This window comes from Argentina silus (genome assembly GCF_951799395.1).
Source record: "Argentina silus genome assembly, chromosome: 5".
In the NCBI taxonomy this organism is placed as follows: Eukaryota; Metazoa; Chordata; class Actinopteri; order Argentiniformes; family Argentinidae; genus Argentina; species Argentina silus.
In genome coordinates, this window is record NC_139659.1 from 21097864 (window position 1) to 21160568 (window position 62705).

Below are 62705 nucleotides of genomic sequence, written 5' to 3' on the forward strand. Positions count from 1 at the left end.
CCAGGCCGGCCCTAACTCTCGCTCACATTTTCTATTGCGATTTAGGCCAGTCTGAGTTTCTCCATGAGAGGACTAGGGGAAAATAGCCTAATGCCTTTGAACAGTGTGACGATGTAGGCTGTTATGCAGTGGTTTTACTACCGAGACAGATGTAACTCAGAGCCAACTCTGCCATGATAAATCCAGCTCCTCTTCCCTCCTCTCTCATCCTCTCTCTCTCTCTCTCTGCCTCTCTCATATCGTCTGCCTCTCTCTTTCGTTTGTGCCTTTTACAGACAGTCAGCCCTGAATTTTATTTGAAGTCGTTCGTCTCAGCAAACAGAGCCGTGTTGTTGCTACGTAGTGTCAATCTACTCCTTTTCGTAGCAGAGGCCTTGGCTGAAGGCGGCCGTTTCATAATGAAATACTTTTAAGAGTCGTGACAACGTTGAGTGTGCAGCCTTTATCCTCCCTGGACACGACTGATGAGCAACCTTGTCGGGGGGGGGGGACGTAGAACTTACTGAACTTATGTTCTCGCCAAATATAAAACACAAATGGAGCTGAATTCGTATGAAATGTCACTGACCTTTATGCCACCACAACGCTATGTTAAGTCAGAGGGTAGATATTAGGTTACGTTGGCGCCACAACCTCACCACAACCTCACCACAACCTCGCTTCAAGGTTGCGGTTACTTCTGCTATCTGCTGACGTGAGGATTACTCTGCCCTATCCTCTAAGTGACCCAGTGAAACCTCCACAGCCTCATCCTGATCCTGCAGAGTTAGAGAGAGCTGAGAAGTCCTCGCGTCACGCTCCGATCTGACGTTGTGACCTTCCCTCTCTTAATCTCCGTCACACAATCCCTGTCTTATTTGATAGCTCTGCTTCTTAATCAACACCAGGACAGGAATGAGTGTGTTAGGCCTCTCTGATTTAGTGTGTGTGTGTGTGTAGGCCTCTCTGATTTAGTGTGTGTGTGTGTGTGTGTGTGTGTGTGTGTGTGTGTGTGTGTGTGTGCACGCACATACTGTCTGCCTTTTTATCTTTTGGTCTGTTAGTGTGTGTATAAATATATATTAATTGTGTGTGTGTGTTGTTTCAGGCGACAGAGAGAGTGAGGACACCATCATGCTGAGCTTTGAAGATCAGCACAGGGCAGAGGATTGTTGCCGGCGGTAACCCCTATCGCCGTGGTAACCCAGCACCAGCAGCGGCCAGCCGACTGGCGGAAGGGGACTTTGGGGTCATGCACTGGAGATAAACCCGCTTCCATCCCGTTAGCCCTTTGATCTACCCCTACGCTGTGCTGAGGGGTGGGGGGGGGGTCATCTCTATCTAACCCACACCCCCTGAGAGGGGGGGGGGGGGGGTCAGTGGACTTTGGCCAGCAGGCAGAACCGGGGGAAGAGGAGAGACAGGAGGGGGTCGGGGGGCCCTAGCTTTGTGTGTGGGTGTGTTTGTGTGTGTGAGGAGTGAGGAGGGGTGTGGCGTCAGGGGGAGGTAGGCTCGGGGGTTTGGGAGAGGCAGGGGGAGGGACAGGCACAGACCGGTCTGAGGTGGAGAAGGAGCAGCCCTTGTCCCAACCCCAACCTCAGACCCAACCCTTGTCCCAGGCCCAGGCCCAGCCTCAGCTCCAGCTCCAACCTCAGCTCCAACCTCAGCTCCAGCTCCAACCTCAGCCTCAGCTCCAACCTCAGCTCCAACCTCAGCCCCTTAGCAGCCCCTCTCTACGCGGCCCTGCTCCTCAACACGGCTTGACCATGTCGGCCGGGGGAGAGCCTCCGGACGCCAGCGAACACCCGCGCTTCTTCGTCGGCTGTGACGACGGCGAGGGGGAGGAGCTACTGGACCCGGGCCGCGTCATGGGCTACGACTGCCTGTACGAGAACGTGGAGGAGGAAGAGGAGGAGGAAGACGACGACGACGATGATGATGATGAGATGTACGATTCGGTGAGTTGACCAGAGCGATGTCCAAACTGACACGCTCTCGTGTGGATGAAGCATCTGATTGGTGTTTGCAGTAGTGTGTCTGGAGTGGTCGTATCACGTCAACACAGGAGGCATTTGTTTTCACAGCAGATGGTGCGACCCTCCAAAGACACTAGCCTACGGTGCATTCGGAAAGTATTCAGACCCCTTCACTTTTTCCACATTTTGTTATGTTCCAGCCTTATTCTAAAATGGATTCAATTCATTTCTTTCCCTCATCAATCTACACACAATACCCCATAATGACAAAGCGAAAACAGGTTTTTAGAAATGTTTGCTAATTTATTAAAAATAAAAAACTGATATCACATTTATATAAGTATTCAGACCCTTTGCTTTGACACTTGAAATTAAGCTCAGGTGCCTCCTGTTTCCATTGACCATCCCTGCGATGTTTCCACGACTTGATTGGAGTCCACCTGCGGTAAATTCAATTGATTGGACATGGTTTGGATCACACACACCTGTCTATATAAGGTCCCACACTTGACAGTGCATGTCAGAGCAAAAACCAGGCCATGAGGTTGAAGGAATTGTCCGTAGACCTCCGAGACAGGGTTGTGTCGAGGCACAGATCTGGGGATGGGTACAAAACCATTTCTGCAGTATTGAAGGTCCCCAAGAACACAGTGGTCTCCATCATTCTTAAATGGAAGAAGTTTGGAACCACCAAGACTCTTCCTAGAGCTGGCCGCCTGGCCAAACTGAGCAGTAGGCGGAGAAGGGCCATCGTCAGGGAGGTGACCAAGAACCCAATGGTCATTCTGACAGAGCTCCAGAGTTCCTCTGTGGAGATGGGAGAACCTTCCAGAAGGACAACAAACTCTGCAGCACTGTATGGTAGAGTGGCCAGACGGAAGCCACTCCTCAGTAAAAAGCACATGACAGGGTCTGAATACTTATGTAAATGTGATATTTCAGTTTTTTGTTTTTAATAAATTAGAAAACATTTCTAAAAACCTGTTTTGGCTTTGTCATTATGGGGTATTGTGTGTAGATTGATGAGGGGAAAAAAATTAATTGAATCCATTTTAGATTAAGGCCTGAATACTTTCCGAATGCACTGTATGTTCTCAGATGCTTTGCAGACATTTTAGGCAAAGTACTGTTTCTGTGCTCTGTTTCCCACACAGAGATTTTGATAAAGGAACAGTTTGGGAACATCTTTTATTGGATTTGATAAGGATTTGGCACTGAAAGGCTGCGTTGAAAATTTTAGGGTTAGTGAAATCTCTCATGTATTTTCATTGAGCACTGCATGTAGCCAAAAGCTCAGTTTCATCATTTATATAACTCCATTCATACACCCACATAGATTAATTCCTTGAATTTCCGATGCTCTGTGGGGGTTTAATATGTTGTTTTGGATCCACTGCTGTGAATAGTAATATGTTCTTATGTAACCTACAGTATGAAAGTTTAAGATATTTCTACATCCATAAAGAATGTAGGCCTACGCCTTTTGATTTCCGAAGTCTTTTCCTTCACGCGGGATATTCTTTGGAACAACAACATAAAAGATGAACTTTGCATCTCAAGAGTGAGGCGGGGCATCTCAATAGTCTCATATATGGCTGTGTGGGATGGGGGGGCATCTCAATAGTCTCATATATGGCTGTGTGGGATGGGGGGGGGGGGGGCATCTCAATAGTCTCATATATGGCTGTGTGGGATGGGGGGGCATCTCAATAGTGTTTCATATGGCTGTGTGGGGAGGGGGGCATCTCAATAATCTCATATATGGCTGTGTGGGATGGGGGGGGGGGCATCTCAAAAGTTTTACATATGGCTGTGTGGGATGGGGGGGCATCTCAATAGTCTTTCATATGGCTGTGTGGGGAGGAGGGGGGGGGGGGGCATCTCAATAGTCTTACATATGGCTGTGTGCGGGGGGGGGCATCTCAATAGTCTTACATATGGTCTTAGATAGTCTCTGGTCTTCATCACTCTCCCTCTCTCTCTCTCCAAGCCTCCGGAGAGACAGATCGTGGTGGGGATCTGTTCCATGTCCAAGAAGTCGGCCTCCAAGCCCATGAAGGAGATCCTAGAACGCCTGTGTCTGTTCAAGTACATCACCGTGGTAACCTTCGAAGAGGAGGTCATCCTCAACGAGCCGGTGGAGAACTGGCCCCTCTGTGACTGCCTCATATCCTTCCACTCTAAAGGTGAGGTGGAGACAGCGCACACACACACACAAACATAAACACACATGCATACAGACACACACACACACACACACACACACACACACACACACATAAACACACAGCCCACACACATAAACACACAGTCCACACACATAAACACACAGTCCACACACATAAACACATATACACACACACACATACACACACACACGTGCACACAATCTCCTGTATAAACACCCAGCCCCACCGTCCCACACACAGGTCTGGTTGTGTAGGTGCTGTAGACAGTGCTGTATTCATCAGACCAGCTCTCTGCTGTTTGGCAACATTGCCTCCTCCCAGTGTTTTCAACACGCTACACAGACTCGGCTTTGACCACGTACTCACTGTTGCAATCCTGGCTGGTGAATCAGAGCGGACATGAGTGCTGCTAGGACTTGTGTAGTGTCATGCAAATAACGTGTGTGTGTGTGTGTGTGTGTGTCTGCCTGCCTGCCTGCCTGCTCTCTGTAATGATGTTAACACTGGCCCTCCTACACAGCCACCCCTGTTGTCTGTCCACGTGGCGCGGTCAGCTAGCAGACCCGCTGTGGTTCATTGATGGTTTGCTTACGGTCGTGGACGGCCGTTGTCTAGAATAGTCCTCCAGGACTCACCTCCGGCTGTGGTGTTTGGGCCTGGGCAGAGTTTTCTTGGGTCCTGTTTGAGGTAGGCTGGATAGTCCAGCTAGCTTGGCCCCTTTCACTGCATCCCTGTTTAGCTAACGGGAGAGGACGAGGACGTGATGATTATCAAGCAAAACATTCAAATGCTGTGGTAACCACCTGCTATCATATGGCCATGAAATGACGGCCGTTATCAAAATGACTTTCCTCCTTCCTCCACCTTTTAGAATATTGCCTTTGTGTTGTATATTTATATGTATACTATATATTATTTATGTATGTTTCTGTTAGACAAACACACACAGTACTCGTGTATCTCTGTCATCCTCCAAGGTTTTCCATTGGACAAGGCAGTAGCCTATGAGAAGCTCAGGAACCCGTTCATCATCAACAACCTGGATCTGCAGTACTACATCCAGGACAGGTGAGATGATTGACAGTTGCTATGGTCACCGCTCGACCGGGCCACGACCATATATGGTGACGGCATCTTGGCCGGCAGGCCTGGTCGCACCGCCCAGGGGAAACAGCGGATTTATCCCGTTACGGAAACATTGAATTGGATGCTGTCAATTTTCACATTATTGTGCCTAATATAAAAGCACTGGGTGGATTATTAAGCAAAGTCACGGTTCATAAACAATAAATGCCCATAGTCTCTCTGGGGGTGTACAGGGCATGGTTTGTCACCATGGTATTGATCAAGGAGAGTTGAGGGAATGGACTATTGATTGGGGTTTCAGGGCGTGACTGGGTCTCAGAGGGTTGCTGTTCTAGCCGGTGCGACACATTTAGTCTGCGGGTGTCTCTGTCATTTGTCTGATCAATAAAAGCCACCAAGTGCACACATGTTGCAAAGCAGGTATAATTCAGTCTGAGTCCAACGTAAAGAGATCTAGTGACCAGTCTGTGGCACAGAAAGACTATAGAATATGTTTAGAGTCGGACCTTATTGATCCCAAAGGGAAGTGACTGTCACTGTCACTATGCATCGTCAATACATGATACGAGGACAAAACAATACATGCTAAATAGATGCTAAATACATGTTAAATACATGCTAAATACATGTTAAATACATGCTAAATACATGTTAAATACATGCTAAATACATGCTATAAAAACGCAATAAGACATCTGAAAGCATTTGATCCAGATCATTCTAAAAAGGCAAGCATGCTGTTGTCTCTCCTACCGGGGCTAAAAAGCAACGACAACGACAACAACAACAACAACAACAACAACAACAACAGCCCTATTATGAAACGTCATCCCTCAATGAATCATTTTACACTCCTTTAAAACCTCTGATGGCCGTGGGTGAAAACAGGCGTCTCCACCTCTCTGGTGCTCCTCGCCGCGGTGGGGCTGCTCCTGAAGCTGCGTGCGCGTTGCCTCAGAGCGCGTTGCCTCAGAGCGTGCCGGGAGCGTTGGCCTGAAGCTTCTTCACTGACGTGTCCTGCAGCTTGACTGCAGCCTGCAGCCGGTCGGAGCACGTTAGGGTGTCAACCCGCTGTAGAGCACAGCTGTCATTCCACGCACATCCACCACAAACACACTTAACACACACATGAATACGTACTGCAGATCAAACAAGGAGTACACGCATGCTGACCCATCTCTCACGCACACACACACACACAGACTCACACTTACACACACACATACACACACACACACACACACACACAGACTCCTACTTATATACACACACACAGACTCCCACTTACACACACACACAGGTGCCAACTGATCATGCGTGCCAACAGCACGCTACCAACGCAGCCAGTCTGTCTCAACACCCTGAACTGTCCGAGTCCCACCGCAGTACGTCTCTGCTTTTGAAGCTGGATTACAGCGCAGTGTTATGGTGACACTACCATACTGGCATCCCTGATTCACTCTGTGGGACGCTGGAATGGTGTCACCGTTTGTTGTTGAGGTACATGAAAGAGCCCTTGGCACTAAGGAGCGAGGATTATAATGGCTTACAGAACCACTCTGGTGAGTTTACCCAGCTGGTGCTGGTTTGAGGTGTGGAGAGAGGGATTGGCCTGACAGACGCTTCAAATAGTGCCGAGGGAGCTATTTTACTAGCTTAAGGCTAAGTGACTCAACGGCTAGCTAATGATTTCAACGGCGGTCATCCATTTTCACACACTGTGTGTGTGTGTGTGTGTGTGTGTGTGCCTGCCCGTGTGTGTGTGTGTGTGTGTCTCTTCCAGGAGAGAGGTGTACAGGATACTGAAGGCGGAGGGGATCCTGCTACCACGCTATGCTGTGCTCAACCGAGACCCGGCCAGACCTGAGGGTTAGTACCAGTACCTACCCCCCTACTACACCCTACCTACACCCTACTACACCCTACTACACCCTACTACACCCTACCTACCCCCCTACTACACCCTACCTACCCCCTACTGCACCCTACCTACCCATCTACTACACCCTACCTACCCCCCTACTACCCCCTACTGCACCCTACCTACCCCCTACTGCACCCTACCTACCCCCCTACTACACCCTACCTACCCCCCTACTACACCCTACCTACCCCCCTACTACACCAGTACCTACCTCCCTCCTACACCCTACCTACCCTCCTACCCCCCTACTACCATCAGTGGTCAAGCCCAGCCTACTGATTTATCTCTCTCCTGGTCGGTCATGACTGCGTCTGTGGGAGGACTCCAGCAGCAGAGGACTGACACGCTGATAGGCTGCAGGAGGACTACTGCTGGGAGTTTAAGCCTTAGTATCGGGACTCCAGCCTGGAGTGGACAGGGAGGGTATCCTGGAGAGGGGGAGGGAGGGAGAGACAGACAGACAGACAGGGAGAGACAGACAGACAAGAGGCCATTTTAGATGTAGAATAATGGAGTGGACTGGGAGGGAATCCTGGAGAGGGAGGGAGGGAGGGAGTGGGAGAGAGGAAAGAGTAGAGAGAAGGGGGAGAGAGAGAGAGAGAGAGAGAGGGAGGGAGGGGGAGACAGACAGCCATTTTAGATGCAGAATAACCTAGTGGAACGGGCCCCATTGTGTCGTTATTCAATAGGGACGTGAGCTGTGGGTGGACAGACTCCATTTCACCACGGCCGCTGTAATATGCAAATAAAGCCTTTCAGTCATGGCCTCGTTTCCCCCTCCAGTGATTATTTACATGTGAGCTCACCGTTCTGGACCCTGTCCCCTGTAGTATAGCCAGCCAGCCAGCCAGTCAGCCAGCCAGCCAGCCAGCCAGCCAGGCAGGGAGCCATCCATCTCTTCCACAGCCTCTCTCTCTCTGCTTCACGTCAACACACACTTGCCCTGAGGTAAATTTACATCCCGCTGTCGGTTGTCCATTGAGCTTTTGACAATAGCTGCTGAGCCTCCACAATAGCTGCTGTAGCCTAGCGGCGTGGTGACGGGCCGCATTGTCCTGGTTTGTTTGGAAGGTTCCAAGCCCGTTAGATATGGTGTTACCGCCCCCGGAGGGTTCAGGTGAGGTGTGACTGCATCTGGCTGGCTACGCGCACTAGCTACTATCTACACCAGTGGGTCTCTCACTCTCTCTGTATCTTTCCCGCTCTCCTTCTCTTCCTCCCGTTCTCTCTCTCTCTCTCTCTCTCTCTCTCTCTCTCTCTCCCATCTCGGCACTCATTCACACACACAGACTGATCTCTCTCATTCCTTTTTTCTCCCTCTCTCTTTAGTCCAGTGGTATGGGGGCCAAGGGCAGCGGCTCTCCCTCCCTCCCTACCTCTCTCTTTCTTTAGTCCAGTGGTATGGGGGCCAAGGACAGCGGCTCTCCCTCCCTCCCTCCCTCCCTCCCTCCCTCTTTCTTTAGTCCAGTGGTATGGGGGCCAAGGGCAGCGGCTCTCCCTCCCTCCCTCCCTCCCTCACTCTCTTTCTTTAGTCCAGTGGTATGGGGGCCAAGGGCAGCGGCTCTCCCTCCCTCCCTCCCTCCCTCCCTCTCTCTTTCTTTAGTCCAGTGGTATGGGGGCCAAGGGCAGCGGCTCTCCCTCCCTCCCTCCCTCTCTCTTTAGTCCAGTGGTATGGGGGCCAAGGACAGCGGCTCTCCCTCCCTCCCTCCCTCCCTCTCTCTCTCTTTAGTCCATTGGTATGGGGGCCAAGGACAGCAGCCCTCCCTCCCTCCCTTCCTCCCTCCCTCTTTAGTCCAGTGGTATGGGGGCCAAGGACAGCAGCCCTCCCTCCCTCCCTCCCTCCCTAATCCAGTGGTATCTCTAACAGCAGTGTGGTGTTACCTCTCTCTGACCCCTCACTAGGCTTCCAGTCTAGAATCTCTAGAATGGAGTCTCTGCTGCAGGTTTATGATCGTACAGCTGTATGTTCCTATCTGCTGACAGAAACCATACAGAATAGAACAGAGTAGAGTATGTTTTTTATTTTATTATTTATATTATTGTCCTTATGAGGTCAATTTGCCTTTGGCTTCTTTCCACGGTCCCACAGAAAACATTCTGTTTTGCAGAGTAAATAACTATGTTAGGATGACTTCAGTTTCTAGCCTAGTCTAGTACACCAGGCATAGCTGCTGTTGCTGTAGAAGGACACTAGAGACTGTGACTCCTCTCACTGAGTCATTCACCTCAGGACTCCTCCCACTGAATCATTCACCTCAGGACTCCTCCCACTGAGTCATAGGGTTAACTTGGTGTCACAGGCATTGAGTTGGTCTGCCAGTGGTTCATATTTAATCCTGGTTCACGTAGGGTTAATCCCAGGGGCGTTGAGTTGGTATGACTGGACTGATTGACTGACTGACTGACTGTTCATGACTGACTGACTGACTGACTGATTGTCGGGTGCTGTGGAATCTACCACACTGCTGTGTGTAGCATCTGTATGTGAAGGGAACGTCGTCCTCTGCCTCCTGACCTTACCTGGCCCACATCTCCGTGCTTTGGCCGACCTCTACAGCCCCTACAAATAGAGCTGTTTGAATGCCTAGCTAGTATTGTCTAGCCCTAGACTAGTGAATGGAACAGCCACTCTGTCCCTACCTGACCCTCTACCTGTTCCTCTACCTGTTTTCTGCGCCTTAGACAATCTCTATGATTTATGTATAGAGTTATTATCTCTACGTCTGTCAGGGGAGGCTGACGGAGGCCAAAACCGGGAGAACGGGCTCATTGTAAACGCATGACACGGAACGAGGAATTCCTTCTTCCATTCCGCGCGTTACCGTGAGCCTGTCCTCCGATTTCGACCTCCACCAGCCGCCACCGCTCATGGCTGCCTAGCCTCAGACCGGTGAATGAACAGCGTCCCGGCCTTGTCCCCAGCCGACCTCAGAGAGAGCGGGTAATTGTCAGAGCCGGTGCCTCCGCAGCAGCAGGCTCCCTGCCCGCCTCGTTCTGTCGCTGCTAAAAGCTTTTCGTATGAATAGAGACCCTCACAGGGGCGCAGTTGGACGCCATCTCGCCTGTTTAGGCTCCGTAATTTGAACGAGAGTGATTATTATGCATTAGGGTTGAAAAGAGTCCAATACGTTTCTGTGTTGGCTCATAGTTCGAAACACAGCATGGGAGTGTTTCATGCAGCTTAGTCTCTCTCTCTCTCTCTCTCTCTCTGATTAATGTGTAAAAGAGCAGAAATGTGAAATGGAGGTTTGAGATCATTAATTCCTGTTGTTCTCTAAGTGGCTGTATCAATCTCACACAATGGAGGCCGTTTGGTTCCAAGATGGCAGGGGACAGAGCCGCTAATGGCACTTGTGGCAGGAAGTTATTTTGCTTATAACGACCTCATATTGTTCTAAATGCTCCAAACAATATGTTTCACACCACGTAAAGCTCTGCCTTGTGTTTTTTTCACGGTGTGTTGACAAACTGTAATTCTAGAAAGCTGCCTCTCTGTAAGTATCTCGGTATTTTTCTGTGGATAGCTGCCAGGTTTTCAGCTTGATATCATGGTATGTTTCTGTGTACTCGAGGCCTCTGAACTCTGTCCTGTCTTGTCTGTCTGTCTGTCTGTCTATCTGTCTGCCTGTGCTGTAAGGCGATTATGTCGTGTGTAAAGCTGCTGCTGGATTAGAGGAGAAAGCATGAATGTACTGTATGTCGTAATCAATCTACTAGACTCCAAGCAGACATCTGCCCTGCCAGGTTTATTTTCTTTGTACAGTTTTACATTTTTCCTCCCTTGTGCTGTATCTTACAACTCATATATGTGTATATATATATATATATATATATATATATATATATATATATATATATGCCATTTAGCTGACACCTTTATCAAAAGCGACTTACATTGCAGTGAGTGCATACATTTTTCAGTATATATGGTCCCAGTGGGAATTGAACCCACGTTGTTAACGCCATGCTCTCCCAACTGCACTGTAACCTCAACATATCAACTGCCACACATTCAAACAACCTTTTCCCCCTCGTCGCCCACCCTGTGTTCCGATAAGGCGATGAGATGTTTCTGCCTGTAGCTGTGTGTGTGGTGACCAGGTGGTGAAGACACCGTGTCCTGTGTCTGCATTTACCATCCATCCAACTAGTTGTCTGTCTCCACTCAGGCCTCCTGTCCCTCTCTATCACCTGGTAGGAGACACACACACACACACACACACACACACACTAGGACCACAATGACTAGTCATCTACTACTCTACCTCTGCTGGAGGGGGCAGTCAGAGGCTATTCAGAAAGGTTAGATAACACACACACACACACACACACACACACACACACACTATAGAGTGTGTCACCTGGTAGCAGGAGAGGACTATGTGGAGGTCAATGGGCAGAGTGTGTGCGTGTTCTACAGAGTGTAACCTGGCAGAAGGAGAGGACCATGTGGATGTCGATAGAAATGGGGTAGAGGGTGAAGGTGGAGTTGTCTCACCGTGTGTGTGTGTGTGTGTGTGTGTGTGTGTGTGGTCTCTACAGAGTGTAACCTGGTGGAGGGGGAGGACCATGTGGAGGTCAATGGGGAGATCTTCCAGAAACCCTTCGTGGAGAAGCCCGTCAGCGCTGAGGACCACAATGTCTACATCTACTACCCTACCTCTGCTGGAGGGGGCAGTCAGAGGTTGTTCAGAAAGGTTAGATAACACACACACGCACACACACTAGTAATCACAAACTAATCTACTACCCTACCTCTGCTGGAGGTTAGAACCGCTACGAGCTGTCATAAAGGTGTTATTGGCACGCATGAACAGGATCCTGAGTTGATCTTGACCATGTGACCTGGTGGCGGCCCAGAGTTTTGCCAAGGCCGGTCACATGGTCAGGAAAATCTCATCAGCCAAACTTGATTCAGCTCTCTCTGAACACCAGTTGTTGTTCATCACGAGCCCTGATAATGTCACGTCAGCGTTCTTCCTCTCCTCCTCGCTCCTCCTCCTCCTCCTCCTCTTCCTCCTCCCTCCTCCTCCCCAGATCGGCAGCAGGAGTAGCGTTTACTCCCCCGAGAGCAACGTGAGGAAGACGGGATCGTACATCTACGAAGAGTTCATGCCGACGGACGGTACCGACGTCAAGGTACAGTCGCCCCCACCTACACACCCCTACACATACCTACACACCCCTACATACACCTACACACCCCTACACATACCTACACACCCCTACATACACCTACACACCCCTACATACACCTACACACCCCTACACATACCTACACACCCCTACACACACCTACACACACCTACACACCCCTACACACCCCTACATACACCTACACACCCCTACACACCCCTACACACCCCTACATACACCTACACACCCCTACACATACCTACACACCCCTACACATACCTACACACCCCTACACACCCCTACATACCCCTACATACCCCTACACACCCCTACACGCACCTTCACATACCTACACATACCGATACACACCTACACGCACCTACACACACCTACACATACGTACACACACCTACACACACCTACACGCACCTACACACCCCTACACATACGTACACACACCTACACACACCTACACGCACCTACACATACGTACACACACCTACACACCCCTACACATACGTACACACCCCTACACATACCTACACATATGTGCACACACCTACACATACCTACACGCACCCACACACCTACACATACGTACACACCCCTACACATACCTACACATACGTACACACACCTACACATACCTACACACCCACACCTACACACACCTATACACACCCCCACCTACACACACATACACTCACCTACACACCTACACACCCCCACCTACACACCCCCACCTACACACCTACACACCCTACACACCTACACACCCCCACCTACACACGCCGCTGCTGTGTCTACCTCTCTGTTTCGCACGCTGGCTGGAGCTGCGGCTGTCCTCCGGGGGGAGTTTTGAAGCTGTTATTAAACCTCAAAGGAGGAAATTGGAGAGGAGGAACGCTGGCTGACCCAGACCGCTCTGTCAGCTGCGATACGAGAGCCGAATATGAACATAACATTTATCTTGGAGCCGCAGATGTAAAACCAGAGCTCAAAAGCGAATCCACCCGTTGGCCCCGGTCTGAAAGAGGAGAGTTTTAAACGTGCTGTGTGTTGTTGTTGTTGTTGTTGTTGAGGAGGCCACGGGTGAAGTTACACACAGTTATGTTTACCAGCTGGAATAGCGTAGCGGAGAAATTGCCGGTTGTTGTAGGAGAGGCGAAAAGCTTAGCGGGCGGCCGGGAGAGAGAGAGGAGGACGGGGAGGGCGGTTTGATACCGTTCCTCCTCGTTCTGTTCCATGCGTTGCCGTGAGCGGCCCGTCCTCCGATTCCTACCTCCGCCGGCCTCCCCTGTGGTACCGCGTAGCCCGAGCTCTCACCGGGCTGGCGTCTATTGATCTGCAGCGATAGAGGACGGCCCCTGGTCCCAGACCGCCAATGCAGACCAGTCGATATGATATGATAGGATTTTATTTCATCAGAGTCCAGGGACTTGGTGGCCTACAGAGGACCGTTTGCAGAGACAACAAGTGCATTCAGCTTTAAGACAACCTCATGATGGTAGCGTTGTGCTATCTGCTCACTACCTCCACCTGCAGCTAGGGTTAAACATCTGGAACTGTGTGTTCATTTAAGGTGTGTGTGTGTGTCTGCTTGCTTGTGTGTGCGTGCGTGTGTGTGTGTGTGTGTGTGTGTGCCTGCTTGTGTCTGCTTGCTTGTGTCTGCTTGCTTGTGTGTGTGTGTGTGTGCCTGTGTGTGTGTCTGCTTGCTTGTGTGTGCCTGTGTGTCTGCTTACTTGTGTGTGCCTGTGTGTGTGTGTGTGTCTGCTTGTTTGTGTGTGTGTGTGTGTGTGCCTGCTTATGTGTGTGTGTCTGCTTGCTTGTGTGTGTGTGCCTGTGTGTGTGTGCCTGTGTGTGTGTGCCTGTGTGTGTATGTATGTATGTATGTATGTGTGTGTGTGTGTGTGTGTGTGTGTGTGTGTGTGTGTGTGTGTGTGTGTGTGTGCGCGCGCATGCATGTCCGTGTGTGTGTGTGTGTGTGTGTGTGTGCGCGCGCGCCCACGCGTCCCAGGTGTACACAGTGGGTCCGGACTACGCCCACGCGGAGGCCAGGAAGTCTCCGGCGCTGGACGGCAAGGTGGAGCGGGACAGCGAGGGCAAGGAGGTGCGCTACCCCGTCATCCTCAACGCCAGGGAGAAGCTCATCGCCTGGAAAGTCTGTCTGGCCTTCAAGGTAACCACGGCAACGCGCTGAGCCGCGTCCCGTCCCTGGCTTCTGGCCTCACGTCTGGCCTGATTCAGGTGGACAACTGTTGAATAGAGCGGGCTAGAATGGAGAATGATGAATACCTTAAATGCAAGGAAGTACAGATAAGACGAGATAGGACATAGAAATGAGTGGCCTTTCAATGCAATCATTCGAGAATTGTATGGTTTTCTCAGACAGCATGCTAGCCGTCGACCGTGGTTGAGTACAGACAACATGTAAGTGTTTTAGCGTTAACAGAATACAATACAATCCGCAATCCTCTTTCCCTCATCTTCCTAACCGGCATGTTTCTAACCGCAAAGGCCTGCAATTGTAACTCTAGAGCTGTGTCCTCAGGGAGAACTCCCTCCTCTCCTCTGTCCTCTGTCCTCTCTACCCCCCCCCCCCCTTTTCTCCCCCCCCCCACACTCTCTCTCTCTGTCAGACACACACACTCTCTCTCTCTCTGTCAGACACACACACACACACTCTCTCTCTCTCTCTCTCTCTCTCTCTGTCAGACACACACACTCTCTCTCTCTCTCTCTCTCTCTCTCTCTCTCTCTCTCTCTCTCTCTGTCAGACACACACACACTCTCTCTCTCTCTCTCTCTCTCTCTGTCAGACACGCTCTATCTGTCTCTCTCTCTCTCTCTCTCTCTCTGTCAGACACACTCTCTCACGTCTCCCTTCCTCTCTGGCAGCAAACGGTGTGTGGTTTCGACCTGCTCCGAGCCAACGGCCAGTCCTACGTCTGCGACGTCAACGGCTTCAGCTTCGTCAAGAACTCCATGAAGTATTACGACGACTGCGCGAAGATCCTGGGGTCAGAACTTATTTTTTTTATTTTATTTTTTATTTATTTATTTATTTAAATATGTTTTTAAGGCATTTCTGCTTTATTGGGATAGAGACAGTAGAGATTGACAGGAAGGATGGGAGAGAGAGAGAGAGGAGGGATGACATGCAAGATAGGTCGAGGGTCGGAATCGAACCAAGGAACCTTGCGATTACGTGGTAAGCGCATTAGTGTGTCACGCCACTAAGCGCCCCGGGGTCAGAACTTTAACCTTTCCCTTCGCCAAGTGAAGCTCCGCAGCTTTGCAGCTTCGCAGCTTCGCAAATGACCTCGCTGTTTATTAACCGCGCCGACGTGTTTGTTTTGTGGGCGACCCCCCCCCCCCCACACACACGTCGTACATTTGCATTCGCTTCAGAGCGCCAATGGTCACTCTGTTTGGCCCTGACCTTGTGACCTCTGGTTGGAGGAGCATCTACATGAGAAGAGTTTCCAGTATTTGTAAACGTTTAATCTGGATCAGGTGTGTGTGTAGGTGTGTGTAGGTGTGGGTGTGTAGGTGGGTTTTTTTTGCTATCCAGGATCAGACCGAGCTGGCTGATTTTCCCAGATACAATGTCAAGATACATATGTCATAATATGCCAGATAGATCTGATCCCGGATTGCAAAAAAAAAAAAGAATCTGGATCATTCTGATCTAGATGAAAGGTTTTTAAATACTGGGCCCAGGTCTATTCCCACATTAGCGTTAGAAGCAGCAGCAGCTGATGATGGCTGCTGTGACCTGTGACCTGTGACTTGTGGCTGTGTGTTATAGGAACATCATCATGAGAGAGCTGGCACCTCAGTTCCAGATCCCCTGGTCTATCCCGTTGGAGGCTGAAGACATCCCTATCGTCCCCACCACCTCTGGGACCATGTACGTACACACACACTCACACACTCGCGCGCACACACACTCACACTCACACACACACACACAGGTCTCTTTTAACATTCCTCTGTAACATGAACAACCCCAGACAGTGCTATATTAACACTACCTTATGACAATTAACACAAACACTGCATATTTAACACCCATGATTTAGCTGAGTACTGACATTTATACAGAATATCGTTACGTGTAATGCATCCTTATTATCCTCTCTGGGACCATGTATGTACACCAGTGTTGGGGAAGCCACTCTGAAAATGTATTCAACTAGATTACCAATTACTAACCTCTATAAATATATATATATATATATATATTATTGGTTACTCCTTCTCCTCCTCTCTCAGGATGGAGCTGCGCTGTGTCATCGCTGTGATTCGCCATGGCGACAGAACACCCAAACAGAAGATGAAGATGGAGGTTCGACACCAGAGGTAACGTAGCGCTCGAGGCCCGCGGTCACACAGGCAGCGCACAGGGCGACTACTGTACACCGGGGAGGCCGGAGGAGGTAGAAATCGGAGGACGGAACATGTGTTTTTGATACCGTTCCTGATTCCGTTCCATGTATTACAATGAGCCCGTCCTTGGATTTCTACCTCCACCAGCCTCTCCTGACTGTACGATGTAAACCGTGACTGCACTGAATCAGCGAATGGAATGTTTGCTTGTTCCTGATGTGTGTTCCTGATGTATGTTCCTGATGTATGTTCCTGATGTATGTTCCTGACGTATGTTCCTGACGTATGTTCCTGACGTATGTTCCTGACGTATGTTCCTGACGTATGTTCCTGACGCTTGTCCCTGACGCTTGTTCCTGATGCTTGTTCCTGATGTATGTTCCTGATGTATGTTTCTGATGTGTGTTCCTGATGCTTGTTCCTGATGCTTGTTCTTGATGCTTGTTCCTGATGTATGTTCCTGATGCTTGTTCCTGATGCTTGTTCCTGATGTATGTTGCTGATGCTTGTTCCTGATGCTTGTTCCTGATGCTTGTTCCTGATGTGTCTCTTTCAGGTTCTTTGATCTGTTTGAGAAATGTGGCGGATACAAGAGTGGAAAGCTAAAGTTGAAAAAGCCAAAGCAGTTACAGGTAAACTGACTGTCGGTTTGTTCTCAGTGTACCCTTGCTATAACTTATATTACATGGTGATTTATAGACTGACTGTAGATATATAGACATAGATCTGATTATCAATGGGACATGCAGTGTTTGTTCCAGACCAGCACTAACACGCACTTCTTCATTTTCCTCTACAGGAAGTGCTGGACATCGCCAGGCAACTCCTGGTGGAAATCGTACAGAACAACGATTGTGAGATAGAAGAATCCCAGGCTAAACTTGAACAACTGAAAACAGTCCTTGAAATGTAAGCAGTGCACCTTGATTTCCCCAGACCATGTATTTCTAATGGCTTTAAAAACGTGGGTTTTGTAACGACGTGTTTCGCTTTAGGTACGGCCATTTTTCTGGCATCAATCGCAAGGTTCAGATGACGTATCTTCCTCACGGGTGTCCCAAAACATCTAGTGAAGAAGAAGGTAGGACTTGGTATCTTCCACCCTAGTTTCTTCCTGAATGGTTTCCATCCCAGGTCAGCTCAGTGTCAGGAGTTACCATGGGAATGTGAACTGTATGGCTCATCAAATTTGATTAAACATTGGAATGTATTTGGGAGCTGATACCTTGTGTGTGTGCGCGTGCGTGTGTCAAGTCAAATCAAATCAAATCAAATCACATTTTATTTGTCACTTATATTGCATTCAGTTGTAATTGACATCGTGAAATGCTTTGGGATCTTGCTCCACGCTCAACAACAGCAGTCAGCAACAATCAACAATTCAATATTAAGGAAGAAAAAGTGACAGTGACAATAGTTCTAGTGCAGTAATATGTGCAATAATGTCAGATGTCTTCTGATCAAAGGTGTGTGTGCCTGTGCGTGTGTGTGTGTGTGTGTGTGTGTCACCTCCAGATGTGCGTAAGGACGACCCGTCCCTGCTGCTGGTGTTGAAGTGGGGCGGGGAGCTGACTCCTGCAGGTAGGGTCCAGGCTGAGGAGCTGGGCCGGGCCTTCCGCTGCATGTACCCTGGAGGTCAAGGTAACACAACCTCCACCAGTCATGTACCCTGGAGGTCGGGGTAACACAACCTCCACCAGTCATTCTCTGCAGAAAGTTAACCATTTACTTTGTAATCTCTGTAAAGTATTTACCCTCAGCTTCAACATGTGTCTGTTTGCTCACATGCTGTATTTTTACTTTGTGACAATAACCTCTTCTATGCTTTAAAGAAGGAAAAAGTATTCACAGCGACAATGTCCAGGTGTCGTACCGATCAGGGGAGGCTGGTGGAGGTAGAAATCGGAGGACGGGCTCGTTGTAATGCATGGAATGGAATGAGGAATGGTATCAAACACCGCATTCCTCATTCCATTCCATGTATTACAATGAGCCCCCGATTTCTACCTCCACCAGCCTCCCCTGGTCTCTACAGTGTGTGTATGATGTTGTGTTGCTGTGTTGTGTGTGTGTGTGTGTGTGTGTGTGTGTGTGTGATGTTGCGTTGCTGTGTTGTGTGTGTGTGAGTGTGATATTGCATTGCTGTGTTGTGTGTGTGTGTGTGTGTGTGTGTGTGTGTGTGTGATGTTGCGTTGCTGTGTTGTGTGTGTTGCAGGAGACTATGCAGGGTTCCCAGGCTGCGGCCTCCTACGTCTCCACAGCACCTACAGACATGACCTGAAGATCTACGCCTCGGACGAGGGCCGGGTCCAGATGACGGCTGCTGCCTTCGCCAAGGTCAGCCCTGCACTGACATCACATCCTCGCATTGCCATGACATCACATCCTTGTATCGCCATGACGTCACATCCTCGTATCGCCATGACGTCACATCCTCGTGTCACCAAGCATAGCTGTTGAGGTCTTATGACATTGTGAGAGCTGGCATGACCGTGCTGTCTTATGCAACACAACATACTTGTCAGTGGTAATGTTGAGTGATTGGAGAAAGACCACAAAGTAAAATCAGGTCAGGATATCTCTCTGCTGGAACCTCAGTAGGGGTCTGCTGCATGGAAGATGGAACAGTCAAATCAAGTGGTATCTCTGACTCTCTCTCTCTCTCTCTCTATCCCTCTTCCTCTCTCTCTCTCTCTCTCTCTCTCTCTTTCTCTCTCTCTCTCTCTTCCCCTCTCTCTCTCTCTCTCTCTCCCTCCCCCCCCCCCCTCCCCCTGTAGGGTCTCCTGGCTCTGGAGGGGGAGCTGACTCCTATCCTGGTCCAGATGGTGAAGAGTGCCAACATGAACGGCCTGCTGGACAGTGACAGCGACAGCCTGAGCAGCTGCCAGCAGAAGGTCAAGGCCAGGCTCCACGAGATCCTCCAGAGGGACCGGGACTTCACCGCTGAGGACTACGACAAGGTCTGTTCTCCCCTTGTCAACTGTTACTGTTATCTAGCCTAGAACTGTACTGTTCTATAGCCTAATGTTAGCCACAGGGAGACAGAGGTTTTATTGCTGAGGACTATGACAAGGTGCTGGAGATTCCATAGGCTCTTTGGCTTCTATAACTTCTCAGATTTATTGTATGGGATAGGTTGTACACTGCATCCTCAGGCAGGCTGTCACTACTAGCAGTAGGGAACATTTTCCAATGACGGTGTTCTATTCAATAGAATGTATGTCACTGCACCAGACACTGTCTCATCAAGGTCAAAATCACGTGTTCAGAATGGAGATATCCATGTTTTGCATGTGTGTGTGTGTGTGTGTGTGCACTGCTAGTATTCAGAGTATGTGTTTGTTCCCCCCCCCACCCCCCCACCCCCCCCAGCTGGCCCCCACCTCCAGTACCTCTCTGGTCAAGTCCATGCAGATGATCAAGAACCCGGTGAAGACGTGTGACAAGGTCTACTCCCTCATCCAGAACCTCACGCTGCAGATACGCCAGAGGATGGACGACCCCAAGTCAGCCGGTACCACAGCTCACACACACACACACACACACACACACACACACACACACACACACACACGCTGGCGGAGGTAGAAATCGGAGGACGGGCTGATTGTAATGCGTGGAACGGAATGGTATCAAACACACAGTGTAATGCATGGAAATACGTGTTTGATACAGTTGCTCATTCCATTCCATGCATTACAATGACCCCGTCCTCCGATTTCTACCTCCACCAGCCTCCCCTGCACTAAAGTACAGCCCAGTCCTCCCTAATAGTAATTTGTGGTTCATCTGAGTTTTGCCTGACGAAAGCAATTGTGAGCCTAAAAGTCGGTTCCTTGCAAATTAGTCTTTCTCTGTCATTATGACTTTTCAAAGTCTCTCATTCGTTGGTCTCCACCTCGCTGTCGGACGTGTAGCTCGTACGCTACATAAGCCCCTTTGAAAATGACGGGAAATATTTTGGCTTTGAAAATCCCCACTTAAAGCCTCATTAAAACTTCACCAAGTTTGATCACCGGTTCAGGCTGTCAGAGGGAGGCTGATTGGTCTTAATATCCTGCGACTGATTTAGGGCAAACTTGGCTTATATTGAAGGAGGGAGGAGGAGGAGGAGGAGGAAGAGAGGAACACTTGGTTCCTCCTCCATAGAAAGTTTTTTTTAATTTTTAGTTTTTTAATTTTTAGTTTTGGTTTAATTAATTTGAATTAATTTTGACTACACTAATGATGTTCGGGCTGTCCCCTACTGTATATCCTTCAGCAGCATTAATGCGGTCACATCGTTATTTTGACCTGACACTGATCACACTTAGCCAGTGGAGGCAGGAATCGGAGGACGGGCTCATTGTAAATGCCTGGAATGAAATGAGGAATGGTGTCAAACACGTAGGTTTGTCCCGTTCCTCATTCCATTCATTACAATGAGCCCGTCCTTGGATTTCTGCCTCCACCATCCTCCCCTGTGTAACCGAGTTGAAATGGTAAACTCACTCCTCAAGTTCAAATACCCCCGCCTACCCGTGCTGTTGAATTACGAGCTTTTTCGATAGTGTAGCTGGTTAACATCGGGTATTTCAGGAGATTCGGTCACGTGTGTTGGCAAGCCAGAGGTCGCAAGATCGAGGCTCGGTCGGAGCAAGTCGAATTGCGGGGCTACTGTTTGCAACATGACTTGACTTCGGTTTCACCTGTAGCCTACGACTGACCGGGATGTTGACCCTCTCCCTCCCCCCTCCTCCCTCAGACATCCAGCTGTACCACAGCGAGACCCTGGACCTGATGCTGCGGCGTTGGGCCAAGCTGGAGAAGGACTTCAAGATGAAGAACGGTCGCTACAACATCAGCAAGATCCCCGACATCTACGACTGCATCAAGTACGACGTGCAGCACAACAGCTCCCTGAAGCTCGACAACACCATGGAGATCTACCGCCTGTCCAAGTCCCTGGCCGACATCGTCATTCCGCAGGTCTGTTACCGCGGCAACGCTTCTGGTGGTCGTTTGCCTTTTCTCGGATAGGTCGTTGAATGCTACCGTTTCTATCACATACGGACCAATGTTGACGAATTTTGTGTCTTGAATCTCGCTTTCGGTGGTTAGTCAGAATGTTGAAAGAGTGCTTCATTGTGTTAGTTGAGTGTGTTTGGGTGTGTTTATATTGAATATGAATACCTTCATCAGGAGTATGGTATCTCCCAGCCGGAGAAGCTGGACATCGCCAAAGGGTACTGCACCCCTCTGATCCGCAAGATACGCACCGACCTACAGAGGACGCAAGATGACGACACTGTCAACAAACTACATCCTGAGTACGATACACACACATACACATGCAAGCTCTCTCTCTCCCCCCTATCTCCCTATCTCCCCCTGTCTCTCCATCTATCTATGTATCTCTTTCTCTCTCTCTCTGTTTCTCTATCTCTCTCTCTCACTCTCACACGCTGTTTACAGATACCTTGTTTATATCTTTATCATATAAATTGTCTGTCCAAGCAGCCAATATCCACTACAGGGATCTGCATGTCATGTATGTCCCCCTGCGTCCCTCAGGTACTCCCGTGGAGTGATGTCCCCAGAGCGCCATGTGAGGACCAGGCTGTACTTCACCAGCGAGAGTCACGTCCACTCCCTGCTTTCCATCCTGCGATACGGAGCCTTCTGTGACGTGAGTAGCACCCTACAAGACCTGCTCAGAACACCCGGGGAACCAGGGGAGGCTGGTGGAGGTGGAAATTGGAGGGACGGGCTCGTTGTAATGCGTGGGATGGAATGAGGATTGGTATTAAACACGCCTCCCCCGCTGTGAACACTTAAGGTGCAGGGGTAAAGGGGTAAGGGTCTAGGATTAGACATGGTACTGGGTCACGGAGGTAGCATACCAGATGAGTTGAGGTGAGGGTGAGGGGCTGTGGATGGATATGGAACTGGGCCCTGAATGGCCGTGTTGTCTGCCTGTCTCCTCTCTCCCAGGAGGCCAAGGACGAGCAGTGGAAGAGGGCCATGGACTACCTCAAGGTGGTCAGTGAGCTCAACTACATGACTCAGATAGTCATCATGCTTTATGAGGACCCCAACAAGGTAACGTCTCTGTCTCTGTCTCTCTCTCTGTGCCTGTGTGGGTGTTTGTGTGTCTGTCTGTGTGTGTGAGCGTGTGTGCCTAACCCCGTCCCTGTCCCTCCAGGACCCGTCGTCAGAGGAGAGGTTCCACGTGGAGCTTCATTTCAGCCCCGGAGCGAAAGGCTGTGAGGATGACAAGAACCTGCCCTCTGGGTTCGGCTACAGACCTGCGTCACGAGAGGTGAGGCTACTCTACACTTCGCTGGCGTTGAACCAACCTCTACGCGTGTGTTGAGGCTACGTTACGCTTTGCTAGCTCTTAAGCTAGCAAGATGTTTCTGTACACTTTAGTATACATTCTGCTGGTGGTGCTTAGTGGCGTAGCACACTAATGCACTTACCACGTAATCGCAAGTTCCTGGTTCGATTCCGACCCTCGACCTATCTTGCATGTCATCCCTCCTCTCTCTCTCCCATCCTTCCTGTCAATCTCTACTGTCTCTATCCCAATAAAGCAGGAATGCCCTAAAAACATATTTAAAAAAAACTAAAAACATTCTGCTGCTGCCTAGTAACATGACCAGTTCAGTCCGTATTTCGAACACCAGTTGATCATTTACAGTTCATTTGACGCAGCGTGAATGAAAACACAGAATCGTGCGATTTTAAATGTCACACGATGAAAACATGACACACCTGATGTATGTACGCCTCGTGTCTTCCCCTCTCCAGAACGAGGGTTCTAAGAAGAAGTCTCAGGCGGACAGCGACGAGGTGGAGGAGTCAGGGGGTACGGGGGCCAAGCGGGACGAGCCTGACCGCGCCCTCCTCATGTTCCGCCCCCTGGTCTCTGACCCCATCTACATACACAGGAAGTCTCCGATGCCACGCTCCAAAAAGATCGGCTCTGTGGAAGTAAGTGGGTTAAGGTTGGGTGCCGGTCATGGGTGAGGAAGAGGCCACCTTCATGCTACTTAGGGCTGGTGTCCCGGACACAGATTAAGCCCCTCCAATGAGGATGGTTTTGAGTCTGATTTTAGGTTTAACCTGTGTCTGGGGAACCGCCCCTTAGTGCATAGCAGGGAACTCTACTTAGTGCATACTACTTAGTGCATACTACTTAGTGCATACTACTTAGTGCGTACTACTTAGTGCGTACTACTTAGTGTATACTACTTAGTGCATTGCAGGGATAGGTAACTCCAGTGCTCGGTAACTCCAGTGAATGCTGTCCTTTCTTCCTGGTAGCTGAGTACTCAGATAGATACATGTAAGATAAAACATGTAAGTTGCATGTTCCTGTATTCTACAGTTCATTCAGGTATGTTTAGTAGGTTTGTCTTGATAATGGGAACCAATGTTTTTTCTGTACCTGCACTGCTGTACATATACTGTATTGAGTATTTTTGCCAAATTCATATTTACTGTCCCCTCTAATTCTCCCTACATCAGTAATACACTAAACAACGGTCACTCCCTCACTGCATGGACAGCACAGTGCAACACATGTATAACTCTACCCCCAGAGAAGGCAGTGTGTGTACCATCAGACTGTGCACTTTTACTCTTTAAAACTAGGACTCTACTCTGTATCTACCTCGATACAGTACACGTTATTTTCTAGTTATCTGTGCGTCTTCTAACGGTTGTTGAGGTCTCTGACAGTATCAGATGGGCCTCTGTATTCTGTTTGATTGAGTCTCTTTCTGTATTCTATGTTTGTTTTCTGGTTCCGCTTTTCAGCACGGTGAATGTCACTGCGCTTAGTCTAATGGTCAGAGCATAGTGGTGACACAGTAGGGATACATTTACAGTCAAATGTGTCTATCAATTGTTTTTATCTGATAAAACAACTTGTCAACCTATGCCCCGAGCAAAGTATCAATCTATAAATGTCAATAATGACCTCTTAAATGGAACTACTTAACATTGAAACTACATTACATTGATTTTGTTTGTTCTTTTCCTTCTATTTGTTTGCTTCCTCTTAGTCCCCATTGCAGACAGACTTTATCAAGAACGCAGCTGGCAAAGTATGACCATATATACGTTTCTACACCTCAACCCAAAATAGAGGGGCTTACTTTGTGAATGTGGATGGGGCTAATGAGACTGGCCCAGTGCCATAGACACACAGAGTTCTCACAGCCACCATCTTGGCACCAACACTTCCATGACAGTTACATTCAAACTAGAAAACGCACCAATAGAATGGAACGTGTCACGGAATGTTTGGTGTCAAAATGGCGGCCACCTACAGTAGTTTGTGGCCCGACTTGTGTGTTTCCCTGGCTACTGTGTGAGTCTGGCCTGTTTCTTCTTACCTCTGTAATGTTGCATGACTGTGCTGTTTTTGCCCCCTCTCTCACATCCAGGAAGAGAGCCCCCTGAGTGTGTCTAGTCCTGACTCTAGTGGTCCCTGGCTGCATTACACCTGTGGGGGTGTGGGTTCAGGGGCGCGTAGACGACGCAGATCAGGGGACCCAATCACTTCCTCCCCTGTGTCCCCCAAATCACTGGCTTTCACTTCCACTATTTTTGGCTCATGGCAACAGGTTTTTATACAAGTTTTAATTCATTTTTTTATCCTCCAAACGTACAAGACATGACTACTCGCTAATACCTTTGTTGGGTTTACTGCTGCAGTCAGCAAGGACACCTAATCAGCAGATCAATGTAAAGGCGCTGGTTTTACCCACCATTTTGCTTTGTTTTTTCGCCTTTGGTTTCTTTCTGTGTCCTGTGAAGAATGACCCTTCTTTTTCAGTTTAAGCTAATTCAGATCAGGGGGGGTCCATAAGATAAGTGAAGGTACAACCTTTTTGTTTTTGTTTTGTATTTTTTTCATTCCAGAGTAGTTGTTCACCTTTCGTTTTACAACTGACATGGCTGCTGTCCTGACTGTGATGTCACCCGTGTCTACTATACATGTGGTGGTGCACAGCTAAACAGAGACATGACTTTTACATATGGCCAGACAGCTCTAGATAGGCTACACTCTAGGGCTCTCTTTCTGGGTTTATCTGTTGATTTGCCCCCATTTTACCATTCCATATTAGCTGTTGTGCAGTGAGGAGATATTTTGTGTTAGATGCCCCCCCCCCCCCCATCTTCTTTAATAGGTTTTATATGTTTTAAAGGTATCTTTTTGTTTATTTGTTTCATATCTGCCCGTGGACTCTTCAATCATGATGCGACATGCTACATTGGTATAGCCCAGTTAATGGAACTTCTATAATTGACTGATGTTAAAATGTTTTTTATGTGTGATGGACCTTAAATACTAATATTTAATAATACTAATATTTACCCTGAAGACAGAAATGAACCGAGGAAATGATTGTGCTTGCCATGTATTAACTGTGTAGCACCTGCTGCAACCATTGAACGCCATGATTGAACCAGTCCATGGGCACAGTTTGGTGTTATCGCGTTGACTTTCTACATGTAGTTACTGAGGTAAATACTCCTCTTTATATTCATCTGCTGAAACCCCAACGTTAGCTGTCCTTCACGACTCGCACAGTCTCGCTCATGTTGAGTGACAGTCTGATAAGTACGGGGGTCCAGGGAGGGGAGTGATTCATCAATGTGATTGTTGTCATGCCGACTGTGGAGATGTGTTTTGGGGTGGGATGTCCGTCCTAAAGTCGCCTGGCTGCTTGTGTCCTCCAGAACTCTGGCTCGGCCCGGCCCGTCTCGGCTGCAACCTAATTAACACTGTTTCTAACGGGTCACTGCTTTGCTCCAATGAAATGTAGACAAGGCTCTTTTCACTACATTCCTCACCCCATTTGCCAAATGGAGAGACAACCAGCTTTTAATGTCAAGCTGACCTCTATTGTTAACATACACTTGACCCGTTTTTACTGGGATCATTTGATGACAAGACATGGGGGGCCAAGGCCAAATCAGGCTAAAACTGTACGTAGAGTAACAACTACACTACTGTATGAGGATTTGTAGAGCTGTTAAGGTATGTCAAACCCATGGTGGACTAGGGCCATTCTAGTCTCAGAGTCCAGTTCCAGGTCTACAATCAACTGTGAAACCCCTGTTCATAGAGGGAACCCCAGACTTCCAGTAGCAGCCCAATGGTGGCACTCCAGGTGGCTTACGCAGTTCATACCGTCAGGTTTCACGGCGCCTGGACAAGTGTTTCGGTACTACACACTTTGGTCGCAATAAAGACAACCTGGAGTCTTACCATTGGCCCTCACAGTAGCTGAGCTAGAATGAGGGGCTGCTTAGTCTGGGGTTTCCTGTGTGATTCCCAGGGGGGAGGGGAGGGGGACTGCTCTAAGGACTCTAAGGACTGCTGCCTCTAAGGACAGTGCGTGTGTGTGTGGGGGGGGGGGGTTCCCTGCCTTGACCCCCCAGGTAAGCTCAGGCAGCTCTGTGAGGTGTGAGAGTGGGCTAAGTGTGCTCTGCTCATGGTCTAGTCCTGCTTCCACCATCAGACATGCTCTACCTCTCATGACCTTTCAGCTCTCAACCCCCACCCCCCATTCAGACCAGGACCCTCCTGCTGTGAGAGGCCTCCCCCCCCCCCCCCCACCAGAGGATCCACCATGCGCTCATTTCCAGTGTGTGGGTTCGGTGTCCCGGCCATGCACAACTCCAGCGACATGATTAACATCCCCGAAGGGAACATATGCCCCTCTCCTCCTCCTCCTCCTCCTTTATTTTTGTTTTCCTCCCTTTTTTGTTTTGTTGTTTATGCCACAGGTGTATGTGACGTGACGTGTACTATTGGTCAAGGTTGTGCCATCTTTAATTGTTGGAGAACCTGATAATATGCATTAGTTGTTGCCATGTTTCTGTCTGTCCTCCTCCTCATCGTTCATTTCTTTACATCTCTCTGGCTCTGTGAGGCCGTGTCTGTCTGTGTGTGTGTCTGTGTGTGTCTGTCTGTTATGAAAACGACCTCTGATGTGGAATGACCTCCGTCTGCCCGTGGGGATGTCGCATGATCCATCCTTTTGTTTTTTTGCTGTCTTCCTTGCACTAACATTTTCCAGGGCTGCTTATTAACCATGCGTCTGTGTGTCTGCCCGTCCAGACAAGGCGTCCGTCCGTGTGAGTATGGCTGGGGACATCCGCCCTGGTGTCAGTGAAAGGTGGTGATATCTGGCCTCTCTCCTCCAGGTTCTGTCGGAGAACAACACCCACATCCAGAGACCCGGGAGGCTGCACTCTGAACACAAGTTCACCACTGGAATAGGTAGGCTCGTCTCAGACGTTCGGTCAAATGTCTATTTTGATAAGTAAGCCTAACGTTTGTATATCTGTTGGCCTACACATTTCATGATGATGACAGTTGAGAAATGATTTACTCTATAATAATGAGATGAAATAAAACAACCCTAACCCTAGTTTTCAGAGGGCTTTACCGTAGTTTCCTCATAACTTGAGGTTTAGCTAACAACAACCTCAGGGTTAAAGGCCAGATCTGGAGTTGCTGACACTGTGCTAGGTCCACTGTGGCTGTGTGTAACAACAACTGTAACCACCTAGGCTTCCACCCTCCCCTCCCAGAGTCAGTTACAACATTAGCCAACTCGCTAAGATTGCTACCAATGTCAACGAAGTCACAGTGACTGTTACGGCAACTATACATTTTTCCCCATGGCTCAGTGCATCCCATAATAACAACGGGACATCATCGCCGACAGTCTTCCCCACGTAAGTGCTGTACCTAGGCATAGTAACTAGGTATGTAGTACAGTAGCTACCGCAGCAACCGCTCCAGCAGCTAATTTAGCTAGATTTGATCATCATCAAGCTGTGTTTGTACAAACGACGAGTTGCAACTGGTACCGGTTTCTAGATGCTAGGTTTAGGTTTAGGTTTGATATGTCATAGCTAAGTTTTACGTTAAGCGGTACCGGTTTCTAGATGCTAGGTTTAATTGTGCTATAGTTGTTTTTGTTTTTAATCTGCCCTTGCACTGTATTGTACAGCACTTTGCTGACGTTTTGGTTCTCGTTTTTTTAATCTGTTCCTATTTCTTTCTTTTGTGCAGTATTGTACAGCACTTTGAGCTGCATTCTTATGTGTGAAAGGTGCTATATAAATAAAAGCTTATTATTAGGTTTAGGTTTCATAAGTCGTAGCTACGTTCTACGTTAAGACGGCGGAATTTTGCGCAAAGACGCGCCTTGCCCAAAAGGCCAGCCCTCATGTTTACGTTCCACCTGCTTGTCTTCCCCCCACAACACAAGCAGTGGGGCGACCAATGGGGTTTCAGCAACTCCCGATCCGGCCTTTAAGAAATATAATCAATTATGTTATCGTGATGAAATGATGTCCCCTATCCCCCATAGTGTTTAGTCTCCACAGTATTTTAGCCAACACAATCTCAATGTGAAGACAAAGTTGAATGTTTTGATGTCATTGATACCTTTTAGAAAGTTGCAGATTTGTGCCGTATGATACTGTATTTAACTTTAACTGCATTTCTAGCGTTTGCTCTGTGTTGACTTGTGCCTTAAAGCACTTCAAGTGTGATTTCTCTGCAAATGCTGCTTCTCTAAATGACTGATCAAAAGTACTAAATCTGTCACGTGGAGCTTGTTTGAGCCAGTAATACCGTCAACCAGCTCACTGTTTTTAAGCTGACTGTTTTCTAGAGACAGATTTTTGCCACACAACTAATCCAGTGCTGCTGACTCTGTTTCCCATACATGCTGGTAATGTCCTTCGTGACCTAAAATGGCGTAGCCACAGCAAATTTCTACTAGAATATGTTGGGGATTTGTTGATGGCTACCATTTTAGAAATGGCTATCCTACACCATTTAACCCCTTGGATCTTTTGTCTGAGTCTGTTACCTTTTCCTGTCAGCTGCATAACTACAACTGTAGCTGTACATTGTTTATTTATATTTATATTTTATTATATTTTTGACATTATACAAGACATTATTACCTTAGGGAATGTGTCCTGTAATCATCATGTTTGACTCCCTTGTTATCTGTATTATCTTTTAATTTGTATCATATTAATTTTGAGTAAGTATTGTAGTTGACTTGTAGTGGGTCTGCTCCCAGGCTCGGAATACATCCCTTGTGAATTAGTGGGAAGATGACATAATAGGTTATTGTTCTAGTTTCCTACAGATTAGTTAAGCTTAGTCCTAGACTGAAGTCCATTCTCCAGGGAGAGTGCTTTCTAGCCATGGAGTGGGTTCAGGAACCAAACCACAGAGTTCCACAGTGACTGTTAGTTAGGGGAGTCTTGTGGAGGCAGAAATCGCTGGATTGTAATGCACGGAATGGAATGACGAATGGTACCAAACATATGTGTTTGATACCGCTCCTCATTCCGTTCCATGCATTACAATGAGCCTGTGCTCCGATTTCTACCTCCACCAGTCTCCCCTGATGTTAGTACAGGTGTAACACTTCTGAGGAGAGGACCTAGTTGATGGCCAGATCTGTAGTGCAGTGTTGGCCCAACAGCCTAGGTTGTGACATGTAGTGTTTTGATAACAGCAAAGGGAACTGTTGTTAGGAACCTCATCTCTCCCCACCATGGCCATCCTCCTGCGGAGGGACATTACTGTGCTTATGTGAAGGCTCTTTTGACGAGGCTGCACCAAGTCTTTCTGTGGCAACAATCTCCTAGCCATGCATGTTGCATGCATTCCAATGGTGTGTGTGTGTGTGTGTGTGTGTGGTGTGGTTGTTGTGACGACCTACACACACACACACACACACACAATTGATGTGGCTGTGTCCCAATGACCATACTAGCGCACTACCGGTGGAGGCTGTCAGAAGCAGAAATCGGAGGACGGGGCTCATTGTAATGCATCGTTCCGATCCTTGCATGACAGGCAAGCCTGTCCTCCGATTTCCGCCTCCACCAGCCTCCCCTGCGCACTACAGACAATGGGACAAGGTATCGGTAGTGCGTTCTAAGTGTGTGTGCTAGTGTTGCGGTTGGGACAGAGGCTGTCTGTGTGTGTTCTAACCCCCCCCCAGGGTCTCATTGCGCTGGCCTGTTTAGTACCATGGTCCTCGGGGGCTCGTCCAGTGCTCCTAACCTCCAAGATTATGCTCGCGCACACCGTAAAAAGCTGACCTCTTCCGGCTTCTTAGATGGTATGTGCAGACACGCACACACATCTTCAAAGAGAAAGATGAACCCCCCCCCTCCCTGTTTGTTATGTTGATAAGGAATCCTGGAGTTTCCTCTGTGTATTTCATCAGGAAATAGACAGTACGAGTCTATCTGTCTATATGCTGTCACACTCATCGTAAGGCGGCCATCTTGTGTTTTGGTCTCTTGAAGCATTTTTCATATTCATGGCATCAGATAATGGTTAGGAAACCATTCACCCATCTGTGGTTGATTGTGAAGAATGTTTGTGTTTTATGGTGAAAATGCAGTTAGTGAAACTAAATTAATTTAGTAATATCATCATTTTCGTGTGACGAAATTATCATATTACTGCACCTAGCTGTTAGACCATCCTAGTACTTCATTTAGTGTTCTTGACACTTTTTATCACGAACATTGTAGTCATTGTGGCTTTTTAAATCATTCGGCCCATTAAATAATTTTAGTTGTTTCCACAGTTATTCCATAAAGTATTTTGAATCATGAGACAGTTGTTTTAGTGAATCATTCAGTTATTGGCCGCTCACCCAATCCGAAGTGCAGTTTTTGATTGATACAATAAGCACCACAGGGTACCACCTCCATTGCGCAGGCTAGATGATATGGATGCTTTTGATATTATTAAGATTTCTTTCCATGTAAAGTACAGTCTTTTCTTCAGGGTAAGTACATTTATCAGGATCCTCAATTTTTTGAATTGATAACCCCGTCAAATCCATGATTCCTTGAATGTACTTTTTCTCACGGTCATATAGATCTGATCCCATTTATGCTGTAACATAGTGTAGACGTCTCTGCATCATGTATATCAGTGGAAGATTGCTCTAGTCTGAGTAAGGCAGGGGAAGCTGGTGGAGGCAGAAATCTGAGGACGGGAATGAGGAATGGTATAAAACACGTGTGTTGTTTGATCTCATTCCATTCCATGCATTACAATGAGCCCGTCCTCCGATCTCTGCCTCCACCAGCCTCCCCTGGAGTAAGGGTAGTTATGTGTCTGTATACGAATAGCTGATGGGTGGAAGGCTGGTAGTGAACCAACAGTATAATGGAGGATGTGGTTTGGAGGGGATTCTGGAAGAAGGCCCAACACTGTACCAAGGTCAGCATAGGTGTCCAACAGCCTATAGACCTTAATTGTTCTATCCTCCCAATTCCAACTGGAACCAACCCACCATCTCAAAAGCAGACAATGAACCACAACAATGATTAACCTTATTGTTTGGTGTGTCCACGCTGGCTCTGGCTGAGAGAATCCCAACAACAACGACTTTATTAACAACACTACTAAAAACGAAGCACTCCTCTCCTTTCCCCACCCTCTCTTCCTTAACCCTGCATGCCTTTTTGTCTTCTAATACTTGCTTTTCGCTTTGCCTTTCTTCCTAACCCCCTTGTTTTTATTCTGCTACTAGCTGTTGTCCGTGTTCAGGAAACCCTGTTCTTCTCTTTCCCAGAGGCCACGCGTGGGTCTGCTGTTAAACGGTTTTCTATCTCTTTTGCGCGACACCCGACCAATGGTATGTTTGCTCTCAATCGAGATACTCCCTTTTGCCTCATCCCTCCTTTTGTTTTGGTCTGGGTAGCGTCCCCCCTTCTCCTCCTCCTCCTCCTCCCCCCTCCCCATCAGCACCAGGAATGAGGAATGTCACCATGACGGTTGGGACCGTCTGAATGCTCATCCAACCCTCAGACCATGTGCTTCTTATGTCCCTCTCCTTAGACGTACTGTTGGCTACACACAGTTTAGGACCAAGTCCTGAATACAGGTTATAGGTTGTGACTAGCTAGTTTACCCCCCATCGCTTTTCTGTTTCCTTTCAATGGTGCTCTATTTTATATTTTTCTGATGCTGTAGAAGTTAGTAACTTACTTGAATAATATTCACTTTCATGGTTTTATCCATATATGGTAAATATTCAAGTAGTAATATTGTTAAGACAGTGTACAATTAGGCCATAATATGCATTGCAGTTTTGATCTGCCGTTGGAATTTCTCTGGGTAGATGGAATGATAATCATTCTGATTTGTAATTAACGTACATAACCAAACATAAGACTCTTTCGGTACTGTTAATTTTGGGATGTCATATTTTTGTTTGTTTGTTTGTTTGTTTTTAATCTGCTTTTCTAAATGGGTCAGTGTTTTCCGGTATGTTCTGTGGTAAGTGTGGATTCTGTTTAATTTACCCATTTATATACTCCTCTTGTCTGAATGTCGTTTGGTGTCTTAAGTTCACGTAGATTTCTGTTGTGTAGAGTCCAGCTTCCTTTATCTTTCTCAGTTCTCAGTCCTCCACGTCTTCAGCCCCCTTCGACCACCAACGCCTGCCCCCCCCTCCCCGTTGTACCACCTCTCCTCAGACCCTCTGCCTGAACACCCTGAGTAGCTGTCTGCTTTACTCCTACTCCCCAGAACACACTTACCTATCAGTAACGCTTATTGAGAAGTGGCATTAGACCATAGGACCACACAACAGAACATGTCTGTCAGTCTAATACAGGTTCCTGATCTCGATCTGTGACAGTTCAATTACTATCATATATTTAAAGCTTCACCGTCACTATGTGTCCTAGACGAGACCCTCACTACGGACAATGGACTTTCCCCTTTAAGCAATATTCTGGTGTGTGTTAGGCCACTCAAGATTCCCTTTATTGACTCGTATGATCCTGTTAGTTGGGGACAAATATAGATAACCCAACCAACTCGTAACGGCTGCTCTGGTAAGTAGCCTAAACATTCATTTTTACGTTTTTTTATTTTTTTTCCTCATCCTGGCTGAATCAGTTTGTGGTCCTGTGCAGTAGGTAGCGAGTGCTTCAGTGGGATGTAGCTGATGTTGTCTGGCCCCCGATGCTTCCACACTGCAAATCTCCACCACCTCAATCTGGTGTTTTGTTATCCTTTCAGTTTGGTTTTTATTTTGTTTGCTGTCATTTCCAAGATAACGGAAGCGTCATGAGTGTGAATGCCGATTTCATTCCCTGATGCGATGTTGCTCACTCTCATGAATGATTAGTGACTGGCGGAGAACGTGTAGTCGGACCTCCGTCAGACATTGTTATACAAATACTCTAAAGTGTTTGCGGCGTGCTTGATTTAGTTTGGGGTTCCACATCTGGAACCGTTCCACATCTGGAACCGTTCCATTTGGTTTCCACTGTGCCCGGCAAACTAAATGAAGCGCAGCTTGAGTATAACAACGTATTTTCCACATGTATTTGACCCAGGTCTGGTAGGTAGCGTTGTCAGTATGTAGTGGTCTCATCATGTGGAGGTGTGTCCCCCCCCCCCTCCCCCCCAGGGTTTGAGCTCTACTCCATGGTTCCGTCCATCTGCCCCCTGGAGACGCTGCACAACTCCCTCTCTCTCAAACAGATCGACGACTTCCTCGCCTCCATCGCTAAGTCCCACGATTCGATGCTGGACATCTCCGCCTCTACCCCAGGTGTGTGTGTGCGTGCGTGCATGCATGCCTGCGTGCAGAACAAGTGATCAACAGTAAGTTGTCTCTGCTGACGTCTCATTGACTTCTTTGTGTTCAACAGCTGGCAAGAAAACTCCCTTGAACACATACACTCCAGCGAGGGTCTTGCCCTGTCCTTTCACACAGGGCAAGAAGACCTTGGAGAAGGCTGCTAGTGGTAAGACACTTGAGTTTGATAAATAACACAGTCAACTTCTACAAATCCAGTTGACCATGACTCCCATTCAACATAAGACCAACAGTTGAAGGTGACTTGCTGCTTATAGGCAGATATAAGCGTCAAAGGACAGAACACATTATTAATGTAGACTCATTCTACCCCTTCTCTCCCTCACAGTGAGTGGTGCGTCCCCCTCCAGAGTCCCCCGGTCCAGCAGCCCAGCCGACCCCGTCACACACGGGGCATCTGGGGACAAGGCGGAGGCACAGCAGCCTCTTCAACCTCAACCCTCCAGCTCGGAGAGCCAAGCAGCCCCGGAGCCTTCCACCCAGGCCCAGGGGCCTCCCTCTGTACCTGCCCCAGCTAGACCAGCTCCTCCTGGGCTCACCGTCACGTCCCCAGGGGGTTCAGTCTCCATGGAGCACACTTCCCACCCTGCCTCCTGTTTTGGTAGTATGACACTCCCAGTGTCAGTCTCAATCCCTGATAGGCCGGGAGACACAGGGCCCAGGCGGATGACCTCACAGCCTGAGGCCCAAACTGGCCAGGAAGTGCCACCGGATACTCTGAGTGGTCAAGTTCCACCACAACTCCCCCCTGCCCAAGATACCCCCAGCGGTGCTCGGTCACTAAGCCACCCCACACAAGATAAGGTGACTTGTAAAATGCCCCCGCAACCACAAGCACCCTCCGTGACTCAAGAAACCCCTAGTGGCAAAGTCGCGCCACAGACTTCAACCCAGGACACGCACAGTGCTAAAATCCGCCCACAAGTCCCCTCCCATGACCCCCCCAAAGACACAGAGACCAAGACGGTTTCCCTACCCGGTACGGTGCACCCCGGCCTCAGCCCCGAAGGCTCTACAGAAGAAGGAGCGGTCTCTCTCACCTCCAGCCACCAGAAAGATGCCAAAGAAGGTTCCAAATAATATCCGTTCACTTCAACGTCAAAGCAGTTGGAATTGTTACACGTCTAGTAGGTCAAAGTTACGATACACCCACACTTGGGACTTCTGTTACGAGGAGAAACATTACATGTAACCTTAAGTTTAGACTAGACTCTAGAGGTATTTGTTGCACACACCGTTAGTTACATAGTTAGTTTGTCGGTTCCACTCTCTTTTAGCCGCTCTGAGACGTCTTTATGGAGTTACAAGGTTTCATGTTTCACTGTTGCACAGTGCGTGCTGTTAAGTAAAGACATGCCATGTTGATCTGTGACCGTGTTTCCCTCGTGTTGCCGTACGATCCGTTCCTGTTTCAGCCACCTGTTGCTACCTAGCGTGTTGTGTATCTGAATGTCCAATGTTACAGCAGTTGTAAATGCGTTGTATAGAACTGAAGTGTATGTAGTTCTCCTGCTGCCTGTTTGCCTGACTCCAGACCTGTACTGCATGTGGTTATCCCACTCCTGTACGCCTAGCTAGGCTTGTCCACCCATGCTGGCCGTCCATATGTGTAGGAGTTACTGTATAATGTAGACAGAGACATATTGCTAGTCATACTGTGGGTGTTGGTAACTAAACCACCTACAGGTCTGGAGTCAAGCGAACCGTCTACATCTCTTAAACAGAGAATTCCACAACTGAGAGGAACTTGGTCATCTTGAGCTGAAATCTTAAGGTCCAACTGAAGATATGTCGTATGTTTTAAATGGATCAGGTGAAATTGTACATGTTTCTGTCGAAGATATACATAATGTACATGATGATGATGATGACATGTTTTTCACCTATATTTTCAACACTTCTCTTCTGATTGAACCTGATGAAACTGGAAAAGGAAGTCTGCCTTATGAGTACTGTAACGACAATTCATCTCTCTGTTCAACTCTCTCTCTTTATGACATTGTAATCAAACATGATTGTTGTATATATTCAGAATAAACTTCCAGAAAGGTTTTGGTGTCTGAGTGTCATTTCCTTGTGCAATAAATGACAACTACAGTGCAATGTTCTCTGCCATATGATTCCCTGAAATAATTACTTAGATATGTATAGAAGGTTTGTTAGCAGCTGGTGAGGAGGAGGAGGAGGAGGAGGAGGGGGGTGGAGAAGGAGGAGGAGGAGGGATGAAGAAGGAGGAAGGATGGAGAGTTTTCGGTCTCTTCTATTATAAGGACTTCCCTACAGTACAGGATGTCAACAATGACATAGGAGTCTTGAGGGGAACAGAGAAACGTTAGATAACATCGGGGCTTTCAGTCTCTTCCCGTACCTGCATCCCTTTACCTAACATTGACGGTGCACTGCCACAGACACACGTGCATATCATCATTCCCTCCAGCCGAGGTGCACCATTGAGCACAACGCTGCGATAGACGGCCATGCCCGTGTGACCTAACAGCGTGTCACGTGATGAGAGTCGGAAGCGGAGCTGCCAGTAGCAGCGTCACAGATCGGATCTGGCGAGGAGAGGAGAGGCGAGGAGAGGCTCAGCTGTCATACAGGTCTGTTATCATTGTGCATTTGTTCCGGTGTGTTTGTCAAAACCATTAGGCTAATATAACGACAATGATATCCTTCTAAACTGTGTGTGTGTGTGTGTGTACATTGTGTAGCCTATAAAGGGGACCACCAGGCGGTAGCTATCCCTTATTAAGGATGGGGCTTGGAATGGTGGACAGCTGCATCCTGCTGCTAACATTCTTCCCACCCAGATAGAATTATTATTATTATTATTATTATTATTATTATTATTATTATTATTATTATTAGTGTTTCGACTGCGTTGCATTTAGTTAGAGATTTAGGATGCACATACGACAGAGCGAGTTGAATATGTAGGACTATCTCTGTGCTGAATGTCGTATTCAGTGGTGGTGGGTTGAACTGATGTCCCCCTTCCAGCAGGCAGAACAGGATGGAACCGGCCTGTCGGGTTTTCGGCGAGAATCCTCCTAAAAACAGCCTCTGTTTTTGTTTGTATTAAAGCATATAATGTAGTGTGTTTATTATTACGGCTAAAAGAATCTAGAACAATTTCATTCGCCCTCATAGTGTCTTTAGTGCCGTTAATTGTAGCCTGAGAAATCGAAACTACGACAGGTGTGTGACGATCTGTTTTCATTTTGCCTATGAATAGGACATTTAAAAATGAATAAAAAATGTAAAAACAGAATATAGTCTACGACATTATACATGAATAGGCTATGCTTTAAGAGCGTACATGGATTGCTGGATAGCTATTTGTTCTGCCCTTTCCGGCATGATTTTGGAATTCCATAATTGATAGAGGGGTGCAGCCATGGAGCAGGAGGCTAAGCATGACGTAACAGCGGTTCTTTTAGGACGGGCCTCTAGACTGATTGAACTGGACCCGTAAACAGTGGTTCTGTTAGACTGATTGAACTGGACCCGTAAACAGTGGTTCTGTTAGACTGATTGAACTGGACCCGTAAACAGTGGTTCTGTTAGACTGATTGAACTGGACCCGAAAACAGTGGTTCTGTTAGACTGATTGAACTGGACCCGAAAACAGTGGTTCTGTTAGATTGATTGAACTGGACCCGAAAACAGTGGTTCTCTTAGCCTGATTGAACTGGACCCCTAGTGCTTTAGTGAGATTATTAATAACTACTGTAGGCTACCTGTCATTAACACCTGACCTGCTATATAGAGAAGATTCTATGCACTGAATGTCTCTATTTAAAGCCTGTTTTGGCTGTCTTATTTTTTTTTTTTAATTCCTGGACTACATAGTTATAATAATGTTTTAAACAATTATTCAGGAATATACAGTATGATATCATAATGATGTTGAATGATGATACCATCAATGAACAGTACTGTATACATTGTAAACAGTTACCCCCCCCCATCCCAGTGTTATGTTACGATATGATAATCTGTATGATATATCAGTATGCTTTTTCAAATGACATTTACATTTATTTTTGTGAGTTAGTTTAAGATGGTACTGCTGGCTAATTCTAGGAGCGATGGTGAATATTCAGCAGTGAGGGTTAGGGTTAGGGTTAGGGTTAGGGCTAATCGATGTTCACAAGCGTGCTCATCATAGGCTGTCATTTTCCCCTGTGACATCCTGGTCAATGGAGGTTTAACCGGTTCACTTGAACAAACATAATCAAGATTCAAGATGCAGTATACTTTGCTTTACTAAGCAAGGTTGTTAGGAACTCGACTCAGTGTCACTCATGATAAAAGACAGACAATTAGCCTACAGTACATTAGACATACATGCATACATACATACATACTGAACATGCATACATACATACATACATACTGAACATACATACATACATACATACATACATACTGAACATACATACATACATATATACTGAACATGCATACATACATACATACTGAACATGCATACATACATACATACTGAACATGCATACATACATACATACTGAACAGACATACATACATACATACTTCATCCTTCATAGTTCCTTGTATTAATCTACAATGTAGAAAATAATAAAAATAAAGAAAAACCATTGAATGAGAAGGTGTGTCCAAACTTTTGACTGGTACTGTACTTACATACATACATACATACATACATACATACTGAACATACATACATACATACTAAACATACATACATACATACATACATACATATATATTCGAGACCTATTCTTTATGCTCAATCATACAGCACTACACAAATTGCAGCCATGTTTACCCTCCAAGTGTAGATCTGGAGCAGCTGTGAGAGTCTGAGAGGTGGTGTTGATTAATAGCCCTCAGCTGCCACCGGCTGAAGGATGCTCAGATATTGTGTCTGTCCAGATCTTTCCTGTCCCAGTGATATGTCATTCCACCCGTGCATATTACACTATGTTAGAAAATTAAGATGACACATTCTGATGTCATCTTGTAGTCAGTGAAATACTAGGCCTATCTTTTACTACAGTATGCCTTTGCGGTACTAAGACCAGGCTCCCTCAACTCATTATTCCAAAGAAACATTTAAAACAGATTTTTTTTTTTAAATCGAAAACGGTTGTTTTTGCCTCCAGATGCGGCATGTGATGAGGAACTAATGGAAGTATAGCTAGCATGGGCTTTGTAGGGCTTTAAGACAAAGCCATGTTAAGTGTTGTTCACGTTCGGGGGACTATAAATAGTCCTCCAGTCATCTGTCAACTGTTTGTTGTTGTCCCTACATTCCTGGACAGCATGCAGGCTATTGAAGGCCTGGCCTAGCCTTATGCTTCTTAGGTGTTTATGTGTGTTTGAAGTTCAGTGGACTGCTCTCCTGCCACCAAACATATTTAGATTTTCCTCAGAGGGGTTTAGCGATAGCTTTAGCTTCATTTAGGCCTACAGTATGGCTTCAAGCAAGAGATTCAAGCCATCGTCACTGAAAGCATGGAGAAATAAGGGATGTTTGTGTTGTTTTTTCTCTCTCTCTGTCTCTTTCTCTCTCTCTCTCTCTCTCTCCCTCCCCCTGTTTCTCTCTAGTCAGGTCATGTCAGTAAAGATGGAAATGGATGTCAGTGGAGTGTCCAGGGCGCCCATCTCTGTTCTACCTGCTGCTGCTGCTGAGGACATGACCCCCGCCACCACGCTGAGGCCCGACACCCCCGAGCGCCCCCGCTGTGCCAGCACCCCCTGCTCCCCCAACAAAAGTACTGTCTCAGGCTACCAGATCCTCCACATGAACTCCAACTACCTGGTGGGCTTCACCACCGGGGAGGAGCTGCTCAAACTGGCCACCAAGTGGTCCGCTGGCCCAGACACGCCCCAGCCCCTGGAGGCCCTGCCCAGCCCCAGCCCCGTCCTGGTCCCCAGCCTCGGCCCCAGACCCATGGACCTGGGCCTCCACCGCACCTCACGCATCTACAAGGCCAAGACGCGCTACTACCAGCCCTACGACATCCCCTCCGCCAACGGGAGGAGACGCAGACGCATGCCCAGCTCAGGGGACCCTTACCTCAGGTCCCTGTCCCAGGGCGAGGGGGGGGGCGGCGGCGGCGGCGGCGGGGACCGGCAGGGCGCGGGGACCGGCAGGGCGCTCCACCACGGGCCCCTCCCTCTCTGTCTGCTCAAAGGGAAGAGGGCGCAGTCCAAGTCCCTGGACTACCTCAACCTGGACAAGATGAGCGTCAGAGAGCCCGCAGACACGGAGGTGCTCCAGTACCAGCTCCAGCACCTCACCCTGCGGGGAGAACGTCTGTTCACGCGCAACAAAACATGAAGAACCACCAGCGCCCGCCGGCCGGCCGGCCGGCCCCGTCTGTCTGTCTGTCTCTCTGGACGACGTCATCCATCCACTCCGCTAGGGGACATGGGTGCTCTTTGTGGCGGTGCGTTTCTCCCTCCTCAGATCAGAGGCGGGTCTTTAAGAAGGCGCCCGCTCATCTTGTTCTTTCCTCCAGCGAGGGTGAATGACTACGAGCGGCTCTCTGAGATCTGCACTCGCTGACGTATAAAAACAACGTTTAAAAAAAAACAACAACAAAAAAAAACAAAAACAACAAAAAATTGTCAAGTTAGTAAGTGTGTACACTGTAAGGGGGTTATTTAGATACAAAAATGTGAAGTTCGTCAGGATTAGCAATAACTGGTACGCTTATTTATTGACGATGTTTTGTGTGTGTGTGTGTGTGTGTGTGTGCGTGCGTGTACTGTGTGTCTGTCTGTCTGTGTGCGCGTGCCAGTGTGTGTGCGTGTGTGTGTGTGTGCGTGCGTGCGTGTACTGTGTGTCTGTCTGTCTGTCTGTGTGTCTGTCTGTCTGTGTGCGCGTGCCAGTGTGTGTGTGTGTGCCAGTGTGTGTGTGCCACTGCGTGTGTGCGTTTGTCCCTTTTTAACAAAGGTAATGGATGTTACCAATGCCTCTACTACAGAAAAGGGGCCAGTTCTTTTCTGCATTTGATTGCACCATTGGACATCTGACGTTCCTCCCCTCCCAGCACCCTACAGACACCACAGCACACACCTACGTTTAGAACCATAATAACATACGTTAGCCGTTAGCATTAGCCCCCCCCCTAGCATAACTGGATGTAAAGTACTCTCTGTCTCGCCTGTCTGTCTTTTACCTCACCCGCCTACAGTATCCAGTGCTATTTAGCTCTTGCCTGTGGCTGGGAGAGACGTGGGTTTTTACTGTACAGCATGTAAACCTCTGCCTGACTGTTACACAATCAAAAGGTTATTTAAAACGAGTCCTTTGAGAGGATTGGAGGGAGAAAAGAGGCTTATTGTGGGAGTACCCGAGGTGAGATCAGCTTCTTATATAGAGCGTTAACTCCCCCTCCCTCCCCCCTCCCTCCCTCTCCTTCTTTACCAGTAAGGATGAATTCTAAGAAAGGACGATGAGGGGGAGGAAGGAGGTAGGCTTCCCCAGGGTTCTCTTCATAGACGTTTCAGTCCTTTTCAGTCATGTCCATCTGATTCTGATTCTGATTCATCTTTCATGTTCTTAACGGAAGAGACGGCGTTCTAGAATTTAGCTTATTAAAGGTAGACTCGGCGAGATGACATCACCCTACGCGGTGGGACAGCTCCCTGCTTCCACACACACAGGAAACAACTCCGCTATTGAAATCTACTTAGACTGTTATTATTATTATTATTATTGTCTCTCTCCAATTCGTGCCTTCCCCTGAGAGACACACACTTTGAAAAGGGGCAGATATGACAGTGCGTGTTAATGTCGATATTTATGTTGATTTCTGCAAGCAGGAAGCCTCCCTCCCCCCCCCCCCCCTTCGCCCGCCGTGTGTGATGTCATATAACTGCGTCTACCTGTAACGCCGATCTCTTCAGGACACTGTTTGGTTTTAGCCACTCCCCTCACACACCCATCACTATGGAAACCAAAGGATGATATTATGGTTGTCCTGGGAAAACTTGATGACATCATTTTTACTTATTTGTAATAAGATTCTATTCTGGGATGCATTGGACACGTGACAATCAATATGAGAGTTTGAGGAGTAATCTTAGGAATCACCTTACTTGAACTAGCCCTAAATAACTGTAACACCATTGTAACAGTGTTGTTTGCACAACATAACAGCATGATATTAACAGCATCTGTGAATGACAATTTACCCACAGTGACATACGGTATGAATTGGTATATTTTTGATGACCTTTGAAGATGTATCATTTTATTATAACAAAGTTATGTCAGTTGTCACTAACTACTCAGTTTCCACTAACGATTCTACCCTCAAACTGTTATGGCATGTTATAGTGGGTGGCATGTTATAGCAGGTGTTATTACATGTCTTAAGACAGTATTATGAAATCAATAACTGTATTATGTTATTATGCTCTGTCCCATCTCTCTCTCGTCTCTTCCATTCTAAGCTTTGTATCACAAGACAAGAATAAGTTCTGTCCTCCCAACAATATCATAGGATCAAATCTATTCAAAACCAGGAACCCATTCTCCTCTGCCCACGAGCACTGTCTGTATCCGCTCGATAACAGATCATCGGACCTTTGTGTTCCACATTCCGTTCCAGACTCACCTGAGATTGTGGGGACCGAGATGACCTGCACAGGGTCTGCGTCCCCTGTCACTGAGTTAGCAGAGATGGATTCATTTTGACCTTCATTTGGGAACGCGTGTCCTGGACAGAACGTCTTAATTCAACATGATTTATATTCTGTTTCCGTTTCTTTTTGCTGTGTTTTGATTCGTACTTGTTGTACCCTATCTATCTGGCGTCCTGGTAAGACTCGTATGTGATTTTAACATCAGTATATTTCACCTTGATGATTTGTACATGAAATACATAAATGGACACTAAAAGGCACCTTAACCACACTGTAACATCTATCAACAGTCATGTGTAGCGTTGTCAAGGGCGCAGACCTCAAAAGCAGTTTAGAGTGAAAACAGAAAACACTCATTTGCTTTTGACTAAATGTCCCTTAGCAACAATATAACCTGTGTGTACAGTAAGGATGTATTTTCACCAAACACTTGGAAATGTTCTCTGGTAAAATATAAACTGTATTGATGTTCATAAGCGGTTTGCTCACAGGTGTGTTTGAGGTGACGTTTCGGTGACTTTTAGTTGTGATGTTTAGAATTACGGTGGAACTCAGACTCTCTCTCTCTCTCTTGGTCTTGATTCAAGAGTTTTTACCTGAACAGTATGCTCAGCTCCACTACTCTCCACGTAAATGCTGAGGTATGTGTTGAAAATGCTAATTTGTACATTTCCATCATGAAGGACAATTGCAATTTGGGACAAAAAACCAACATGTTTTAATATACCTTACAATTGGTCAATAATCTATTTTTGTGAAACTGCCGAATTATTTACAGTAATGCACAGCATCCATCTGACAAGTCCAAATGAAGCCTACTCTACTCCTGGACTGGACGTCTCTTTCAATGGAGATTCTCGATTGAGAACGAGTCTCCTTCCTGAACTTGATTGACAGTAATCTGGGTCTGAACGGTTCCCATTCAAGGATCATGTTGTTATCGTACGAAGGTTCTGGGTTGAACTGTGATTCTCCCTGGCATGACATCACATGACCCATGAAGGAACTGGCCTCACAGGTTCCGTGCCGCTCACTCAGACCCCTTATGTTGAACTTTGACCCCCCCAGCGATGCTCATACTGTAGGCTTATGTTGAACTTTGACCCCCCCTAGCGATGCTCATAGGCTTATGTTGAACTTTGTCCTTTTATTTGTACAATAACTGTCATTGAATTAGACTGTCTGGTCTTATCTCTGCATAGCAGCTTGTAGACTGTAGTTTCACAGCTTTGGAGCTTCTGTACTGTTTTTTCTACTACGTGTCTATTTATGCCCTGCAATGCGACTGACTAAGTTTTATTATATTTCACTTGACATTGTTATTAAAACACTACGCTATGAATTGTGTCTCTTTCTTCATTGACCCGATATGTCCGAAATTGTTTCCAAATGTATTGGACCCATGCCAATGTTGTGTTTAGTGTAGTGTGTAATGTGTAGTGTTTAGTGTGTTGTATTGTAGTGTAGTGTTCTATAGTTTTTATCTTTTCTTCACTTATTTGAATTGACAGATTGAGTTTGTTCTGTTAAATGTTTTATAAGGAGACTCTCCAGGTTTATGTAATAGCTTTATATGTCGACTCCTGTGGGCCTTGTGTCTGTGAGGGATGCAGCGGTTTGATGTGTTTGATACCATTCATCATTCCATTCCACGCAATACAATGAGCCCGTCCTCTGATTCCTGCCTCCACCAGCCTCCCCTGGGTGCAGCTACAGATTGCTTTCCACCTCTGAAACAGTAGGTGTCGGCCTTGTAAAGTGGTAGCAGCTCTTGGTTATTCTCTCCATCTTAGAATTGCCATGAGAGGGAGACATTTGTTGGGCTGCAGTTGATTGCGTGAGAGGCCAGCTGTCCCAAGCACACACAATAAAGTGTGTTGTTATTATGCAGTGGATCTGGATCAATAAGTGGATCACTGTGTGTGTGTGTGTGTGTGTGTGTGTGTGTGTGTTGGGTTGCTGGGTTGCAGTAGATGTTGCCTTTGCACACAGTTAAGGTATTAAGAAAGAGTAAAAAATCCCAGCCATGTGAGGAAAGAAGAACTACGCAGTATGTGTGTACACCAGGGGAGGCTGGTGGAGGTAGAAATTGGAGGACAGGCTCATAGTAATGCATGGGATGGAATGAGAAATGGTATCAAACACGTATTTGATACCATTCCTCATTCCGTTCCATGCATTACAATGAGCCTGTCCTCTGATTTCTACCTCCATCAGCCTCCTCTGCTGTACAGTCAATCTGAAACTGGCTGTGTTTACCAGACAACTGATACAGTATTAATCCCGTGATAAGACACTCTCTGACACAACATTGCTCAATATTTACCTCCTGATCTGAGATGAATACATAGATTAATTTTTCATGCAATTTCAAGGTTTATTTGCTCCCTACACACCTGTTGGTTACCTAAGACTTTATCTCAGGTCTGCAGTACACCTTCTTTATTCAAGATGAATTAATACAAATCTCAAAATAGTGTTTGATGTGTAAATCTGCTAAGCTGGGTGTGTGTATTTGCATGTGCATTGGCAGGAGTGAAGGTGCACAGCCCAAATCTTAAGGTGTGGTCGAGGTGCAGACTAATGGGAGATCTCTAGATTAAAGATAGATAGAGCCCAACACTCTGCTGCACCCAAAAGCTTATTTCCCAGGCTATGGTGATGCACACTTAAAGTTTCATATTTATTTATGCAAGTTTAAAGTGCATTTTACACGTGATCTGAATACATATGCCATTTATCTGACGCTTTTATCCAAAGCGACTTACATTGCAGTGAGTGCATACATTTTTCAGTATATATGGTCACGGCAGGAATCAAACCCACAACCTTACGCCATGCTCTACCAACTGAGCCACAGAGGATCAGTGTCCAATGGATAAACACACACATACACACACACACACACACACACACGAAACAAGGATGTGACATACCAAACCACACAGAGAAATACAACAATATTGCCGTTAGAATTCTAACATTGACTTAGATAAGGTACAAATGGCTGTGATGGCAAGTCTTTTTGCTGTTTATCATCACATAACATATCACAACATGTATACAGTATTGAAATGCAAATAGTACGTCCCTTTTCAAATACAGTTCTACTGAAGCAGAAATGGCCCAGTACTGTATCTAGGCTACTGTTACGACTCAGTTGTGTCTAGGGTAAAGGGAAGTACGTAGCAGATTTGACTAACTAAAGGCAGGAATCTTGAGCGCGTTGGTGTGAAATAAAGGAGACCAGACAAGGATGGAGTGAACTGAAATAGTGGTATATTGTAAATAGTAGGGGGGGGTGTACGGGCAGTGTACACACAACACAACAGACACACACAACACTAGCAGCCCACAGGCCAAGGGGACACGGATGTTGCCAAAGAAAAGAAAGTAACAAAAATCTAGGAGGGTTAGGAGAGGCTACTAACTGATTCTAACTAAACATCCAAACTCAAAATACCTCTCTGACTAACTAACTACTCTGACCAAGGACATCAAAATGTACATGGTTGGCAACCACCCCTTTCCTAGTGTATCTATACAATGGTTCCACCTACGTGTGAGAGTATAGAGGCCTCTGTCTTACCTGCCCCAGGGCCTGGACCATACAAACAACTAACACACACACACACACACACACACACACACACACACAATCAATCAATCAATCAATCAATCAATCAATCAATCAATCAATCAATCAATCAATCAATCAATGTAGGGGGAAACAAGTGTCAGTGGGGATACACACATCAAAGTGTACAACAAAGCATGAGCTCAGGAAGAGAGCGACTGGCATGAAACACACAGCTTAAATACTAAATGAAGGGAGTTGATTGGGGTTGGACTGGGATGGCAGGTGATTAGGAGGATTGGCAGCAGGTGCAGCAAATGGTGAGTGAGTGGTGATGTTGCCCTATAAAGAAAGAGGGAAAACAGAACAGGCAAACCTACGTGGAACGTAACAGCTACTGTGTGGAAGTGAAATTCAGGCAAAAATACCCCCAGCTTCATGAAGTTTTAAAAAAAAAAAAGAGAACACCCAGAGAACACTACTTGTTTCACAATCATATCTACTGGACACTGTATTTGCGGAAGTTGGCCAGTATCCAAGACGATTGTTCGGCCGTGAGTCAACAGATGTTGAAAGTTTCACACACGGAGCCTTTATAAGAGACCTTCAGGGTGGAGGGAAGACACACTTCTCCTCCAGACCAGTCACCCAGACCAGGTATCCAGTCATCCAGACCAGGTATCCAGTCATCCAGACCAGGTATCCAGTCATCCAGACCAGTCATCCAGAGATGAGAGCTGTGGTGTTCCTCCTGCTGGTGGCGGTGGCCAGTGCCAAGGTGTACCAGCGCTGTGAACTGGCCAGGGAGCTGAAGGCTTCTGGGCTGGACGGGTACCGCGGGTACGCCCTGCCGAACTGTGAGTGGTCTATACGTTTGTGCCAGTGTATGTATGTTTGTGCGTGCGTGTGTTTCTTAATTCCAAAAACATCTTACTTTTCAGTAGCTAACATTTTACGACTAAACTACTATTCCTATTTTTCAATGTAAAGATTTTTTTTTTTTAATGAACACCAACATGAACTCTCTGACTGTCTGTCCTGTTGTGTCCCCAGGGGTGTGCCTGTCTCAGTGGGAGTCTAGCTACAACACCAGGGCCACCAACCGCAACACAGACGGCTCCACCGACTACGGAATCTTCCAGATCAACAGTCGCTACTGGTGTGATGACGGCAAAACCCCCAGAGCCCAGAACGTCTGTGGCATCAGCTGTAGTGGTCAGTACAGGGTGGGGAGGGACAGGGACAGGGGGAGGGCAGGGGGGGCTCAGAATGTGACTGGAGTTATACAAGGGGCAGAAGCTATTCAGCTAAAGTAAAAGCTATTTACCCTGTCATTACCCTATCTATCATTTGGACAGATGTCTTCACATGTAAACACAATTCATGACTCATCGCGAATTCTGAAACTATTACCACAAATTCTAATTAACAGTTACTGTGCCTCTTGAATTTGCAAACCCCTGCAATCGAGTCCTGTTGTAAATAGAAGCTTCAATGCTACTGTATCTGTAGTTGCTTGGTTCCACCATGTCTTCCCGACAGTTCTTTCACTAAGAGTTTCCCTTCCTCTTCCTCTGACAGAGCTGCTGTCTGACAACATTCAGACGGCTATCCGCTGTGCCAAACGAGTCGTTCAGGACCCCAACGGCATCGGAGCATGGTGTGTGTCTGTTCTCAGAGTCCCCTGACAGTAAAAATATATATTTTTATATTCTGTTCTCTGATATGCCATCATAAAATAACATCGTGTGTGTGTGCGTGTTGTAGGGTGGCGTGGCGTCTTCACTGTCAGAACCAGGACCTGAGCTCCTACGTGGCAGGCTGTGGGCTGTAGAGTGACATCCTGACCAGGGGAGGCTGGTGGAGGTAGAAATCGGAGGACGGGGGTCATTGTAATACATGGAATGGAATAAGGAACGGTATCAAACACACATGTTTTTTTTCTTGCCTCAGATGTATGTCATACAAACAATCTTGTTTTCCTCACGCTTCAATCAGTAAACAGCGCATAAATCTTAGCATAGATTACTTTTTCTAGCATTGATTACTTTTTCTTATGATTGATAGATGATTCACTTACTTAGACAAATGTGTTATGTAGTCACTTTGGATAAAGGCTTTGCTAAATGCCATAAATGTAAAAGCATAAGGCAATGAATAAAGATTGATTTGTGGAATTTGTGTTTGTTGTTACTTTAGTTTACCAGTTAATATAATTGTTTGTGTGCAAAGTTTGATATCGAGTTTGCAATATCAATTAGTGGAGACACATCCAGATTGAACAGCCAAGTTTATTGTTAGGCCAACATCTTCATACAGTGACTTCTGCATTGCAGAGTAAGAAAGCTTACAGTATCAAAAAGCAAATAACCAACATACAGTAGCAGCCATTCACATCATGCAGATGATTCCACGTTGTTGTAAAGCATACTGTACAGGACAAACGCAGGCTACCCCAAACAATCTGAACAACGTGTAGAAAAGACCCAAAATAGCAGCAGTTGCATTCTACAAGCAGATTACTGTGAAAGAGCTACCTACAAAAACACTTAAAAGACCATTTGCCAACCCACTCCATAATAACATTCAAAGTCCATTACAAATGAATTATTATTTCAAAGGGACCCAACAAACAAACAAGCAAGCAGACAGACAGACAGACAAGCAAATTAGTAAAAACAAATAAACAGCTATAAGAAAGTGCATTTTTATACTCAAATGACGCTGTTCAGTGACAGAGCAGTGTAACCAAAACACTCTAGTTAATCAATGCAGTGAACGTTACTGAACATACACGCTTTATAACCAGCTAGTTCTGAGGTGCCGGCTCCTGATGTCAGGATCGTTTTTGTTTACAAGGTGGAAACAGTATTTCAGCAGGTCAAACAACCAGGTACTTGTCATCTCCACCTGGTACGCTAATATAACCGAACCCATCCTAACCTACGTGCTTTACGTGTTCAAACCAAACCCCTGTGGAGAGGAGCCTCTGGGTTGGAAGAAGAGGATGCCCATAGGGCAGTCTCTTTAAAACAGTAATTGAGTCATGGCCCATGAGTCTACAGAGCTGTGAGTCTGTCCGTGAGTCTCACATCCTGGTCTCTGGAGGTCTAGTCTGTCCGTAAGTCTCACATCCTGGTCTCTGGAGGTCTAGTCTGTCCATAAGTCTCACATCCTGGTCTCTGGAGGTCTAGTCTGTCCAGTAGTCTCACATCCTGGTCTCCTCTGGCGGACGGTTCATGTAGTCCTTTATGGCCTGATGGAGGGGCAGCCATTTGTTTATAGAGGACTTGATAGCCAACATCCACCTGGAAACAGAATCAATAGAATCATTAACTTAACACAGAGACACTTACATGAACACACAGCTAGACAATAGACATTATAGACAGAAAGATCGTAAGATGAAGCGAAAGTACTGCACGAGAGAGAGTGGCAGTGGAATACCTGGGACATAAAGGTGTAGTCTAGAGTTGGCAGTACAAACCTCTGCCTTCATTCACTCCCAAATCACTACAATGTCAGTCATTTCTACACTCTGTGGGCCAGGTGATGTCTCACCGCTTGTTCTCCGTGGGGTTCTCAGCGGCCAGATAGAAGGTTTTGAACTCGTCAGACGGGGGTTTCAGTTCGATGGCCGATTTCTTGGATCCAAGAACCTGTTCCCTCAACGTGTAGCCATGCAGGTAAATCCCACCTGTAGACAGTGGTTGGTAACACTTGATTTGGATAGTCCCAAATAGATGGTTTTTAGATGTTCAGTAGATGTTCAACTGTCAACAACATTTCAATGTATTAAACCTAACCGTAGCCCTAACCCTAACCTTAAGCTTTATCCTAACCCTAAACTTAAACCCGAAACATAACCCTAGCCTTAACCCTCACTTTAACTCTTACCCTAACCCCTGCTCTAACTAACCCTGAACCTAACCTTAACAGTAACCCTAGAAAGCTGTTGCATGTAAACAGTTTGAGCACCTATACTATATTAATAAAGTGTGAGCCAGTGGTTTATTATAGGGAGTTCACAGGTAGTTAATGTAACCTAAACAAAATGTGACATGCAGGGAGTACAAAACGTATTTTTATTACTTAATTATTACTTATTAAGTAATGTATTTTGATTTAATATCTCTTATTTCAGAATGTTTCATGACTAAAGTCATACTGTAGATTCAATCCAATAGCCCAGAAGTCATAATCTCTAGCATTCATGTTCATTCAATGTATTTATATGACCACCAACTTTGAGACATCCTCAGAGTCTATCCACTTCCCGGACACAGATTAAACCTAGTCCTGGACTAAATCACACTTTCAATGGAAAATCTCCATTGAGGATGCCCTCTAGTCTAGTGCTAGGCTTAATCTAGGTCTAGGAAACCAGCCTTAAATAAAATAAGACCGTAGTACCTGACCAGGCATACAGTAATAGAACCTACCCAGAGCGTGAGTGGAGCGTATGCCACCGTAGAAGTAGAGACAGCCGTCCTTCAGGATGCAGTAGTGTTGGACCCACATGTCCTTGTTCCTGTCGATCTGGTGGAGCAGACCCAGACACTCTGGGGTCTTCACCGCTAGGGGGGGCAGGCTGGCATTGTGGCGGGTCACATCCACCCACACATGATGCTAACACACACGCACACACGCACACACACATACACACACACACACACACACACACACACACACACGCACACACACACGCACACAAGACAGGAAATAGAGGGATTAGTGATAAGGTCTTAGTGCTTAACATAGAACATGACAGGATGGCTTAAATACTGTAAATAGCCATGAAACCATCTGTTTTATCCAACCCTTATCATACCTTATCTATCATACAAACATATACTATACAAACAATAATAACAAATAATATATAATAGATCATGATGAGACATTATTGTAACATACAGTAACATATAGTAGTTGGAGTGCCAGGTCTTACCTCTGTGATGGGGCGTACAGCACCACTCATGGCCTCCACCCACCTAGCACACCAAACACAGGGGATCAGCGACATCACTGACAGGTTTATATCAGTCATTCACACCAAACACAGGGGATCAGTGACATCACTGACAGGGTTATATCAGTCATTCACACCAAACACAGGGGATCAGTGACATCACTGACAGGGTTATATCAGTCATTCACACCAAACACAGGAGATCAGCGACATCACTGACAGGTTTATATCAGTCATTCACGCCATTGCAATGGACCAGAGGAGGCTGGTGGAGGTAGAACTCAGATGACAGGCTCATTGTAATGGATGGTACAGAATGAGGAAGGGTATCAAACACACGTGTTCCATTCCTCATTCCATTCCAGTGAGCCTGTCCTCTGATTTCTACCTCCACCAGCCTCCGCTGCCATGGACACAGATCACTGAAAATTGAAAACCTAAACACTTCACAAGATCTGTCACATAGCCTACCTCTTCATGTCCTGGTTGGATGTGGCACAGAAGTAGTACACTCTGCTGGCAGACAGGGGGCAGCACTTGAACACAAAGGGTTTCCCCAGGCTGGTGTCTGCTCCCACCTCCGCTCCCTCCAGTTTCACGGCTGATAGTGCCCGTCTCCTACCCTCATCCTGCAACACAGACGCCATTAGGGCTCAGAGGAGATTGAGGAAATGGCTTCAATGGTGTCATGGCCTCTTACTGTAAGCCTTCTTCAGCCAATATCCTTTCACTAACTAACAGTTCACATAGCCTATTAAAGTGGGATCTATACAGTATGGACTATGGCTTGACATTAGAGACCACTTTTGAGGTATGAAAACATTGATTTTGGGAGAGAACTACTGTATCTTTTCAGGATATAAAAGTAGACAGGTTCTACAGACTCATTATGGGTTACCACGATGTTGTGTTGGCTCCATGGGTGGCTGGTGGAGGTAGAAATCGGAGGATGGGCTCATTGTAATACATGGGATGGAATAAGAAATAGTTTGATACCATTTCCATACAATGAACCCATCCTCCGATTTCTACCTCCACCAGCCTCCCCTGGTGTCCTCCTGGTGAGATGAAGTACCAGGATGTTGTCTCACCCTCTTGTGTCTGTAGTAGTAGAGGCAGCAGTTGTATCGGAGGACGAACCACCTCTTCCTCCAGCCTTTGATGAGGCCAGACTGGGTGCGTTTGTGGAGGTAGCCCCGACACGCCGGTCTGGGGGTGTTAGGGCTGCGGCCGATGTCTGAACCAATAGTCAGGGTCAGAAGGTCTGGGCCTATAGCAGCACAGAGGAGGAGGGACATTTTACATTTACATTACATTTATGGCATTTAGCAGATGCCTTTATCCAAAGCGAATTACAACAAATACATTTGTTTAAGTAAGTGAATCATCTATCCAACAGTCATCATAAGACAAAGTAATCGATGCTCACACCAGGGGCCATTGGCAGTCGTAATGCCAGAAGCCAATTTTTTTTATTTATTATTATTATTTTTTCATTATTATTATTAACAGGAGAGAACTTGTATAGGGGGGAAGTGGGGGTGAAGAGGTCTCAAGGGTTGGGGTTAGGGTTAGTACGGGGGGGTAGTGGGGGTTACAGGAGGGGTAGTAGGGGGGGACATAGGTCATATATTCTCAAACACACACTGGAATATCTGGGGAAAATTAACTTCATTGGGTGAAGGGAAGGTATTAGTATAGTCAGGGTAAGCTTACCAGAAAAAGTAGCGGGGTGACCGTTTTGTTATTGTTTGAATCCCAGATTGACCCTTCAACATCTCATAGAAAATACAGGTGAATACAGGTGAGTTGGCTCCTCCTACCTTGGCGTGCCAGGTCGGCAGCTTCAGAGTGAGGTACGCTGGTGACATCAGTCCCGTTCACCGCTAAGACGTAATCTCCCACGTGAAGCCCCGCCTCCTCCGCCGCGCCATCTGACAGGGAGGAGGAACTTCAGTTGGTTTACAGCTACGCCCACACATTTCATCAGGGGAGGCTGGTGGAGGTAGAAATCGGAGGACGGGCTCATTCTAATGCACGGAATAGAATGAGGAACAGACCATCCCTACCATTCCTCGGTCCGTTCCATGCAGTACAATGTGCCCGTTCTCCAATTTCCACCTCCATCAGCCTCTCCTGGCCCGCAAAGAGTGGGCTGTCATCGGCTAGTGATAGTTATCAAACAATCTCTGTGTCTTCATCAAGCAAACATAATCAGTCACACAAACTGCATGGCAGTGCTTCTCAAGTCCAGTCCTGGTGACCCACACGACTACACATTTTTGTTGTTGCCCTGCACTAACACACCTGATTCAAATGATCAAGGACTTGAGTAGAAGTGGATTAACAGATGTTCCAGAATGACACAGCAAAGTGTAGATCCGTGAGTCACTAGGACTAGACTGAAGACGCTCTGCTCTTTAATCGTCTGGACTTACTGGTGTCGACCTCTGTGACGATGATTGGTTTAGAGAACTGTATCCTGAACCCCCAGGGGTAATCTCCCATCCCCTTCCTGATCTTCACCGTCCGCTCTCGAACTGCAGAGGCAAGAACCAGGGTAAGGTTGGAACGGAATCACTTTGTATCAGGGGAGGCTAGTGGAGGGAGACATCAGAGGACGAGCTCATTGTAATGCAAGGAATGGAATGAGGAATGGTATCAAACACACATTCCTCATTCCGTTCCATGCATTACAAGGAACCTGTCCCCTTCCACGTCCACCGACCTCCCCTGCTGTGTCTACACTGTGGGCTGTGCTTTAAACCGCACCAGACAGATTCTATTCAATCATTGATGGGCTGTTGTGTTCAATGTGACCATTCCCTTCATGACAAAAAGCACTGGCTTTAGTCAGGAGATGTGTTGTAGTAAAAACTGAGAGGGTTAGTAGAGCATGGTGGTTGGAACAGGGTTTGGTGCAAACCAGTGTGTTCGGTAGACATGACCTACTTGTGACAGGGCGGGGTCTGGTGCTGAGGCCGGGGCCGGGGCCGGGGGCACTGTCTGTGGGACTGACTTCGTCTCCCCGGTACAGCCACGATGCAGAGTGGAACGTCTCTGTGTAGAAGCCCTTGTCCTCTATGCCCCTCACCGCCATGTCCACAGAACGCGTGTCCTCTGAAACTACACAGTGGCAGGCGTAAGCAAGCATATACACATACTGCACCTGATATACATCACATAGCACATAGAGAATTACATAATAACATAATAATATGACATAATAATAACAATACTAATAATACTAATACTAATACTAATCATTATTATTATTATTATTGTTATTATTATTATTATTATTATTATTATTATTATTATTATTATTATTATATCTTATATCTTTTCAGAAATCAATTTACTCAGAACCTATTCTTTCACTCTCACTTTCCCTCTCCAACACCCTTGATCCATTTCTAATGCCTTTCTAAAAATATACATAAGCAACATAAGATCACACTTTATTTGGATAGTCCCCCTATAGATGATCTACAGGTGCCCAAACTATCAACAAACTATCAACTGCAACTCTGTTGATATGCAACAGTTTGCTAGGGTTATCGTTAAGGTTAGGTTTGGGGTGAGAGTAGAGGTTAGGGTAAGGGTTAAGGTTAGGTTAATAGGTAGGGTTAGGTTAGGGTTAGGGTTAGGGTTAAGAGTTAGGGTTAGGGTTAAGGTTAGGGATAGGATTAAGGTTAATGGAAAGATAGTTGAAATGTTGTTGACAGTTAGTTCAACATCTACTGAACATCTACAAACCATCTATTTGGGACTATCCAAATCGTAGTGTTAGCGGTTTAAGACATAGGACGCAATGTCTTTGTTAAGGCTGGTTATTGACATATGAGGCCAGCCATGCCTGGTGCCCCACCTGACTCCTCAGTAACGGAGCTGGTGATGGAGCTCCCCCCAGCCGAGCTCCACTGCTGGCTCTCCTTGAACACCTTGCGCCTCATGGCCCAGTGGTCAGCTCCGCTCTCTTTCACCCCCAGGGAGGCTGGCAAACGCAACACAGGAGAAGCTTATTAGAACACGCTTAGGCCTCTATCATCATTTAGTGTTGATGAACAACAGCCCTTTGGAGAGGGAGGTATAGTATGGGGCCTAGAATGCATGTCTATGGCAATGGATAAGGGGGTAACGAAAGTGGGAAGCGGAAGGCAATGAGTTTGACTCTAGCCTGGGGCAAGCAACTCTACCCACCCCTTTCGCTACACTACTCAGAAGCGGGTTGGCGAGCGAGGCCGGCGGAGAGACGTGTCCATGTGAGAGACTTGGGATGGTGAAGCCTGAGGGCACGCTCGAACGGAAGAGCTAGTATAACGACTCTGTATAAGGCCTGTTAGCATCTCCGCTCAGTTAACTCTCTTGGGGCAGTAGCTAGTACGGCTAGTTGGGAAAACGGAAGGCCATGAGTTTGATCCTCTCCTGTGGGCTGTTCCTTATCCCACTCAACTCCATTGTTACGCAATTAAAAAAAGCAGTAACTAATGTTAGGATACTGTTATTACACAGTAATAACAAGTTTGTTACATGTGTAATAACAAATCAATCGAGAAACTTACATTTGGACACACTTTGTTTTGAGGCTGTGTTGGTGTGATACAGCTTATGCTTGCTCTGCGATTCTGTCTCTTGGTCCGTGGAGTCATTGGGGAGACTGACATCTGTCATCACCTTCACTTCTGTCCTCTCTTCAGTGATCTGTGTCAGCCCAGGGCTGGAGATGCTGGCTACATTAGTGAGAGGTCGTGGCGTAGTCACTCCAACTTCCTCTTTGACCTCACTAGCGCTCCCTAGTGAGACCTCACTAGTCTCCTCCATGTCCAGTATGGGTGATACCGAGGGCGCCTCTGAGACTATGTTGAAGGAGTCCCTCTGGTGTTTCTCAGGAACGTCGCTCTCTGTTGGTCTGGAATCACTCTGCAGGAACCGCTGCTCAGACCCTCCAACGATGATGGTCATCACTGAGCTCCTCCTCCGCTTGGGTAGGAGGTCAGATGCCACACCCTTCTGGCTTGCTGGTTTGGGTCCATTTGAGAGGGTTCTGGTGGGACTGTTTTGGATTATGTGCTCGGCTGAGCCACTGATTGATGGAGGGATAACCTGAATGACCATGTCCCCCTGAGGGGGCTCCTCTGCCGTGAGGCCTAGGCTGTGCATATCCTGCACCGTGAGACCTACGAGGCTGGGGTTCTCTACCTCCATCATGTCCTCATCAAACCCGCTCTCAGCCACCTCGTCACTCTGCTCTACTAGGCCTTTGTTATCGTTATACCTCTCCTCATCCCCCAGGCACTCGTATGGACTCCCTCCAAACTCCATCCCACTGGGTCCTCTGGCATCCCCACAGGGCTGGAGCATTTGTTCCAGAAACACTCCATTTCCTAAGTTGACCTCCTCTGTGTTCTCATGCGACATGGATGGGTACAACAGATTATTAACCGTTTGTTGTTGCTTCTCAGTGTGGCTGTAGGCGCTGCCGGACCAGGGTCTGTAGCTGCAGCTGCTCTGGGAGGACCTCCTGCTGTCGGGGTTGAAGAAACGAAGCGTCTCGTTTCGAAGTCCCGTCATCTCCTCCTCCTGGTACAACCTCTCCAGCCTCTCGGCCTCGAGAGGGAGCGACTGCATGATGAATGAAGAAATTGTATCGGAAGAGAAGGACTCTCTGTAAGAGGGCAGGCCCTCCGGCAGCTGGCTGTGCCCTTCCGACCCTCCCGGGAACGTTCGCCGTCTCTTGGTGGGCTTCTCCAGATAGCAAGAGGAAGAGCAGGATTTGTGTTCCACCGTGGCGATGCTGTTGTGCCTCATCTGTGTCGTCCTCTCATGGCTGTGGACAAAGTCTTTGGTGTAGCTGGTCCTGCTCACGGAGGAAGGGGGTCTCATGAACATCGGCTCATAGTTGTCAGACTCTGATAAACGGTCGAAGAACGGCATCAAATGGTCGCTGTCCTCATCGTCTAGTGAGTAAGGGCAACCAGAGTCTTTGTTGTACCTGGTGTAGGGTGTTACGTCACTGTACGGTGCTTCCTTATCGGTCATAGAACTACAGGCCCCGATCTGGAAGGAGGCTATGCCTTCTGTGAGGTCCTCCAGGGTGGTATATTTACCGTCCTCAAAGTCATGCGGTGGGGGGACATCCCACAATGCATCACCGCTGAAGGTGTCACGTATCGAATGCTTCTTTCCCATAAGCCAGTAATCTGACAAAGGGGAGGGGCTAGAGGGCCCATCAGCCAATGCGAAGTCAGTATCATTGTTACTGTCTGATCGGTGAAACATGAACTGGTCCTCACAACAGCTTTTACGACAGGTCGGCTCTCCACAACATGTGGATGGGAGACTGTTCCTCGCGGAGTCTTTGGCGTCTTTGCTGGTTTCAGCCACACTGACTCCATAGTTGACGGTGCCATGTTTCTTATTTTGATTGTAGAAACTGACATTTACATTGGGATTATGAGGGTAGACCTGCTCAGATGAATCGTTGTTTGGACCGATTCTTTTCTCACTTTGACTCATTGCCTCTGATGTGACTCCTGGTTGATTCTGAATAATAAATGTTGTTTTGATACCTCCTAAGTTCTGAGAATCCTCTTCGATTTTAACTTCCACCCTCGAGGCTATAAACTGGAATATGAATTTCGAAGATGACTTTTTCAAGTCGTCGATGGTTACTGATGTCACAAACGTCCTTCTTTTGTCATTGTCCTCTAGTCCTTCTGCCTTTGGGAGGCTGGAACTCCGTCGGATCCTAAACGACTCTGCGTAAATGTCACTTTTGAATTTCTTCTCCTTGCTCTGAGTCTCACTGTATTTTTCCTCCTCTTCAGTTGACACTGAAATATTTTCCTTCTTAAGAGAGTCGTTCTGTCCCTTCTCAGTCACGTCATCCTTGTAACTGACACTGTTGCTTTTGTTGTGCTTTTGATAAGCGCAGGGAGAGACACACTCTGTAAGAAACCAGAAAATAAATACACCTTAACATGATAGGCATGAAGAGATTGTAATGGAAAATACATCAACCACTAAAACAACCATCCAGGCCACCGTATTGCAACAAAACTATCCCTTCCTTTGTCTGGATATGAATGCACAAGACAAGCTATACACAGTGTGAATGAGATCTCTCTTATAGCATGTGTTATAGCATAGAGATCTCTGTTATAGCATCTGTTATAGCATAGAGATCTCTGTTATGGCATCTGTTATAGCATTGATACCTCTGTTATAGCATCTGTTATAGCATAGAGATCTCTGTCATAGCATCTGTTATAGCATGTTATAGCATAACCCACTTCTTAGTGACCTGAGAATACCGACATAGTTTAAAATGAGGATGACGTTGTCTGTAATGTCTGATTACAAAGTCAAAGTAAGAATAATGCAATCTAATGTACCCTGACTCTCATGCAAGCCCTGTTCTATAGAATGGTCACAATGTTTGGAACTTATTCCAAGATGGCGTCTCATGGCTACTGACCTCTTGTTAAATATCTAGTCCCCGGTAATTCAGCTCTCGTCCGAAGTGGCCAAACATTGGCAGGCTGAGGGGAGGCGTGGCCAAACATTGGCAGCAAGGATGAAAACCCTGTATGCCGCTGGACACCGGAGGGAGTGGAGGATGGGGGACAGCGGGGGGAGGATGGGGGACGACAGGGGGAGGATGGTGGAAGGGTGAGGAAAGAGTGGGGGCTGGGGTAGGCATAAGGCTAAGGGGGTTTAAGGACATGATGAGAGGAAGGCGTGTGCTAACCATGACTCAGACAGACACTACAGGATTAACCTCAATGCCTCCTTCTACCCAGGGTGTACCTGTCTAAAGCTGCACTCACGTTTGCTGCCGCTGGAACTCTTCCTCCGACTGTTCCTCCTGCTCCTCCTCCGACTCATTCTCACCCAGGGCGAATAGGGCCAGGCCTTAGCCGGATCCTCAGGCCTGCTATAGGTCCTTCTTTACGCTAATCACCACTAGACCTCAGCATGTAGATCCCCATACACTGCAGCAGACACAAGCACAATAAGACACAATGATGGTTAACCAATACACTTTATTATTATGTCAGTACACTCTCAGAAGGAACCATAAAGGGTTCTCTGGCTGTCCCTGTGTGGGGAGAAGCCTTTGAAGAACCCTTTTGAGTTCCATGTAGAAGCCTTTTTGGTTCCATGTAGAACCCTTTTCGTAGAAGGTTCTAGTCTGAAGGTAACCCAAAGGGGATCTACATGGAACCCACAAGGGTTCTCCCACAGGGAGTGCTGAAGAACTCTTTTGGAACCTTTTTCTAGGGTATTGATTGGCCCCTTTTCCCCACTGTGAATAGCTCCATTCAGTATGACCAGTATTTAGTTCAGTACTCTTGTGTCCTGTGAACTTCCTGTGTGTGACACGTGACAAGCCAATTGCAGACGTCTATCTGAGTTTTTAATGGGTCTTAAAAACAAACTGGTTGATTTTACAGCAGCAACTGTAGAATGTTTTATAGTTCAAAACTGTATACAACTTTACAACCACGGTCATAGTTTAGGTGTGAAATTCAAGTTGTAAATTGTCCTCTAAACGTTTAGAGACAAATGTCCCGCCTGCGTAAATGCTGACCTGGCCAGTAGCTTCTGTAGCTGTCTTATCCCTGATTAACTCCATCGTTCCAAAAGAACAGATTTATTCAATCTCTGAAGGAGCCTGGGCTTTAAATAGGATCACCGTTGATGCACCGTTAGTGAAAGAGCCAGATGTGAATACACAATGGTTTGAATAATATTCAATATTGTATGTTAATTGACACGTCTATGAGTTTGATATGAGAAAGTAATTTAATTCATACACTCATATTCGACTAGGATACTGCGTAACTGTAATATTGATTCATATTTCTTGAAGATCTAGATTGCAGAACAGTAGCTTAGTTGCTAGAGCATGGAGCTAGCAACACTTTATGTTGTGAGTTTGATTCCCTCTGGGACCATATATACTAAACATGAATGAACTCACTGTACTGGAATTTTCTTTAGATAGAAGTGTAAACTAAATGTCATATCCATATGTATAAATAAATGACAAAATCAGGATAAAGACCAATCAGTTTCAGGACTTCCAGAGGTTGACTTGGCTGTCCAGATTCAGCCATCATATAGATTTCATAGCTGCAGCATTGTAAACACACATATACAGTCATTTGAGAGTTGATGAGTAATCACAGTCTCAAACTAACTTCTAATAACTTCTAATATGCAAAGTTTGCCCTACTTCTACATTACAGAAGTAATCATCACATTTCTCTCAACAACGGAGCGGCATGTCACATTTTCTGTTGCGACAGACAGGTGTGCTAGACACACACAACACACCACCCACCTATCACACACCAAAACACAATGACCAAAACAAGTCAATGACAGTCATTTGTCCAGTCACGACTTACCTACCTATGGGTGTCCAGTACAGATACGGTTCTTTATGATAAAATGCTGTTACAGGTAGTGAAGTATCTGTCAGCGTGTTCTCAGAGGCTATCGCTCAGAGAGACTATTGCTCTGGCAGAGACACCACATGGTCTCGTGACTGCTCCACTTCTTACTGTCTATTCCTGCTTGATAAGCTGCTTATTACCGCTAATCTCATCAAGAGCCCCTCTGGGACGGTATGAAGCTAGTTCACTCAGTACCTGGAGATACCTAGCCTACCTACAAACCTACCAAAGACTAGGACTGTACCTGCAGTTACAGTGGAGGCTGGCGGAGGTAGAAAATGGAGGAAGGGCTCATCGTAATGCATGGAATGGAATGAGGAATGGTATCACACACGCACACCGATTTCTACCTCCGTTAGCCTCCACTGCGACTGTACGCATCATAGAAGTAGTAAATGAACACTGTCGACATGGTGATGCTGGTGAACTTTAGGAGACGTTGTTTCATTAAAGTTGGGAGATGAACACAGTTCATGTACATGGTGATTATCGTTGTTGAAACTAACTTTGGGGTCAGGTTAGTGTGTTTAGTTTATTGAGGTTGCAAGGTAGTGTTGGGGTCAGGTTAGTGTGTTTAGTTTATTGAGGTTGCAAGGTAGTGTTGGGGTCAGGTTAGTGTGTTTAGTTTATTGAGGTTGCAAGGTAGTGTTGGGGTCAGGTTAGTGTGTTTAGTTTGTTGAGGTTGCAGGGTAGTGTTGGGGTCAGGTTAGTGTGTTTAGCTTGTTGAGGTTGCAGGGTAGTGTTGGGGTCAGGTTAGTGTGTTTAGTTTGTTGAGGTTGTAGGGTAGTGTTGGGGTCAGGTTAGTGTGTTTAGTTTGTTGAGGTTGCAGGGTAGTGTTGGGGTCAGGTTAGTGTGTTTAGTTTGTTGAGGTTGCAGGGTAGTGTTGGGGTCAGGTTAGTGTGTTTAGTTTGTTGAGGTTGCAAGGTAGTGTTGGGGTCAGGTTAGTGTGTTTAGCTTGTTGAGGTTGCAGGGTAGTGTTGGGGTCAGGTTAGTGTGTTTAGTTTGTTGAGGTTGCAGGGTAGTGTTGGGGTCAGGTTAGTGTGTTTAGTTTGTTGAGGTTGCAGGGTAGTGTTGGGGTCAGGTTAGTGTGTTTAGTTTGTTGAGGTTGCAGGGTAGTGTTGGGGTCAGGTTAGTGTGTTTAGTTTGTTGAGGTTGCAGGGTAGTGTTGGGGTCAGGTTAGTGTGTTTAGTTTGTTGAGGTTGTAGGGTAGTGTTGGGGTCAGGTTAGTGTGTTTAGTTTGTTGAGGTTGTAGGGTAGTGTTGGGGTCAGGTTAGTGTGTTTAGTTTGTTGAGGTTGCAGGGTAGTGTTGGGGTCAGGTTAGTGTGTTTAGTTTGTTGAGGTTGTAGGGTAGTGTTGGGGTCAGGTTAGTGTGTTTAGTTTGTTGAGGTTGTAGGGTAGTGTTGGGGTCAGGTTAGTGTGTTCTAGTGCACTAATGCACTAGAACTAATGGCTCTAATGCACACCTACACAGGCCAAAGGGTCTCTAATGGAAAGAGGATCAAGTCTCTTTGGTGGAAAGATGCCATTGGGAAGCCCTTCTATGTTGAATGTTCGGGTTGATTGGGTTTTAGCCTCTGAATCTTTGCCTGGTGTAAACCCACATAGTTCAGAAGTATACAGCATCTTTATTTGGTTATGTGTCACCCCTAAATTCAATTGTGCCATTCCTAAAAT

General features: G+C 46.8%; 3 protein-coding genes across 9 annotated transcripts; all 3 read left to right on the forward strand.

Annotated features, from left to right (window-relative positions):
- The first annotated feature begins 1507 nt into the window (after nt 1-1507).
- On the forward strand, nt 1508-36413 carry ppip5k2 (diphosphoinositol pentakisphosphate kinase 2). Of its 5 annotated transcripts, XM_083669364.1 has the most exons (29): nt 1508-1937; nt 3946-4141; nt 5122-5212; nt 7014-7099; nt 11697-11851; nt 12192-12293; nt 14308-14469; nt 15189-15310; nt 16102-16203; nt 16569-16655; nt 17239-17314; nt 17482-17591; nt 17678-17763; nt 18198-18323; nt 18898-19019; nt 19460-19642; nt 20055-20196; nt 21427-21650; nt 21864-21991; nt 22236-22350; nt 22656-22763; nt 22867-22983; nt 23475-23657; nt 24734-24775; nt 25118-25297; nt 27891-27966; nt 34178-34321; nt 34422-34517; nt 34698-36413. In XM_083669364.1, exons 1-29 carry the CDS (start codon nt 1746-1748, stop codon nt 35447-35449), a joined length of 4305 nt encoding a protein of 1434 aa, XP_083525490.1. In that variant the 5' UTR covers nt 1508-1745; the 3' UTR covers nt 35450-36413. The 5 variants fall into 5 exon arrangements, with proteins under 5 accessions (XP_083525490.1, XP_083525492.1, XP_083525491.1 ...); XM_083669366.1 differs by lacking the exon at nt 25118-25297; XM_083669365.1 differs by lacking the exon at nt 24734-24775.
- Nucleotides 36414-36932: 519 nt separating this feature from the next.
- Nucleotides 36933-44351, forward strand: macir (macrophage immunometabolism regulator). Of its 2 annotated transcripts, none has more exons than XM_083669877.1 (2): nt 36933-36969; nt 39965-44351. In XM_083669877.1, the coding sequence occupies exon 2, from the start codon at nt 39972-39974 to the stop codon at nt 40698-40700; it is 729 nt and encodes a 242-aa protein (XP_083526003.1). In that variant the 5' UTR covers nt 36933-36969; nt 39965-39971; the 3' UTR covers nt 40701-44351. The 2 variants fall into 2 exon arrangements, with proteins under 2 accessions (XP_083526003.1, XP_083526004.1); XM_083669878.1 differs by having other exon boundaries at nt 39969-44351.
- A 2834-nt stretch (nt 44352-47185) lies between these two features.
- Nucleotides 47186-48769, forward strand: lyz (lysozyme). 2 transcript variants are annotated; one of them, XM_083669560.1, is made up of 5 exons: nt 47267-47274; nt 47309-47449; nt 47646-47807; nt 48174-48252; nt 48360-48769. In XM_083669560.1, exons 2-5 carry the CDS (start codon nt 47323-47325, stop codon nt 48424-48426), a joined length of 435 nt encoding a protein of 144 aa, XP_083525686.1. In that variant the 5' UTR covers nt 47267-47274; nt 47309-47322; the 3' UTR covers nt 48427-48769. The 2 variants fall into 2 exon arrangements, with proteins under 2 accessions (XP_083525685.1, XP_083525686.1); XM_083669559.1 differs by having other exon boundaries at nt 47186-47449.
- The last annotated feature ends 13936 nt before the right edge of the window (nt 48770-62705 follow it).

Coding starts and splice junctions, on each gene's coding strand:
- macir (XM_083669877.1), top strand. CDS start 39,972: ATGTCAGTAAAGATGGAAATGGATGTCAGTGGAGTGTCCAGGGCGCCC.
- lyz (XM_083669559.1), top strand. CDS start 47,323: ATGAGAGCTGTGGTGTTCCTCCTGCTGGTGGCGGTGGCCAGTGCCAAG. Junction 47,450..47,645: donor CGGGTACGCCCTGCCGAACT/GTGAGTGGTCTA, acceptor TTGTGTCCCCAG/GGGTGTGCCTGTCTCAGTGG. Junction 48,253..48,359: donor CCCAACGGCATCGGAGCATG/GTGTGTGTCTGT, acceptor TGCGTGTTGTAG/GGTGGCGTGGCGTCTTCACT.
- ppip5k2 (XM_083669364.1), top strand. CDS start 1,746: ATGTCGGCCGGGGGAGAGCCTCCGGACGCCAGCGAACACCCGCGCTTC. Junction 19,020..19,459: donor CGGCTGCTGCCTTCGCCAAG/GTCAGCCCTGCA, acceptor CTCCCCCTGTAG/GGTCTCCTGGCTCTGGAGGG. Junction 34,518..34,697: donor CTTGGAGAAGGCTGCTAGTG/GTAAGACACTTG, acceptor TCTCCCTCACAG/TGAGTGGTGCGTCCCCCTCC.